The sequence below is a fragment of the Silene latifolia genome, unplaced genomic scaffold (assembly GCF_048544455.1).
Source record: "Silene latifolia isolate original U9 population unplaced genomic scaffold, ASM4854445v1 scaffold_79, whole genome shotgun sequence".
In the NCBI taxonomy this organism is placed as follows: Eukaryota; Viridiplantae; Streptophyta; class Magnoliopsida; order Caryophyllales; family Caryophyllaceae; genus Silene; species Silene latifolia.
Window position 1 is genome coordinate 4,282,195 of NW_027413701.1, and position 72,089 is coordinate 4,354,283.

The following is a 72,089-nucleotide window of genomic DNA, read 5'->3' on the forward strand; positions in this document are numbered from 1 at the left end:
CTCTTGCTTGGTCCTTCATCTTTGCTCTTGAGTTACGGGATTAAGTCTTTCAGATAGCCCTTCTTTAGGAGGTATGCCACTTGTTTCCTGAGTTGGATGCATTCTTCTGTGGTGTGTCCGATATCCTGATGGAAGTCACACAATCTTGTTGGATCTTTCCTGGGGTTGTCAGATTTCTTGGGCCATATGACCGTGTCTCCCAAGCTTTCCAGGCATTTGATTAATCCTGCAGTATTTATAGAAAAGTTATATTCAGGAATAGTTGGTAGGCTAGAAAGGTTACCTTTATGTTCCTGTGCCATGTTGACTTCAGATCGTTCAGTGTCCGGAATAGGGTGTCTTGATCGGGGTTGCCTCCTTTCTGGTAGGAGCTTTTCCTGTTAGTGTGTCCGTAGCTTTGCTTTCCTCCGGATGAGTTTGTTCTGAAGTTGAGGTCTTCTTCCAATCTGACATGTTCTAAGGCGATGGATTGAACAGTGGCAAAGGTTGGGCAGACTTTTTTTGTTAAGTCTGCGTAGATGTCACTGTCAAGCAGGACTCCTTGCCTGAAGGATTCTACCGATGTTTCTTCATCGCACCTGGGAATGGCTACCTTCTCTTTGACAAATCTTGCCAGGAATTCTTTGAGAGATTCTTCAGGGAGCTGTTTTACCCTGAACAAGTTACTGGGTCTCTTAGCCATGTCTGTGCTGCTTGCAAATTGTTGATTAAAGGCATTGACCAGGTCTGCAAAGTTCTTGATACTTCCATTTGGGAGATTGATGAACCATTGTGCAGTGTAATGCCCAAGGGATTAGACAAATACAGCAACCAAATTAGCAAACCAAAGACAGTTTCTCAAGAATACAATAAACTTGTGCTAATTAATAAAATTATCAAAAGACCTCCTAAAATCATGAAACTTGGCAGTAATTAACTTTAATATAAGAACTAACACTGAGTAAAATTCCAGGATTTTTAGAGGACTCAAAGTATTTTTAAAACTCAACTGAACTGACAGACAGACACAATGGACTGTAAATGAGGCAGTTCTGGAATGATGACTGAAAGGAGGGAACTTTGGATATAATTATCAACTGAAAACCCACAGAATACTCACAGGGAATTTAGCTAACAATTTGGAGTACTTAAGTTAAGAATTTTCCACAGATTAACACAGGAAAACTCAACTAAGCAAACAGCAAAGCTAAACAAACCACAGACTCAGCACAGGAAGGTTTAGACTCTACTAACAGGTACTTAATCAATAACCACAGTCTAAGCACAGGTTATTATCAAGCCTGACTCTAATCTACAGACTAAGCACAAGATTAAGAGGTTTAAATTTGAGAGAAATCTCAGGTTTCATTCATAAATCAGCTGTGTTACAACAGTCTGAGATGAGGTCCTTATATAGGCCTTTTTAGGTTACAAACTTGAAAGAAAACTACATCCAAGGGTCAGGATCTTTCCTCACATGCTGGTAAAAGTCCAAATACAATATTACAATGGTTTAAAAGCTCTTAATTGTAAACTGGAATGAAAACAAAAGAGAAATGCAGGTGTGTGGTTTGTGGTCCTTTGCTGCATTGCTGGCTTTTCTGTTGAATGTAGGCACTTGAGGACGAAATGATTGGGTCCTTGGCATCAGGGTTGGCTTTAATTGCACCTGGTAAAGGGTGAGACAAGCCAAAAGTCCTTTGATGGCTTTTCCCTACTGTTTAGCCAAAAATGGAAAGGTTACTTTAGTTGTTTGTCATTTGCTGCAGTTCTATCCAGTTTGGGTTTCTGGGACCTGCATTGTGATTTTTCCTACTTTTCTGAGCCTAATTTAGTGACCAACCAGCTGGCCATGGTGGCAGCTAGTGGTTGGGCCTGCACTCATACTTATTGGCCACTAAACTTAGCTCAGTTTGGCTGGTTCTTGAGATGGGTGTGGTGTTGCCTTGGCTTGCTTGCTGATGTGAGGTGTCCTGGTCAGTGGCTCCTGCTGTAACCTCCCCTGGTTGAATAGGGCTTGTCCTCAAGCCTGGTGGCTCCTCTCCCTCAGCATCATCATAATATGGACTTAGATCACCTACATTGAAAGTACCATGCACCTCATACTCTCCTGGTAGATCCACTTTGTAGGCATTTGGACCAATTTTCTCGACAATTTCAAAGGGGCCATCAGCTCTTGGCATTAACTTATTCCTTATTCTTGCTGGAAACCTCTCTTTTCTTAAGTGAACCCAGACCAAATCCCCTGGAACAAATTCTTTCTTCTTCTGATGTACCTTGGACTGCTTCATGTATTTCTCATTGGCTTTCTCAATTTCCCTTTTTACAGGTTCATGGAGTCTCAGCAGCTGTTCTGCCCTGGCCTTAGCATCATGATCCATCTCTTCCCTTGGCACAGAGGACAAGTCTATAGGCATTAGAGGGTTAATCCCATAGACAACCTCAAAAGGACTGTGACCAGTAGCAGTTGATGGTGATCTGTTGAAGGCAAATTCTGTTGCTGCTAACTTGATGTCCCAATCTTTCAGACTCTTGTTGACAAGACATCTCAGAATCCTACCCAATGTTTTGTTGGTGACCTCAGTTTGGCCATCTGTTTGAGGGTGGTGAGATGTACTGAACAACAGTTTGGTCTTAAGCAGCTTTCATAGAGTTTTCCAAAAGTAACTCATGAACTTTGTATCTCTATCTGAAACAATTATTTTTGGAACTCCATGAAGCCTCACAATTTCTTTCAAGTATAGTTCAGCAACACTTGCAGCATCTTCTGTCTTCTTGCAAGCTATAAAATAGACCATTTTAATGAACCTGTCAACAACAACCATGATTGAATCTTTTCCTCTTTGTGTCCTTGGCAATGCAACAATAAAATCCATGCTTACATCCTCCCATGGCTTGCTTGGTACTGGTAATGGAGTGTATGGACCAGTTTGGAAAGAACTCTTAGCCATTTGACAGGTTGAGCATCTCCTGAGGACATTTTGGACATCTCCCATCATCTTTGGCCAATAAAATTGTTCCTGCAGTATGTCCAGTGTCTTTTGAATACCAAAATGTCCTCCCAAGCCTCCTGAGTGGACTTCCCTGATCAGGAGATCCCTGTAGGAACCCCTTGGCACACAGAGTTTGTTCCCCTGGAATAGAAACCCATTTTGCAGCAGATATCTGCTCCCTGGAACCTTATGCCCCTCCACTTGTGTGATCCACCCTTCAGAGAAGTCAGGGTCCTCCTTGTACATTTCCTTCATGAATTCAAAACCAAGAACCTTGTTCTCCATAGTTGACAGCAAGGAGTGTCTCCTTGATAGAGCATCTGCCACTACATTTTGCTTTCCTTCTTTATACTTGCTGGAGAAAGTGAATGATTGCAAATATTCCACCCACTTGGCATGCCTGTGACTCAATTTGTGTTGGCCATTTATGTACTTCAAAGCTTCATGGTCAGAATGCAACACAAATGGCTTTGGTTTCAAATAATGACTCCAATGCATGACTGCCCTGATAATTGCATAAAATTCCTTGTCATAGGTAGAATATTTCAATTTGGCCCCATTAAATTTCTCACTGAAATAAGCTACAGGTTTCTGAGCTTGGATTAAGACTGCAACAATGCCTACACCACTGGTATCACACTCCACTTCAAAGAGTTGTTCAAAGTCTGGCAATTTCAGGATAGGAGTCTCACACATCAATTTCTTAATCTTCTTAAAGGATTGCTGAGCATTCTCAGTCCATTGGAACTCTCTCTTCTTCATACACTCAGTAATTGGAGCAACAACTGTACTAAGTTCTTGATAAACCTCCTATAAAACGAGGCCAACCCATGGAACCCCCTCACCTCAGTGACTGTCTTAGGAGTTGGCCATGATTGAATGGCTGCAACTTTTTCCTGATCAACTGTAATTCCCCTCCCAGAGACAATTTACCCTAGGAATGCTACTTCTTCAACCATAAAAGTGCATTTTTCCAGCTTGCCAAACAGTTTTTGTTCCATGAGGATTCTGAACACAACTTCAAGATGTTCCAGGTGTTCATTTTTGTTGCTGCTGTAAACCAAGATGTCATCAAAGTAGACCACTGCAAATTTGCCTAAACATGGCCTTAGCACCTCAGTCATTAGTCTCATAAAGGTGCTTGGTGCATTAGAAAGACCAAATGGCATCACAAGCCATTCATACAGTCCATGTTTAGTTTTGAAGGCCGTTTTCCACTCATCTTCTTCTCTTATCCTGACTTGGTGGTACCCTTGCCTGAGATCAATCTTAGAAAAAATCATGGCACCACTGAGCTCATCTAACATGTCATCTAACCTTGGGATTGGGAACCTGTACTTGACAGTAATGTTGTTAATGGCCCTACTGTCAGTACACATTCTCCATGTCCCATCTTTCTTTGGAACAAGTAGAGCAGGGACTGCACAAGGACTGAGAGATTCCCTGACAAATCCTTTACTCATAAGTTCCTCAATTTGGCTTTGTAATTATCTGGTAGCAGCTGGATCACATCTATAAGCTGGCCTGTTAGGAAGCACTGAGCCTGGAACAAGGTCTATGTGGTGCTCAATGCCTCTCAATGGTGGCAACCTACTAGGCAGCTCCCTTGAAAATACCTCCTTATACCTCTGAATTAAGGGCTTAACTTCAGCAGGCATTTCAGGGCTCCCTTCCTTGCTTACCTCTTTAGATAGTAACACCCAGATAGGCTGTTCTTGTTTCATTTCTTTAATCATGGCTGCCTCAGAGAGAAATAGCACACCATTGCCCTCCTCTGGCATACTTGGACTTCCATAGTTCCTCTTGTTAGGTGTTAATGGGGTCAGGGTGACCTTCTTGCCTTCATGCCTGAAACTATAGATGTTATCCTTCCCATGGTGAGTGGTATTCCTGTCATACTCTCATGGTGTCCCCAAGAGTAGGTGGAAGGCATCCATTGGGACAATATCACACAAGACTTCATCTTTATACACCTTCCCAATATAAAATGGAACCAAGCATTGTTTGTCCACCCTTACTTCTGTCCCTTGTTCAACCATCTCAACTTGTAAGGGTTTGGGTGCTCTTGAGTTGTCAGGTTGAGCTTGTTAACTATTGAATTTGATGCCACATTCGTACAGCTTCCCCCATCTATGATCAGGTTACAAACCCTTCCCTGAACTGTGCATCTGGTTCTGAATATCAAGGACCTTTGATCAGCTTCCAAAGGTGAGTGTTGGGAATGTATGACCCTCCATAAGACTAAGCTGTGACCTGTGTCAGGATGGGCCATAACTTGGTCTTGTTCTGGTTCTTCTTCAGTCTCTTTTTCCTCCATTATCAGGGTCTCATCTTCCTCATACTGAACCAAACCTTCCCTCTCCCACTGTTCTACCTCCATTGCTATCAGGGTTCTCTTAGAAGGACAGTCTTTCCTAAAATGGCCACACCCTTGGCACTGGAAGCATTTAATCTTCCCATCAGTCACAGGTGGGTTAGTTTTAGGATTCATAAGACCCTTCCCTTTGTCTGGTGTTGCTTGAGTTGCAGGTTTTGGGTTCTCTCCAATCCTAACCCCAGAAAAAGGTTTGAAAGTGGGTCTGGCAAGGGATTTGGAAGCAGTGACCTTGGCTTTTCCCATCTTTTTAATCCTCAATGCCGGGTTGACTGCCTCATCAAAGGACCAAACTTGTTGCATTCTAACCCTTAAAGCAATTTTTGGATCTAAGCCCTCAACAAACCTAACAATCTTCTGTTCAGGCTTTTCAGTGATCTCACATTGTAGGGTAAGTTGTTCAAAGCTCCTAAGATAAGACTCAACAGATTGTTGGTCTTGCTTTAGTTGGGTTAACTTAATAAACATGTCATGTGTGTAATCTTTAGCTATAAACTTATCTTTCAACTTCTTCTTAAGTTTTAGCCAAGATTTAATGGGTTCCTTTCCTTCCCTAATTCTCTGGTTTTTCAGGGTTTCATACCAAAGTGAGGCATAACCTTTGAATTTAAGGATATAAACTTTGAAAGCTTTCCTGTCAGTATATCCTTTAAACTCAAAGACTCTCTCAACAACTCTAATCCAGTCTAATAAATCTTCAAGGTTTAAACTACCATGGAAATCAGGAATTTCTACCTTTATATCTTTGTCTCTTTCCATGTAGATGCCCTCTACCATAGATTCATCAGTATCTGAGATATCTTCCTCCTGTTCTTGGTAGTACTGATATCCTCTTCCTGCTCCAACAAAGCCCCTACCCCTGCCTCTGCCTCTAGGGGGTGGTCTCCTTGGATCATGGTTAGGAATCCCTTCTGCAAGAGTGTTGACAACATTTACCAAGTCATTAATTCTTCCTGTCATCTGTTCCACTCTGGTTTCAATGCCAGTAATTCTCTCTTCACTCATTGGGTTATTTTTTGTGTTTTTGTTGTAGTTAGGGTAAAAATGAACTCACTTTCCTCTCCCAAGATTAACACAAGGTGGGATTGTGTTATATCCTTGCTCTGATTACCACTTTGCATTGTAATGCCCAAGGGATTAGACAAATACAGCAACCAAATTAGCAAACCAAAGACAGTTTCTCAGGAATGCAATAAACTTGTGCTAATTAATAAAATTATCAAAAGAGACCTCCTAAAATCATGAAACTTGGCAGTAATTAACTGTAATATAATAACTAACTCTGAGTAAAATTCCAGGATTTTTAGAGGATTCAAAGTATTTTTTAAAACTCAACTGAACTGACAGACAGACACAATGGAATGTAAATGAGGCAGTTCTGGAATGGTGACTGAAAGGAGGGAACTTTGGACATAATTATCAACTGAAAACCCACAGAATACTCACAGGGAATTTAGCTAACAATTTGGAGTACTTAAGTTAAGAATTTTCCACAAATTAACACAGGAAAACTCAACTGAAGCAAATAGCAAAGCTAAACAAACCACAAACTCAGCACAGGAAGGTTTAAACTCTACTAACAGGTACTTAATCAATAACCACAGTCTAAGCACAGGTTATTATCAAGCCTGACTCTAATCTAAAGACTAAGCACAAGATTAAGAGGTTTAAATTTGAGAGAAATCTCAGGTTTCATTCATAAATCAGCTGTGTTACAACAGTCTAAGATGAGGTCCTTATATAGGCCTTTTTAGGTTACAAACTTGAAAGGAAACTACATCCAAGGGTCAGGATCTTTCCTCACATGCTGTTAAAAGTCCAAATACAATATTACAACGGTTTAAAAGCTCTTAATTGTAAACTGGAATGAAAACAAAAGAGAAATGCGGGTGACAGTGACAGGCTGTGGTCCTTTGCTGCATTGCTGGCTTTTCTGTTGAATGTAGGAACTTGAGGACGAAATGATTGGGTCCTTGGCATCAGGGTTGGCTTTAATTGCACCTGGTAAAGGGTGAGACAAGCCAAAAGTCCTTTTATGGCTTTTCCCTACTGTTTAGCCAAAAATGGAAAGGTTACTTTAGTTGTTTGTCATTTGCTGCAGTTCTGTCCAGCTTGGGTTTCTGGGACCTGCATTGTGATTTTTCCTTGGACCCCTAGGACTTTTCTGAGCCTAATTTAGTGACCAACCAGCTGGCCATGGTGGCAGCTGGTGGTTGGGCTTGTACTCATACTTATTGGCCACTAAACTTAGCCCAGTTTGGCTGGTTCTTGAGATGGGTATGGTGTTGCCTTGGCTTGCTTGCTGATGTGAGGTGTCCTGGTCAGTGGCTCCTGCTGCACATTGCAATGCTGCTCCAGTTAGGGTTGTACCAAAACCTTTACACATGCAAACCTGCCTGAGTTCACTGGGTATTGAGGCGGCTAACATCTTCTGTTTGAATATAGCAACGTGATTTTGTGAATCGGAGGTTCCATCATAAGTTCTCATGGATGGGACGGTGAATTTCTTGGGGAGATCAAGCTTTGCAATTTCATCTGCAAAGGGTGAGTCAGCGAAGCTGTCAACTTCCACCTCAGCCACAGGATCTGGCACTCCAGGTATATTTTCTATCTTGTTATGGAGTTTTTGAATTTCCTGAAGCATAGCCATCATTATTGCTGCCTCAGTTTTGTTTGTTTCGTTGTTGGGAATGATTTGTGTACTGGATGAGGTGTCTTTCTCCGGAGTTCCAAAACTGGAGAAGTCAATGTGTTTGATGATTGATGAGAATGGGGTTCCTGGCTCGAATTTGGTTTTGGAGCCTGAAGCCTGACTTTCCAATTTCTTTCTCAGGTTAGACTCATATTCCTTAAGTCTTATGATCTCAGCCTCTGCTTGAGCCGCCTGCTCTTGAATTGTTTCCAATTTTTTGATCGTAGCCAAGGCGGCTGCCAATTGTTGTTCTAGAGTAGGTTCTGTCATTTTTGTGTGTAAGGATAGAATGAGAAAGTGATGAGGAAGATTTTTTTATTAATGAACTAGATGCCCCACGGTGGGCGCCAATTGTTTTAGCCTGAGTTCTCCTGAAAGGATCTGGCCTGAAGATTAAGTCGTGTGGGTATCTAGTTCTAATATTATTGAGAAAATGTTGAGTGACGGATGGAATAATTTATGAGAGAATAATGATGTTTATGTATCCTGGATCAATTAACTGGTAAAGAAAAATAAGAATACCATGGAAGAATAATAGGCTAATTGTATCAGAATGTTTGTCTATTATTTGGTGTCCTTTACAAATGCTCTTCTACTCTATTTATAGTCCTTTTATTCTAACGGTACAATCAATCATACACTCCTTTTGACTGTTGAAACCGTCTCCTAATTAATAGGGCACATTTCCTATTAATCCGGCTGACTTATTCAAACTCAACAACTTATCCTTCTTCTCCTCTTGCACGTTGTAATTTATGGAAATTGTATGTTCTTGTGATTGGACTTGGTCTTCCGTAAGAATAGGGTATGCACATAACTGCTTTGCTGGTCTGTTGATTAAATATTCTGTTGGAGAGTTCCATCAAGCTATTCTAATATTGCTATCGGGCTTCAACAGACTTTTCCATCCTCTCGATATTCTTTTCCTGTCAAATAATAGCTGCAATTGTCCGAACCCTGGTTGCCCCAGTTAGCCTAATCAAGTCAGGCTAACTAAAGTCAGACCAGGCTAAATTGGACCTAACAATTAGTATTATTATTAGTATTATTATTATTATTAGTATTAGTATTAGTATTATTATTATTATTATTATTATTATTATTATTATTATTATTATTATTATTATTATTATTATTATTATTATTATTATTATTATTATTATTATTATTATTATTATTATTATTATTATTATTATTATTATTATTATTATTATTTTATTATTATTATTATTTGTAGATGCCTCATTTCTGCACCTCTCGCAAACCACCGGTGATGATTGGGCCGCATGTTTGGTGCGCGGAACGATTTGTGACAGTTCGTAAGATTATCGTCAAGTGATTGCTCAAATATTGATATCTACCTCTTAGTTGTCATCTACGTGCCGATACGGTCGTTTTGACAGTAATTAGAGTACATTCGGAGTCCGGACCTAAAACCGTCTCCATTTTCTGATAACCGTTAAATCCCGAGTCAGAATGTTCTGGAATGTTCCGGATATTTCTATTCCATATTTCATAAATTTTATCTTTTGGTAAACAATTTCCCGTAATATTCACATAAGATATTAAGGAAAACCGAATTATTTCTGTCCTACCATAACTCAAACACGGAAATCTTTCTTCCGCAGGAGGAAACCCCTTGGGAACAGACGCAGCAGCCCAGTCTGCGCCTCTTCCAAGAGACGCAGTGGCTGCTGCGCCTCTTCCCAGGCCCTTTTCTGCGTAATTCTCGTATCTTTTTTATATCTTTCCGAGATTCACTTCCAAAGAGTCTCCGAAACCCTAATTTCTCCACGTGATTAGTATAAATAGGAGCCTTCGCTCCTCATATTTCTCACGCGAGTGTCCGCCCTTCTCTTCTCCCTTTGCATTCTAGACTTTGTTCTTACTTTTTGGCGTCTACGTGCTTGAACTTTCGACCACGTAAGCTCGGATCCTTCTGAGTACCAGCCTCCCCGTTTGCATGACCGACCAATTTGACCAACTCCACATCAATCAATTTAATTAACTTAATCGTTTTCCTCTTACGAGGGCACTTTCTTTGCATTCGCGTCGAGCATCACTAATCGATATCTTAGTCCTTCTCGTTTAGTCAAACATGTAAGTCTGAGGGTGTATAATCTCTCTTTTATTTATTGTATTTATTTATTGTATCATCATCAATTGTAAGGTTTATGTCGAAAATATCATTAAAACCGATTTCTAAAACCATGCTTTAAAACCTCTTTTTTTACGGATTTCCAAAGATAATAGCAGTCGAGAAAGGACGCAAAGAATCGCCGCGCCTCTTGAAGGAGCGCAGTTCTCTTTGCGCCTCTTCGTGAGGGCTGCAGATTCTCGCTTCCTTTCTTCTTCTTAAATCCTCTTGTTGTTCGTCAAGTTCTTTTATTTGTTTCGTTTGTTTGTTAATTCTTCATCACGATAGCACGTAATTCATATGTATATTATAATCATCATCATTAATATGTGTTAATCATCACAAATCCGACTTAAATCCCTTATAATCCAATATTTGCGGGTTTTCGTCATTAAATTCAATTTCGGGTTATAGAGATTCAATTCATCAATATTGGGTTTCTGGAATTCGTCTTTGATATAGTTTTCATCTGTCTTTTGTCGTATTCATCGTATATTCGTCATTAATCCATCGTATTTAACCTAATTAATTGATTTAATTTGTTTGGTTTGTTAATATTTTTCACTCTTGTAATTAATCCATCTTATGTAAATAATTCGTTTAATTCCGTCTTATCCATGTTTTACTGTTTTCACGACCCATTCATATGTTAAATAACCCATTAATCACTTTCATCCGAGTAAATAGTTTTAATCAATCATTAAATCACCAATTAACATTAACGGCTTGCAATTACGGCTTCACGGCTTTAATCGAGCCAAGAATGACGCAGCGTCTCATCGCGCCTATTCAAAGGACGCAGCTTGACTCATTGCTTTGTTCTGGCCGAGTTCGTCTCTCGAACTCCGTTTTTGCTTTGACCTAGTTTATTTAGCTTACGTATTAATCAACTATTATCCGTAATATCGCCTTCTGATCTGTTCGTTGATTCTTTCTTTTATTCTTTTTCTCAAATTATCCGTTTTAAAGGTATTTTCGACATAAATCGCCTATTCCGTTGTAATTAATGTAATTTTCATTATTGTAATTTATAATTATTGTATTTCTTGTATGATTTGTATGTCTTCACATGTAAATGAGCATTAAATCCCTACTTCGACATTAATTGTATGCTAATTACGTGTTTCACCGACTTAGTATTAATTCTCACATGTTAGGATTAAAACTTGGATGTTGCATTGCATGCATATAGCCGACGGTATATCGAGTACGAATAACTTCCCTAATCATTAGTAGAGGCCGCTATCGAGGCGGGCGGGATTAGGTGTTCGATCAAAAGAGCTTCCTAATACGTACCCTCACCCCTTACTCCAGATATCTGTGAACACCCGTGTTCATTGGCATCCACGAGAGTCATTCTAGACATAGAATGCTAAGGGTAACGATTGCTTAGTGTTCATGTCTTTACTTTGTGTCTCGACATGACACGAGGTATTCGAACGGTTCCAATTTCCCATAAAAATTGGTGGCGACTCCATACAAAAATGCAAACGCTTGTTTCTCTTTTCCTCCCAAGCGCCCCCGTGGGCCCCCGCTGTCCACATTATTATTATTACTACTACTATTACTACTACTACTACTACTACTACTATTATTATTATTATTATTATTATTATTATTATTTTTTGCAGAGAAATAAGATCATATATTAATAATCAAAAGAGGAGTACAAGATCCTAAACTTCACTACAAGGAAAGCCGATGTGGCCACCTAAAAAGCCTAATCAAAAGCACTAAGTAAAAACAAAAGCCCAACTCAGGCTGACTGTCTAAGACATTTTTCAGATCTTAGAAGAACAAGGTATTTGACACGCTAAAGTATAGCAGCTGTATGGGAGTCCTTGCCCTGGAAAATTCTTCTATTGCGTTCCTGCCATAACAAGTAGACAGTACAAAGGAAGGCACGTCTCCTCTGTCTCTTTGCCCAGCTCACCCCACGATTACAAGCTCTAAACCAACAAAGCAGTCTTGAGAAGCCAGTAATGGCAGGGATATGAAGCCACTGAGTAATGGCCAGCCAGACTTCAGAGGAAAAAGAGCACTCAAAAAACAGATGATTCCGACTTTCAGCTTGGCAATAGCACAGGACACATATATTAGCAAGAAAAATTCCTCTCTTGCACTTGTTATCAAGGGTAGCAAGCTTATCCTGAGCTGCAAGGATACCAATCACAGTGTGCTTAGGGAAGTTAAGAGAATCCCCCAAGGTCTTATAAGCTAAGAAAGGAACCCCTTTAGGACGGAAAAGCTCATAAATCTGCTCCTTGAAGTCATGCTGGCAAAGAAGACTCTTGGCTCTCTCCAAAGACCCAGAATGCTCAAGTAAAGTGTCTCTACAAGAGACAATGCTATGAATCCCCCATGAATGAGCAGCTGTAACCTGAAAATCCCAGATGTTTTTTTCCTTTAAGCACATAAGCTTTCACCCATTGAGCCCAAATAGTATTGGAGTCAAGTTCTAACTTCCTTAGCCAAATCATAAGTTGGGTTTTGTTCCAACTGAGAATTTCCTTAATATTGACACCACCCTCCATTCTAGGAAGACACAGGCTATCCCATCTCTTAAAAACCAGTTTGTGCTGCCCCTCATCAATACCCCATAAGAAATGCATACAAAGCTTTGTAATCTTCTTAGCCACACCTTTAGAAAGTAATACACTTGCACCCCAAAAATTTTGTAGGCCAAAAATTACAGAATTAATTAGGGCAATTTTTCCAGCATAACTAAGGAGATGATTAGCCCAGTGAGAGATCTTACTCTGAATTTTATCCAGCAGCGGCTGGAAATGTTTCTGAGTGAGTCTAGCACTAAAAAGAGGGATACCAAGGTATCTTACAGAGAAATCTCCTTCAGCAAATCCAGTAGAAGAAAGAATAAGAGCCTTAGTCTGTGGTGATACTCCTCCAAAGTACAGGTTAGTTTTCATTGGATTGACCCTTAGCCCAGAATATGCAGCAAAAAGAGTCAGACAGTTACTTACTGCTTGCACAGAAGGGAGGTCACCTCTAGTAAAGACCAAGAGATCGTCAGCAAAAATAAGATGTGTGAGATGAATCTGCACACACTTTGGGTCGTAAGAAAAACCTGGGTGAGCCGGAAGTTGCCTCAGCAATCTTGAAAGAACTTCCATACATAAAGTAAAAAGATAAGGGGATAGGGGATCCCCTTGTCTGAGACCACGCCTGCCTGGGAAAAACCCTTCAGTAACTCCATTAATATTGAGAGAAAAGTAAGATGAGGTTACACAAGCTAAGACCCAAGAAGTGAACTTAGCAGGGAAGCCAAAAAGTCTTAGACAACCAGCAAGGAAAGACCAACTCACAGAGTCAAAAGCTTTCTGAATATCGACCTTAAGCATACACCTGGGAGTTAAGAGACTTCTATTATATTTAGCAGCCAACTCATGGGCAAGGAGGGAGTTATCAAATAAATCTCTCCCATCCATAAAAAGCAGCCTGTTCAGGGCCCACAATCTCCCCAAGAACATATTTCATTCTATTAGCTAGGATCTTACTGACAGTTTTATAAAAGACTGTGCAGCAAGAGATATGACGAAATTCAGTAACAGAACTGGGAGAATCCTTCTTAGGGATCAAAGTAATGAGGGTAGAGTTAGCTGCATGTGGCATTGTACCCCTATGAAAAAATTCCAGCACAGCTTCAGTGAAATCAACCCCAGTAATAGCCCAAGTATCCTAGAAAAAACCAGAGTTATACCCATCTACCCCAGGGCTCTTATTTCTATCAATAGAAAAAAGAGCCTTTTCAATCTCCTGGTGAGTGACAGGCTCACTCAAATGGGGATGCTGAGAGAGGGTATTAATGTTGAAAAGTTGAGGAGGAAGAGGAGTGACCTCCTGAGAAGAACCCAACAAGACCTCATAATAATCAAGGAAAGCTCTGGCTACCTGATCCTGACCTTTACAAAGATGCCCCTTAACATCAGCAATAGCCCCTATAGTGTTTCTTGTTTTCCTAGCAGCAATACAGGCATAAAAATATTTGGTGCTACTATCACTGAGCTGAAGGTGCTGGACCTTAGCTTTTTGAGCCAGGACCCTCATTTCAGCATTCTTTAGACGAACATAAGACATGAAACATTATTTTTCCTTAGTCAATAACAGCTGGCTCTGGGGAGAAGAGAGAAGAGCTAACTGACACTGGACCAGTTGCTCCTTAGCAGCAGAGACTCTAGCGGTAAGGCTACTAAACTCGTTAGTATGGATCTGTCTTAACTGCACTCTAAGCCCTCTAAGCTTAGAAAAGAGAGTAAAGATCCTATTACCATGACCATTATAAGTCCACCCCTTAGTAACACTTTCAGTAAAGTCAGGAGATAAAGTCCAACAGTTAAGATACCTAAAAGATTTAGGAGCTGTGAAATTTGAAGTTATACTCAGAAGAATAGAGGCATGATCAGAGATGCCAGGAGCCAAGAAGGTAACAGTAGAAGAAGGAAACTACATATACCAGTGAGAGTTAACCAGCAATCTATCCAACTTAGCCCACCTGGGAGTGAGGGTTTGCTTATTATGCCAAGTAAAAACCCCCCCAGTATAAGGGTGATCCACCAAAGAGCAAGCATCAATACAGTCCCTAAACTCAGTAATATCCCTATCATGAGGAATAAAGCCCACTCTTTCATCCTGAGAAAGAGAGATATTGAAATCTCCCATACAAATCCAAGGTAGATTCAGGTTAATAGAAATGGCACGCAGTCTCTCCCATAAACTAATCCTCTCAGCTGCCCTATTAAAAGCATAAACAAAAGTAACCAAAAAATGCTTTTGAGTAGCATAATGAAAAAGAGAACAGTGCAGGAACTGAGCATCTCTTTCCAAAGGAGTGAGTTGAATGGTTGCAGGATTCCAGACCACCCACAATCTCCCTCCTGGGTGAGAACCATAATTAGTATCCAAAGAGTACTTTCTAAACAACTTACGGTGGATAGAATACTAAATCTTTCTTTAATATGGGTTTCTATAAGGGCACCACAATCAACCTTATTCCTAGTAAGGAATTCTAAAACCTCCTGTTATTTTAGAGGGTCATTTATCCCCCTCACATTCCAGGAGGAAATGATCATTGAGGTGAAAGAGGGGGAGGAGGCCCTCCTGGTTCAATCTCCACAACTGGCCCACTAGTAAAGTCAACATGAACCTTATCCTTCTCAACATCAATATAAAGAATAACAGGAGGCTCAATAGGTTTCAAAACAGAGAATTGGTTATCAGTCTGAGTAATAGCAATGGTAGCAGGCAAAACTGCAGTTTTGGTAGAGGACTGAACAGCTTTAAACCCCTCCTTATCAACAGCAGGAGTTGTCACTGGAACAGATTGAACAGCCCCAGTGTCCTTAGGTTTTGGTTGATAGACCTTTTTAGTCTTGTTCTTATTGCAACGATCCTTAGTATGGCCAATCTTGTGACAGAGGTAACAATAGTAAGGGAGCCACTCATAGTCTATTTTCTGCAAAACAGTCCCCCTATAAGGTGTTTGTAGTGTCATTCCCCTAGGAAGTTCCTTAGAGAGATCCACTTCCACAAGGATCCGAGCAAAAGCAATCTTACTCTTAAGGGTAGTTGGTTCATCTGCACAAATAGGTTTTCCCATAGCTACCTTACTTAGGGCAGCCTGAGACCAAAAACAGGGATCCAAATTGGAAAACAGGACCCAAACTGAAACTGTTGAGACTGCATCAAGTTCTTCTGCAATAGTAGGTGACCACGGCTTAAAAACCAGAGGGAAACCATTGACGTTCCAGGACTCAGACTGAATACGGGCCATATCCGCGGTGTTTAAAAACCTGAAATAGTACCACCCCTTCGAAAAATACAAGATCTCAGGAGATGTGTTATGACTCCAGTGTTTAGACACCAAAGCATTAAGTTCAGATTATTATTATTATTATTATTATTATTATTATTATATTTTTTTTTTATTATTATAAGGATGCGCGCAGCTTTCATTAAAAGAAAAATAAAAGTTTACATGAAATTGGTGGGGAGCCGAGAGACAATCTGGGCTCCCACACCCTTAGCAATAGCAAAGCTAAGTCTAGTAAAAATGTAAGCGGCCACCCGAGCCCCCGCATCCCGAGATACCGAGAATTTCGGATCCGATTGAGCAAGGCAACAAAGATCCGAAACCAGCTCCCCAAGTGAAGAGAAAGAGAAAGGAAGGAAACCATAACCCGCTACCGCGCACAAATCCCCATACTTAGCACACTTTCGCCGAGCAAAGATCGACAACTCGGCCCGCACAAAATCCGTCATCCCGATCCGAGTCAAAGGAGAAGAACCGTCAAGTCGACGCACACATCACTCCCCCGTCCCAAGAATAAAGCAATAAATCCGCAGGACGAAGAGAGCCACCATGTCCATCAACCAAACCGATATCAACCTCCTTCCCCGCAGTAATACCGGACCTATAGCAGATGTCGAAAAGAGTGTCCGGACAAGGTTATGCCGATGTTTAACGCCCACAAGACCAAGACAAGAAACAGCGTGGTCCCCAAAAACATCCCCAAAGAAAAAAACCCGAGAGCAAGCAGACAGGGCCTAGATACCGTGAATAACGGAACACCCAAACGATACCCCAAAGACACTACGGTAAGTCCTCCCGTTAGTCCGACCCAACCCCGAGATAGGAACCGCACGTAACCAATCAGAGGAGTGAGAACCCCGCCGAGATCGCCATAAAGCAAGGCGTGGTGTCAAAGAGAAAACAGACTCGAGGCAAAGAAAGAACCGTCGCGAAATAAATGTCCGCCAATTTCTTCATAAGTTTGGGGCGACAATTTCACTAGGGTGACCTAATATACAGTAACCCGTAGTCGCAGTAAACACCGCGCGGCATCATCAAAAGGGGCCAGCAGCTACAATACCGAAGGGCCGAGGAGCTTAGCTCGCAAAACCACAGACCGCAAACGGGACGCAATAAAAGCATAAAATAAAGCATCTCCCGCCGCATAGACACCAAGACCACCAAGATGAAAAGAGAATGTAGCAAGGCGCCACTGCCAATCCCCAAAACCCGGCCCTGACGCGGTGACAATATGTTCCAAGCTAGAACGAAGAGCGGCATCAAAAGGAAGATGGACAGACCCAAAAACACTAGGGGAGCAAGTACGAAGTGAGAAGTAGAGCTTGGAAATACCAGTACAAGCTCGAAGAAGAAGCAACTCACATTGCGGGTCCTCAATCCTCGCAACCAAATCCATTAGCTCAATGGTCTTAGTTACTCTCGTCGCCACAATCTCACTGCTAATACCAGGACAAGTACTGACAGGTCCTCCCAAAACTGTAACACCACGCAATGGCCGAGAAACAGAAGGGGGGAAAACCCCAGGACGCCGACTCCGAGGATCCTCAACAGGCCAAAAGACCTCCGTCTTGGAGACACTAAGATGTAATCCAAAACGAGGGTCATCCAACAAAATCAAGTCCAACACCTTCCCCACTTCCAAAGTATCACCCACGATGGTGCCATCATCTAAGTACCATGCCTGCAAAGTGAGGTCAAAAGTGTCCCGGATCTTGCAAACTATGGGATGCAAAACCAAAGCGAAAAGCAAAGGCCCCAACGGATCACCCTGCTGAGCACCCTGACAAGACCACAAGCAATGCTCCCCATAAAAAAGGAGGGCCGGGCTGGAATAACAAAACTCCACCCAACGGGAGAGAGCCGGGCAACGAGGATGGACCTCCTGAAGCATGGTCGAACGATCAACAAGGTTGAACGCATTCTGAAAATCAACCAGCAACATAGAAAGCCCCACCTGAGCCCCCAGAGCATCAATGAGCCGGTTCAAGGCATGCAGGATAGCCTCTCCTCCACCGGACACACCCACCCCGAACTGAAGCCCATCAAAATAAGAAGATAAAGACGGACCAACCATAGAAGCACCAACCTTAGAGACAAGCCGTCTCCAGACCGTACCAACAAAGAATAGGACGAACTCCACCACCCGGTTTAACGAGTGGTGTGAGAGAGGGGCGCCTGCAATGTACTCACCTGCAGGTAGAGGACACGGCCCTCAAGAAAAAGATTAACCACCCTAGTAATAGAAGTGATCAAATCGTCAGAGATAGCCACAGCAGCGCCACTCAAACAGTCCATAAGGTGCTGGGCACGAAAATCATCCCTCCCACAAGAAGTACCCCGTGGGAAACTCCGAATCATATCCAAGACCACCGCCGAAGAGGCAACTAGAGGATGATGATCCCCAGACAAAGGAGGCAATGAAGGAGGCGGGGCGTCAGGATGCTTCTCACGCAGGGCCACAAGAGTGGCATCGGAGTAGGGGGCAACCCCAGAGGAAGAAAGCACCCGGACAGCAGCAGTATAGTGACCATCACAAATCTTCCGCCGACATTGGCGGAGGTTAAGCTCACTCAAATCCAGATCCTCATCCACAGTAAATGAAGAAGGACCCTCATCAAAACACTCCTACAACAACTGAAACCCCCCCCCCCCAGGTGCCCCCCAAGCAAGGATAGCCCTGGCAATACTCTCCTCTTGATGCTGACGCCGAATAGCAGTCCGACACTCATGATTACTCCGAGGAGCGAAAGTCCTAAGCAAACAAAGTGGTAGAACTAGCAAACGAACCCAGCGGGAAAGATCACTAGGTACATCAAACACCTCATCCAAGGCCCCTTTCAAAGCCCGAGCAAACCCAAGACGGCACTTAGGAGGAATGGATTTCACGGTGCGAAGCCCTAAAGACAATAAACGATCCAGCGAAGATATAGACCACTGAACGAGCTCGACACTATCATGAGAAGAAACCGAAGTAGAAGGAGCCAAAGGTCTCGGAATACCATGAATATGGAAGGTGTAGAGGCCATCAACACACTCTGGATTCATCACAATATCACCCCGACTATGTCGACATCTAGCTCTAACAGTACGGGTTTTAAAACACACCCCACCAACCAGAGCCCCATCCGTCTCAAAGAACTCTCGGCATTGGAATAAACAGTCAAACTATTAGTTAGAGTCTGACGCGTAAGGTCCAACGCACCATCATGACAATGTCGGTCCTGTAAATGTTTCTGCCAAGCCGCTTTAGTCAGGCCCTTACCGAAACCATCCGGACACGCATGAATACCCGAAAAAGGACAATGGTACCGCACTAGCTCAGGCATGAAAGGACAAAAAAACCCAACACCCTTCCTCGCGCAAAACGGTGCTGAACAGCCTAGGACGACCAACACACCAACCACAACAAAAAATGGTTGACAAAACAGCCCTAGGTAACCCGCAAACACCACTACACCCAGAACCCACACGCACAAAGCAGAGGCAAAGGAGGCAGCAGCCGAGCTCAGAACAGGGGAACCACCGGACCACCGCAGCAAAGCAGAAAAAGCGAGAAAACAAAACGGAAACAAAAAGGCAAAGAGAAGAATCACTCACCGGTGGAGAAATCCAAGGACAGCGCCGTCAACCACCACGGCAATGACCGGTGACTTGAGGTCGGATGGCCAAAGGGTGGTGGCGCAGGACGACAGTGGTCGCAGTAAAGGCGACAACGCCGCCTGAAAAGACAAAAACGCTGCTCGAAGAAAAACCCTCGCAACCCAGAATTCCACCGCTGAAACAAACCAACACTCCTTCCCCTGATCGGCGACGTGGGGTCTAAAAGGTCGACGTGGGGTGGTTGTCAGCAGTCAACGGCGGATGAAAGCCCAGAAATGTCGATGCCCTAAAAAACGATGCCCTAAACACAACAGCCACAACCCTAATGCCGACACCAACAGTTCCGACGAAGAAACCGACGATGAGCAGGCCGGCTTGGGACGGAGATGGTGGTGACGGAGGAGGAATAGGGTGGCAGCTAAGGGTCGCCGGAAATCGAACCAGAATCGCCCCCCCCCCCTCTCTCTCTCTCTCTACTACTACTACTACTATTATTATTATTATTATTATTATTATTATTATTATTATTATTATTACTCATATATGAATGATTATTATCATATTTGTTACATCCAATGTTACTACTATTACGTTATCAAAAAAATTTTAAATCAATTGATTATCTAATTTTATGGAATATACATACACATTATGCAATATTGTATCTTTTAAAACAATTCTAAGTTATTTCTATTTACATAGTTTTCAAAACATAACCACTTATATTATATTTGTCTATGTTAAACATTAACATCTTTGAACATCCAATAAACTATATATAGTATAATAAAATTGTATAGATTTATCTACTTATATCGAAGTCCCTTAATTTCCGAATTATATATATATAGTATTAACTGTTATACTCCCTCACCTCCAAACCAAAGGTAACAGTTGCTTTATCACACTTGTCGGGACACGATTTGCAACGTGAATATGTTTACTTACACATTATTAAAATTATAAAATTTGATATTCTTATAACATCCATGAAGATAAATCAAACAAGATCTCACACGACTATATATTTTGTCTTATACATTAGGAATAATATCAAAACTTCATTACGACCATAAATAGTGCCAAAAAATAAGCGGGGAAGTGGTATATAGACCCCTTTACTTTGGTGAATTGTGAAATTTACCCCCTTAAGTTTTAATTGGAGTAATTGACTGCCTTACCTTTCCCAAAATGTGAAATTAAACCCTTTTGTATTTTTCCGTCCAATATCTCACCGGATTTTCATTTCTCCTAATTTCGTCATCATCTATTTCCATGCTTGCCAAAACATATCAACTACTCCGTATTTGTTTCTCAACCAATTCATTGATCAATCTTTACTACCTAGTAAAATTTTACCTTGTAAGTTACAACTTTCATTTAATTTTGTTCAAATCCCATCAACATAATTGTTATTATAGTGGGCAAGAAGGAAATGGTGAAATTTCAGAAATTGATTAACAAGAAGTCATTATCGATTTATTTGTTTGTTATTGATGTATACATCAAAGCTTGCAAAGAGAATAATTGTTCTTAGTTTACCAAACTTTATTAATTTTAAAAGAACAGACGCATAATAGAAGTAGATGAATAAATTGTAGAAAAGGAGATTATTGGCACACTGCCAAAAACTAGAACTTTGAAGAATAAAATTGATGTACTACAATTCATTAATATTGTGAAATACAAAGCATAATTACGGAGTATGTCATGTATTTTACTTTTTAGGGAGAAAATGGTCATATATGTAAATGAGATATTGACGAGAAAATGAAATTCCGGTGAGATATTGGCCGGAAAAAACAAAGGGTTTAATTTCACATTTCAGAAAAGTTAAGGGGTCAATTACTCCAATTAAAACTTAAGGGGTTAAATTTCACTAGTTATTAAAGTAAAGGGGTCTAATTACCACTTCTGAGTGTTACCCTTTTAGTTTGGATGGGAGAGAATATATAACTAGTAGTAATAGATAAGTTCAATTGTACTTCTATATCACAAGATAGCCTAGAAGAAGAGGAAGTTCATCGTCTTTAATAAATACGATAGAGTTGTAACTAAAGTTGGCTGGTGTGAGTGGTAAAGGCTCTCATTTCTTAAACAAGTGGTCAATGATTCGATTCCTGACTCTTGCGAATGAAAAAGTCAAACTTGAGTGGGTCAACCCATTAAATTGCCTTCAGTACCCGAAGGAGATTAACAAATACTAATGAACTTTATAGTTGATATGACGATTTTTTGCGAAGTCCAAGGATCACTAATGAACTTTTTATTCTATTTCTTAGATCACAAATTTTCATTTAAGACGACGGTATTATTCGTCTTAAGCTTATAATGAGTTAAGTATCATATCACTATATATATATATATATATATATATATATATATATATATATATATATATATATATATATATATATATATAAGATATTTTGTATTGTTTTTTCCTATACATTATTATATATACAAATGATATGTATTTAACCCGTTTTAAGTCATAAGAGAGGATAGTGTCATCTTAAGGGAGACTTACGGTTATTAGATACTCTGTACAACAAGACAAGTTTTATTTTAAGTTTTTGCAAGAATCGTTTCTACAAGGCGTTGACAAATAAACATTGAGATTAGGGAATGGTTCTACTAAAAGTTGACAAATACATAAAAAAAAAAAATTCAATACCCTAATTTAAGAGTTTTATATACACCACTATATGAGTATATTAAGTCTAGTGTCTAGTAATATCTCATGTTAGTTATGTATGTTTCTTTAATCTAAGCTTGTGAGTTGATGGGGTATGCGACGATGTAGCTTACAAACTTTATAATTTATTCATATATTACGCTACTTAGCACGCACCAGGAACGTGAAAGTTTGACGACCAAGTTTATTTGTAAAATTCGCTCTCTTATTCCCGTTACAGCAAGTCTTGCTATAGACCGATATATCTGTTTATAACTAAAGACGGGTCAAATAGCTTGAAAGTGGTGGTATTTTTTGCCCCCAACTCGTTGTTTGTCCTATTAGAAATGTGGTATTATATTTAGCCCGTTTTTAGTTATAGACGGATATGTGCCGGCTATAATGAGATTTTGTGTTCCGTTATTACAAGTGTTACTTTCATTATTCTTAATGTTATTATTGACTTATTGTACTTTAACTACTTTCATTGTTAATATTGTTATTTATATTACTCTTGTTCGTAGTACTCTTACTTTTACTATTTCTATTATTACTACAGTTTATTTTAATTATTCACACAACTATTATTATGACATTTCTTAAAATTATGATTAAGACAAAGTTTATTAGCCAAATTACTTCCTCCGTCCAAGTCAATTGTTGTAGTCCTTTGGTTTTGGCACAAAGACTAAAGAAAGAGGAGGGGGTTAATTATTAAATGACAAGTTGACTAAATTGAGTGTGAATGATCAAATTATTCATCAAATACATTCTTAAAATATAAATGACAACAATTGACTGAGATACCCAAAAATGAAATAGGACAACAAGTGACTGGAACGGAGGGAGTATCAAACATAATTACTACCTGTAAAGTGACTATTGTTACTTTTACAATTTCTACTATTATTACTATGGTTATTTCACTACTCCCGTTACTACTACTATTATTTTCTCCACCTCAATTATTACTATTACAAAATAAATAAAGCATATATTGACATCACAATAATGTCATCAATTTTATTTAAGGAAAGTCATGCAAATTAATTTTTCCATTTTCCAACTTTCAAAATAACAACTTTATCCCAAAAATTAGAGAAAATGAGAAAAATGTCGTTTGGATGGAATGGTGGGGGATTAAAACATGAAAGGTAATACACAACTTAATTTATTGTCCTTTTTCATTTTGGGTGTCTCAGTTATTTGTTGTCCTTTCTACTTTAAGAATGAACTTGATGAGTAATTTGATAATTCACACTCAATTTGTTCCACTTTTCATTTAGCAATTGGCCCTCTCCTCTTTCCTTGGTCTTTGTGCCAAAACCAAAGGACAACAATTGACCGAGACAGAGAGAGTATAAACTATGAAGTAGTTGTCTGGAAAATTGATAGTGAGCTTATTATTAGTTATTTCTTTTATTTCAAAATAAAATTTAACAATCCTAAATTTTTCATGTAGTATGATTTATATTAGACCATCCATAACAACAAAAACATCTCAATCTAAAATTGATATTTTCACAATAATCCCCTCACAATAAGAAAAAGTTTTTATCATAAAATGATTTTTTGTGCAACTCATCATATTTAGATGAGTTTCACAAAAACTTATTTTATGATAAAAACTTTTTTTATTGTTGTGGGGGGATGAATATGAAAATATCAACTTTAAAAGTGGATCTTTTTGTTGTTGTAGGTGCTCGCAATGCATGAGAGAATGATTGCCTTTTATTGTCTTATTGGTCCAAGTGACATGAAGTTTGCCAATTATTGTTGTATAAAGTTTTTGAAAAAAAATTCATTTTATGATATAATGAGGTGGTGTTGTGGGAGTAAGGATCCTCTCCATTTCTCAAAAAGAAATGGAGGTCCATTACTTCTCAATGGTCCGGATTAATTTTTGGCCCGATCGGATGGTTGTAGATTTATTTGAGAAAGAAAAGGTAAATGGGTGGAGTGGAATATATAATAGAATAATCCTTGTGAGGGAAAATGGACCAAAATGTAATGGAGAGGATCCTTGTCCGTGCTGTGGATGCTCTTATGAGATACACATCGGAATCACTTGAAAATAATGTAAAAATCATATTCCCACTCGCTTGGATTAAACTTCACACTTTCGTATTTTAGATAACTTATACTACTAATTTTCATTTTTATTTTAAGAGACCCTTTTCTATGCAAAATTAGTCATTTATACGAGTATATTCTTAATGTGTTGCTCCCTCCGATTCACACCAATAGTAACATGAACCTATTTTTCTCCTCACAAAAAGTGGATCTATGTTACCATAGGTGTGGATCGGAGACAGTTAATGTATCATACAACTGGTTGTATATACAACTTATTCAATGTAGTTGAGCTTTGTTATAAAGTTACCGAGCTCTACTAACCAAATTATCGAGCTAGGATACAAAGTTATTGAGCGTAACAGAATAATTATTAAGCTCAATAACTTGTAAAATAACTCAACAATTTTGAGGCGGTTGTACAATGCTAGTATACAACTGGTTGTAGGATAGTATTTGTGGATCGGAGAGGGTATTATATACAAAAAAGTTACTTACTTTCAATATCCTTATTAACTCTCTACCACTTTATTTTCCTTCTGTGAGACTTTTTTTTCTTAGGTTAAGTGTGTCGAAAATTTGATTAAAGTTTAAAATGAATTCGGTAGTACTCCGTAGAAGTTAGGGTAACCACGATGGTAGTTAATGTGACTAACAAAATAACATCACATGCCAAATCGTACAAATTCATATTTTTGGTGACTAAATCGTACAAATTTAGAAACGACAAGAATGTAGACAAAAAGTGTCTACGTAGTGTATATTTGAAATTTCTCAATCATATACTTATTCAATAAAGGAAGAAGCTTAACCATAGAGATTAGAGAAAGTAATTAAATTAAGCAGTGACTTTCGCCAAATCAGTCCAATCTTTCTCACCAATAAGCATCGTCAAAAACTCACTCTCAAAATATTTGAACTCAGCTGATTTTTTACCTCATTGCTGACATATACGATTTAACACTAGTGGAGTATTTTTTTTTTCTATTTCGTTTGTGTTAATGGTTAACAACACAAAAGGTTTCTATGACATTTTCTTAACACTAGTGTTTATTAAAAAAAAACATTATTCTAACAGTTTAGGAAAAAAGAAATATATATCGGATGTACCAACACGGACCTTATTTATTTTTGAGCATGTGTGTATTTTTTCTGAGCTTATATATATAAATGTTTTTGAGTTATATTATAATTTTTTGAGTTTAATATTTAAAATGAATGAATTCAAGAACCTTATAGCTAGTAAAACTCATAATTTTTAAAATAAAACTCAAAATTTTTATTATAATGCTTAGAAACTATACAATTAGGAGTAGTATATCGGATGTATAATCTACTTACTGGATAGTTTATAAATTTCCGAGAAAATAAGTCTCAACCTCACAATAAATCTATTTGACAACCATCTTATAATTTAAAGCAATCATGGTACAATTGAAGATAAAACCACTATGACGAATCACAATTAAATAGAAATGGTACATTTAGTTAAGAAATTAAAGAATTGCTTTGAGTGATGATCAATTAATATGGTCATGAAAAACATATAATGTTGGGGTTTTTCATTTTTAGTACAAATATATAAAATGCAAAGACACAATATTTTGTTATGGGATTAATCCACAACCCAATTTGTATTATTATTCAAGCAATAACAATAATACTGTGATACTACTGTTTTCTGGTCCTAACTTACTCGGTTGAGTAGTCTATACTCGGTCGAGTAAGTTGTCGAGTGCTTTTAAACAGACCACAGAGAAAGTTTGATGGTTATGCATGTTGCAGTGTATTTGGAAGTTTTGAGTCTTGGTTGATATTATTAAAAGTAAAGGTTATGCTTGTAGTAGTATGTATTTTTATATGTGATTATGGACTAAGGTTGTAGGTAGGTATGGTTGCGATAATGTTGACAGTTTGGTGGTGTCATGTATGAGTGTGAGTAACTTCGAGGACGAAGTTCATTTTATGGATGGTTGAATGTAACATCTCGCTTGGTGGATTGTGTTGGTATTGGATTTGCTAGTGAGCGGTATGGAAGTGAGACAAAGTTGGCGGTGCTGGTGTTGTTGGTATTCGATAATACTATGGAGTTAGGAGGGTTATTCTATGGTTGATGCTAGGTTGCGAACTGCGTTGTTGGGTGAGTTAATATCAAGGTTGAAGGATGAGAGTTGAGAGTTGAGTGGTGTTGGTTGGTGGAGGGGTATGTGAGCATGCTATGTAGGTATGGGTGTGAACTTCGAGGACGAAGTTCGTTTTAAGGAGGGAAAACTGTGATACTACGGTTTTCTAGTCCTAGCTTACTCGGTCGAGTAGTCTATACTCGGTCGAGTAAGTTGTCAAATGTTTTCCCTTGCTTTCCATACTCTTTAAAAAACCAAAAGAGTGGTTACTGTAGCTGTAACAGTACTTCTGTGTTACTCTACCCATTCTGCCCCTTCCATTTCATTCTTATTACTACTTCCCTGCCATTTTTTTCTGATCATCGTCTACAACACGCCAGCAATCTCATCTCCACTCCTCATTCTCCCTCTTTTCCTCTCCCACAGTCATATCCCCATTAATAATTATACATTTTCTGCTCCTCATTCCTCGTTTCTATATCACTCATGTGCTGTGTTCCTTTCCAATTTCCCATGTCCTCTACTTTATATGGATCTTTCCTCCTCCTCTTCGACAAAGCAATTCACTTATCAAATTGACAATAATGGCGATGACAAATTGAATCCGTCTGATACGAACAGTACTAAGTAAGTTGCCTGTTCATTCTTGTGATTTTCTTTCTATATATGTTAACTATCAATGATTGTGAGTTAAATTAAATAATTTAGGGTTTAAATTGATTGCATGTAATAATTTGGGGATTTTTTAGGTTTAAAGTGATTGCATGCAATAATATTTTTGGACAATTTGAATTTCTGGGTTATTTTGGTGCTTTGCTTTCGTGAGAGCTCAAATGAATCGTCAAGTAGAGTATTAGGGAGTGTCAATGAGATGGACAATAAAACGCATGGGGACATTGGAGCATTCCTATTTCAAATGCTCGGGGATGAGTTTCAACTTGACATGGAATCAATGAAGTTCTTGGTGAGTTGCCTTCACTATGGAGCCACATTGTTATTCGCATGTTACTGTTGTTGCTGAACTTCAGTTACAGTGTATCTTGCATTCTTGCCTCAAATGTATGTTTCTCTTTGTAATTAGGGTGATCAGTCCGTCTCATTATAGACGGACACTATCTGTCTATAGCTATAGATGGATAGTGTCCCTCTCAAGTGGGTAGTGTAAGTGGGGGTATCCATTTCTCAACCACTTGCACTACCCACTTTCATTTGTGAGAAGGACACTATTCGTCTATAGCTATAGACGGATAGTGTCCGTCTATAATGAGAATTTGTGGAGGGTGATAGTTTAATACACCCCCTCTCCCATTTATATGAAGGAAATGTAGATTCATATACATATTAACATACTCATATATGTCTAAACTAATTTGTCATAAAATTAAAACGGATCTTATGCATGCAAACAATAAAATGCATAGAGGAGAAATCATGTCCTTACATATTAAATTTCGGTTATTTGGGCACAAAAGAGATCACCTTTCTCTTTTGTTCTTGAGCTTGATCCAATGGAAGAACAAAGATCTAAGAGTAAGATCTCTCCCTAAATACTATACCCAAGGCTTAACCCTTAATACAATTAATATTATAAGATCTAGTATAATATTAATCTTAGATAGAAAATTGGAACCAAAAATATTTATAAACTCTTATACATTTTCGGTTTTAGAGAGATAAAAGAGAGGATTTTATTTCTCTAGAACTTATGTTTTTGGATGAGTGAATGAATGAATAATCTAAAAACATTTTAGAGTATTATTAGGTAAAAAATTATAAGAAAAACAATGATGTATTTGTCTTCTCCAAACCGTGTAAGAGAGGATAAAAGGAGAGCCAATGCATGGTAAGGTTGTTCTTCACAAGGAACAATAGGCTTGCATGGCTAAGATGCTTTTTAATCATTGTGTTTTCCACTAATTACAAACATCTTATAATTAGCTTAAAATCCCTTCTAATTTTCGGCCACTTCATAATATGGACTTCATATTATTTTTGTCAATTGTCTATATGTTACATGTCACATGTCACATATATTTGTTATGTAATTTTTAACTTATTAAAAATCAACGCATTAATAAAAATACGTCACATACAAAAATCGACTTAGTAATATCATAATTACTAGTACCAAAATATTTTACCAATTATAAATTACAACTGATTGTATTTATAACAATTCATTCAATTTTAATTGTTACATTAAACAATAATTTCATCCGAGTAATTATACAATTTAATTACTCAGACCGTATCTTATTTAATCACATTTCAATATGATACGTAAATTTTACTTCCAAAATCGTCCGTCAATTTTCTAGTAATTTAATTAACTCGTAACATTATACGATTAATTAAATAATCAATTAAGAGTATTGCCCTTTAGGTATGACCTAGGGGGTCAACTGATCACCACCGTCACACGACAGTAATGTCAAACTCTAGTCAGCCAATCATTACCGATATATGTTAACCAGTTGACAGTAACTATATTACTTCCCAATTGTATTCATTTTAATGAGACTTAAACATGTGATCATCATGATCAACAGTCGTGATCGCATTATTGTCGGAGGACACATATTCCAACAATCTCCCACTTGTCCTCGACAAGTGTGCGGCACCAATTCTCTTGTCCTATTACTATCTCCCACTCAATGCAAGGTGTCTTTCAGGTCGTACTTGCAAGTGATCATATCGAGAGTGGTTTCCTCGATCTGGAGAATAACTGATTGACCGGATTTATCCACTCTGGATACTATCCGAGCGTGGCCACGCATTTCCAGTTCATTACTCCTCGAGTGGCCCTGAGATATTGTTATAACCCTGACTAGGGGTGGACAATTCCTATCGCACTCATTCCCTTCGACTAGCCACAGCCATCATAACCCAAAATATGCCCATTTGACCCCATTTACGAAGGTCGTAGTAACACAAATCAAAGTTAATCTGAAACTGTGCCATCTTAGGCGAATAGTCTTTAGTCAAAAGAATCGACTCATTTGAATACTATAGCTGCTCTCGCCACGACCAGGCTATATAAATTTGCCAGAACTCTATAAGCGGTCATAAGGCCCGACAAAATGTTCCTAACAATCCGCCTATGTGATCGACTAGTCATCACACATGACTCTATGGCACTTGAACTTGCCATCAATCGCATCACACTCTAGTCACTTCGAGACGTCACCTCATATAAGTAACTATGGGCATAAACAATGTTAATCCATGTTCACTTTAACGGGGTTCAATTGTCTCCACAACCCGTTTGGATATAACAATGTACCAAGTGAGTTAATAATAATAACTCTAACGACAAGTGTCGACATCACACTCGGGTAGTCAATATCATATTACAACCTTGTGATGTTTATCATAAGTGTAAACACTTATCGATTGCAATAGAAGTTTAACATCCCATGTGTCCACGTGTTCAAACTTCTTACACTTGCAATTTCCTTCACATTCATGTTCTCATACCATGAATCTTACCAAGTACACATTAAGGTTCTTGACCTTGGTTTTGGTTCTTTAACTTGAAAGAACTTTCTCATTGCTCATCTCATAACGAACGAATTTGCGATGAATAATACAACTTGCACCGATCAAGTATTTCATCCACACACAATGCACTAGGTATATGTTTTGTAGAATCTTGTAACAATTGACAAGATTATTAGCTTAGTACTTCTCACAAGTCCTAGCTTAACTAGGAAAGATTATCTTTGAATAACTTCTTATTCTACAAACCATCTTTCCAAAACTTCTCATTTCTCTTTCTAGCTCGAAAGTTTTAGGATTCTCATAAATCCTTATATGTGCTCGGATCTTCTGCAAAATGTGCAACCTCTTATCACATAATGGAACATCCGTCAATCACTGAAATCGCTCATCGGATTCTACTCGAGAATTCATGACGCTTCTATTATGGCTCACCAAGTCAATCATCATGCTCTTATGCATATGATTCATAATTGGACATGTTCATGATTATCCTAATGGCGGAAACATTAGTTACTAATAATCATGAGATCAACCGTTCTCAGGTTCAATGAACTACCATGACTGCTAATGGTAATCCCATTTTCATTCATACGAATAACCTACGCGTATGTTGATGTGATGTGTATCTCTTAATACTAACCCAACATCCCATGATGTAATTGGATTCATCATTGTCCATTTTCATCCAGAATTGAAAACTCAAAAGCTTCTTTATAAAAGAAGGTATTAGCTCGTCATTCTTTAATGAGCAATGGGTTTTATACATTCAAGGATGATAGCTCCCACTAAATCCCATGTCTTCACATGAGAATTTCCCAACTCCCACTTAATTCTACATATTTCGAAATTGACTTCTCAATCGAAATTTGTCAAGAATATAAATATAAATCGCTTTGCCAAGTTACTAGGATAAAACCATATATGTTCCCATCATATCCTTTCAAAATGCCTATTTTGAAGTGGTCTCATCTCAACCTTACGGAAAGAGATTTTAAATCTCTAACACACTCATGTCATAATGATGTGTAGCAATGTCATTATTCAAATACAAATAATATTTAGAATAGGTCCTTCGGAATACCCTTTCGGAAGGAGGTTTAACCATTTCATAGCGAGGTTAAACAATGACATTTGCGTGGTTAAAACGTTGGCTATTGAAGATATCGGAATATCAAACTTTGCAACTTGATCATAACTAGTATGTTACTTTGATTCATTTAGGCTCTTAAGTAAAACTCATGATTGAAACTATTGGTCAAATGATTCATAACCTTAGTCAAAAGCTTGTTAAGACTTTACATTAGTCATTTTTCTTCCAAAACTTCTTTTGGTCTCCTCGTGTAGTTATCTTGAGAATAAACTCTTATGATTACTTTACTTGGTCTCTTAAGTCATTTAGAACTAATTTGAGACTATAGATCTCATCTATTTGGTATACTATGTAAATAGATATACCTTCATTCAAAAACATTCTCTCTTGCGTAGATCTTCATTTACACAAGTACACAATTATCTTGCCTTGTGTGTTGTGTCCTCATTTTTCTACCAATTGAAGGAAATGTAGATCTTTATACATACTAACATATTCATATATGTCAAAATTAATTTGTCATAAAATTAAAACGGATTTTATGCATGCAAACATTAATAAAAGAGAAGAGAAATAATGTCCTTACATTCAATATTTCGGCTATATTGGGCACAAGAGAGATCACCTTTCTCTCTTGTTCTTGAGCTATTCCAATGGATGAACAAGATCTAAGTAGAAGATCTCTCCCCAAGCTTTATACCCAAGGCTTAACACTTAATCTAATTAATATTATAGATACTAGTATAATATTAATCTAGTGAAAATTGAACCAAAACATTTATAAAACACTCATATGTTTCGGTTTTGTGAGAGAGGAAGAGAGGATTTTTCTTCTCACTAGAACTCTATGTTTTGGATGATTGAATTAGAATGAATAATAATACTACACTTAGTATATTATTAGGTAAAATTATAAGAAAAACAATGATAGTTTTTCTTCCCAAAAAAAACGTGTAAGAGGAGTGCTATTGGGGAGCCAATGCATGGTAAATTTGTTCTTCACAATGAACCATAGGCTTGCATGGCTAGTGACTAGTGCAATCATCATGCCTTCCACTAATTACAATCAATATATAATTAGCTCAATAACCCTCTAATTTTCGGCCCACTTAATAATATGGATTCCATATTATTTTTGTCAATTGTCAATATGTCACATGTCATATGTGACATAAATTTGTTATGTATTTTTAACATATTAAAAATCAACGTATTAATAAAAAATACGTCACATACAAAAATCGACTTAGTAATTTCATAATTACTTGTGCCAAAATATTTTACCATTTATAAATCACAACAGATTGTATTTATAATAATTCATTCAATTTAATTGTTACATTAAACAATTATTTCATCCGAGTAATGATACAATTCAATTACTCAGACCGTATCTTATTTAATCACATTTCAATATGATACGTAAATTTTACTTCCAAAATCGTCCGTCAATTTTCAAGTAATTTAATTAACTCGCAACATTGTACGATTAATTAAATAATCAATTAAGTGTATTGCCCTTTAGGTATGACCTAGGGGGTCAACTGATCACCACCGTCACACACAAGTAATGTCAAACTCTAGTCACCCAATCATTACCGATATATGTTGACCAGTTGACAGTAACAATATTACTTCCCAATTGTATTCTTTAAAATGAGATTTAACAATGATATAAAATCACATGATCGCACTATTGTTGAGGACACATTTCCCAACAATCTCCCACTTGTCCTCGACAAGTGTGCGTCACCAATTCTCTTGTCCTATTACTATCTCCCACTCAATGCAAGGTGTCTTTCAGGTCGTACTTGCAAGTGATCATATCGAGAGTGGTTTCCTCGATCTGGAGAATAACTGATTGACCGGATTTATCCACTCTGGATACCTTCCGAGCGTGGCCACGCATTTCCAGTTCATTACTCCTCGAGTGGCCCTGAGATATTGTTTTAACCCTGACAAGGGGATGGACAATTCCTATCGCACTCATTCCCTTCGACTAGCCACAGCCATCATAACCCAAAATATGCCCATTTGACCCCATTTACGAAGGTCGTAGTAACACAAATCAAAGTTAATCTGAAACTGTGTCATCTTAGGTGAATAGTCTTTAGTCAAAAGAATCGACTCATTAGAATACTATAGCAGCTCTCGCCACGACCAGGCTATATAAATTGCCAGAACTCTATAAGCGGTCATAAGGCCCGACAAAATGTTCCTAACAATCTGCCTATGTGATCGACTAGTCATCTCACATGACTGTATGGCACTTGAACTTGCCATCAATCGCATCACACTCTAGTCACTTCGAGACGTCACCTCATACAAGTGACTATGGGCGAATACAATGCTAATCCATGTTCACTTTAACGGGGTTCAATTGTCACTACAACCCGTTTGGATGTAACAAAGTATAATAAAAGAGTTTTAAAATAAAACTCGAACGACAAATGCGATTATCACACATGAATAGTCAATGCCTGATTACTATTCCATGTTCTATAATCTAATTTGATCTTGTACGTAGTTGTCCATTTCAATTTAATTGAAATGACATGACTCATCATGTTTAGCCTTTGAAAAGGCTTTGGTTAGTAGGTTTTATCAACTTCTTGTACCTTACTCAACCTTACTACATACTCGTTTTCCTTTGTAATGTATACATTTGCATTACAAAACTTTCTGAGTACGTGTCGAGATCCAATCAAGACATAGGCTTTCTAGTCTAAGAATAGCTCCCACTGTTTTCACAGTGTGTGGGACTCTTCCTTCTTGCACATCCCATGATTGCAAGTGTACTCAATTTCCGTTATAAATATCTCTCATTGTTCTTTATTACCTAGAACGATTCTAGAAAATCTACTTCTTTGTTAACATAGCCACAATGGTATCTTAACCATCCTAATGTGTTTTGATTATGGTTTTGTCGGAAACCATGCGCAACCTCAATTGTCAATTGTCACTTGTGCAACACCCTTACACAAAATTGCATCATAAACACTTTGCTTTACTTCCTTAATGCTTCTGCACGCACTTAAGGGTAATCTATATGGCATACTTGGCAAAGATTACTTAAATTCGATTTTGAAAACAATTCATCATACTCAAAGTATATGAAGTGTTGCACATCATTTCTTTTTAATTGATTCGGCAGCGGAAGCAAATGGAATCAATCAAATATGTTCAATTTAATTGAACTAGTCATGAATCTTATCAACATAAGACTTCTTACTGACGCTAATATCATGTGGATTTATCTGCATAAATCCGGATATTCAAGATGTATTATAATACTCCAAAAGTCTTAAATCATTCTCGATGATCAATATGTCATCCACATATTGGACTAATTAAAATTTCCGTAACTCCCACTAAACTTCATGTATAAACACAACTTCTCGACATATCGAGAAATGTCTTATCACATGATCCAAAAATGTTGATTCCAACTCATTGATGTCCTACTTAAGACCCTCTCTTAAGTTTCACATTATCTTAGGATTGCAAGAATCTTCAAAACTCAAGACATGTATTGAATACATTCCTTCTAATTGAAGAAGTGGGTTTTAGATTCACTTGCTATGTATTTCATAACCTCATAATGAAACACAATCCCTAAGAAGATCCAAATAGACTTAAGCATTTCAATTAGTGCAAAACCCTTTGCATCCAATCAAACTTTGATATTTGTCTTTATTAGTGCAAAACCCTTTGCAACTAATCAAGCCTTTTTATTTTGGATTTTCATGGCTCTAAGCCTTGTATTGAGTTGTGACTTAAACACTTTTATGTAAGTCATATGTTCATTACTTTCCAGAAGTAATCAATCTTGAATCAAACAATTTCTTTGTAAGTTATAAGCTCTTTACTTTCTTAAAAGTAACATGAATTCATCATTTTTAACAAGTGACGAATTTTAACCTCCTAGGTTTTGAAGAAACAATGTCTTACACAAAACGTCTCATGTAGCCAAGAAAGACCAGTTTCTTGCGACATAACATCTTTGTGGCTCTTTGAATAATTTCTCCCACTCTGTCTTCTAAAAATAAACTTGTATTTTAGAAAGACAGCTTCATGAGCCGCAAACCCGTTGTACTCGTGAAAATTGAAAGGGAAAAATGAGCATTTGTTTCTTGTGAAAACTTACAACCATGGTACCCTTACCATTTCATATCTCATATGATTCGATTTAGTGGAAAAATAATTTAGACAAAAATGATAAAATCCCCAAAAGGATCAAGTAACTCAAAGTAACTTGATTGAAATCCAAACCATATCGAATAGCGTTTGATTTCTTATCTAATCACACATTATTCCATAATGCGTGCTAAGAGAGATTAACTTGTGATACTATATCACATTTCCTTTGGCTTATATCAAAGTCTTCACTTTGATAATCCCATCACGACTAAATCGTGATTCCTTGAACTCTTTGAAATTCTTCAAAGATTTCTCCTTTTACCTTATTAAGTGAACATATTAGCGTCAACTTAAATCGTTGGTAAAAGAAAATGATCAACCTATTTTGGATCGATGATTTACTACCTCGATCTCCTTTTCAACCAAAAGGCACGAGACATCTTGCTTTGAATACAAGATACGCATATACCATTAACAATCTAATGGTTTCAAGAGTACTCGATAACTCTTTGCATTCATCATTCCAAAATTTAAGGTTTAATCTTGGGTTACCAATTTGAGTCTTACATCATCTTCATGATATATCATTCTAGTTTGGTTTAGAATATAATCACCTTGATAATGGGCTAGCCATACATCAAATCGTGGTGTATAGGGTCACAAAAGTGAAAACCTCTTTTGTATCTTAACAAGTTTATATTCTTATTTAGAGTTTATGCACTTAATAGTCATAATTAAGTACAACTTTAAATCCAAAAACTAGATTGAGTACACAATTACTCTATCTCTCGACATTATTGTTGCTAGTCGTCATATTCTAATCATCCTATGTATCAAGTACAATGATGAAAACCTCCATTGGTTTCTAATATTGACGAAGTAGTACTAGCAAAATTTATGTTTAATCAAATAAACATTTAAAGAAGAAGGTCCCATTAGATGTCCCACAACTAACTTGTTGATTCTTCAATAATTTGGGGTGGTTTCCTTTCTCGTGTCTAACATTTAAGACAACGGAAACTTTATCGGTTGGGATTGATAGGTTTAGTATCGTCATTCCTCAATGACTTTACTTTTAACATTACCTTGTATCAATTCCATTATGATCTTTACTTCTTGAACCTCGTCCTCATCTTAACGGTTTAAGAGAATGCTCCCACTCATTTCAATGAGTCTTTGCTTTGAGAAGCAAAATTGAATTCATGAAGATTACTCTTCATTTGTTCGTTTTAGTCTTAAAACTTTCATGAAGTGGTAGCGTTATTTTGGTCAATTACGAATTCTGAAAATCTAATCACCAAAACAATTTATCGCTTCAAGGTACTTAATTCAATTAAGTATATGAATAACAATCCATTGCAAGTAGATGTGTTAGTCAAAAATCAAAACATGTTTGATAATGAATAACTTTTATCTATACTCTTTACAAGAGATCCTTAGCAATGGTTCATTTGAGGTTTTAGAAGCAAACTCATATTTGTCTTTAGTTACGATATTTTAATGGAGATTTGAATCAAAAAGAAATGATATCGTATATGAATTGTGGTTAAGAAATAGAACAATATAATAACGGAATAGAGGAAAACAAAACATTCATCGTTATATTAATACTTGTAAACAAGTATAGCATTTACATAGTGACCTCTACCCAACTATGATAAATGATTCCAAGATCCAAATTCATATTAACTTGGGCACGGGGTAGCCGATGAAACCCTTATCAATATAACTCGGTGGATTAACTCTTTAATCGATTCTACTTTTAGAACTCTCGGTCGATAAAATTACTCTAATATTTATCTATAGCCCAAAACACATCAACAAGGGCACGGGGTAGCCGATGAAACCCTTATCAATTACTTTTGTTGAGTTCAATCCAAATTTCGAATAAATGTGTCCATTATCCAAACCCACATTAACTTAGGCACGGGGTAGCCGATGAAACCCTCATCAACATGAATTCGGTGGATTAACATTTATCACCCACTTCCCCTACGTAACAAGGTTTGTACCCCGGGGTAGCCGAGTGCACTCCCTCGCGAAATAGGTTTTCATGGTTTCTACTATTTGGTAAGGCTATGTCTCAATTAATTGTTTTAGCGAGAGGTCATGTCAATTTATTATCTATCACGTTTTAAGTGAACTAAAGCGGTGAACTACGATAATTCTAATTGACACGGTCGATAAACTCGATAAAATAAGGATGCATGTTAAGTTATGGCGATTTAGCGATGCATGTGACATAAAATAAAATGCAAGCATAAAATAAATAAATCCTAGTATGGCCTTTCCTAAAATAGAAAAACTATTTAACTATTACATATTCGGAAACCAACTCCATTGGTCCCTTGAACTTCGGTTGTGGCACGCATCTCGAGGTAACACCGTCTTTATGTAATTGCCATTCTTGAAGAAATCCGTCTTTGGGAACTCCGGAATGAATAAAATTACATAATAAATTACATAATTTCCTATTATACATTTGTAACTAAAATAAAATAAATCTATTAAATTACAAAACGGTGATATGAGATCACAATAAAAATTACAACCGAATCGATATTCCCATACATTTCGGGAAATACCAATTAAAATCTAAGGCCATACTAAGTAAAATTACATAATTCAAAATTACATAAATTAAAATTATGACAATCATAAAGGAAAAATGCAGCAATATAATATGTATGAACATGCTCAATTTTATGCTAAATCGCCTTTAATTAGCCAATATCGTATATTACTCGGTTTTTACGGATTTGCGTGATTTCAACATTTTATAATCACAAAAATACATAAACTCATATTTATGTATAAGTTAATTACCCTAACCTCTTAGGACTCAAAATATAGTCTTCACTAATAATTTGACCATAATTAACCTTTATTTATAAAATTGTTCATAAATGGACCAAAAATTACAAAAATAAGCTATTTAACTTCAAATAAATCACAAAATTTCAAATAAATTCAAAATTTGAAATTTAAATTCATGAACATTCTGGAAAAATTCCATGACACTCATAATGTTCAAAATCTTAGGTTAAAAATTTCGAAAGTTTTCCGGAAAAACAATGTTGCGGTTTATCAATTTATAATAAAATAATCATAAGAACATGGAAAAATTATTTTCATTAACTTTTCAACTTTAGATCTGAAAAATATAATAAAATGCAACATTAAACGTTTTTCCTAAGTCATAGATTATATTTTATTAATTTTCACTAATAATGTCACTATTTATGTCATTTTTCTCCAAAAATTCATAAATCATGCTAAAAGACTTCTTTATAGCCAATTATTTTACACACACCTTGTAAAATTGCATGTGACAACATATAAATTTTCTATGACCAGATTCGAAATTTAACTCTTATTAACCTATTTTACTCTTAAATCCATATTTAATAATGAAAAATTCATTTTTCGAGCAAAACAAGTGCAAAAATTATGAAAAATTACAGGTTATCTCAAAATAATATATGTAACAACATATCCAAAAACCAAGTGAAAATTCGAAGTATAGCTATTTTTAGACCAAAAATGACATTTTTACTCATAAAATCACATTTAAATGCCATTATTGTAAAATATGAACAATAAAAATCCGAAAAATTAACCAAAATATCCTAAAACACTTTAGGACCAGAAATATTAACATGCATGTAATTATTTCGTGATATATCATAATAACACAAATTTTACAAGTTTTATTTTGTTATTCATATAACTCGGAAAAACTTTTAACCAATTTGCATGCAAACAACCGTGGCTCTTGATACCGATTGACATATTTTAACTTTTATTTACATATTTAACCAATTACAAACATTAGATTGTTAAGTTTTTGCAAAAATTTGGGTTTTAGATATATCATCATTTGTGAGTAAAAATGTCATTTTTGGTCTAAAAATAGCTATACTTCGTGATATATTGTAATATTAATTGCTTTTCTTTTCCTTTGTCTTTGCTTGGTGGAGGCCCTATTTACAATAAAAAGGGAGATACATTATCACAACTTTGCATCATAATACCATAGTTGAATTTAGAAACATAAAAGAAGGTTAGTCATTTACCTCTTTGGAGTGATCTTTCGACTTTGATATCACCAAGGTATTTGGAACAATTCCTCTTCCAATGTCCCATGCCATTACAATAATGGCATTTGTCAAGAGGACCCTTCTTGACTTTGGAGGTGCTAGCTTCACAAGACTTAGCTTTGGTGAATGTGGGAGCTTGTTTCTTGCCCTTTCTCCCATTCTTCTTGAACTTCCCCTTACTCTTTGTGCTTATGTTAAGCACATCCTTGGGAGGGTTCACATTTAACCCCATGTCCCTCTCGGCTTGCACAAGTAACTTGTGCAACTCCTCAAGAGACACATCCTTGTCTTGCATATTGAAATTCACCCGGAATTGCACATATGCCTTAACCTTAGACAAGGAGTGTAGAATCCTATCTACGATGAGTTCTTTGGGGATTTCAACCTTTTGAATTTTCAAGGTCTCGACAAGCTCCATGAGTTTGAGCACATGAGGGCTAACCTTTTGGCCCTCTTTGAAGTCGAGATCAAAGAATGCCGCGGCCGCCTCATATTGGACGATCCGCGGAGTTTGTGAAAACATGGTCACAAGTTTGGAGTAAATCTCATTAGCATTGCCCATTTTGAAGGCTCTCCTTTGGAGTTCCGCCTCCATCGCAAATATTAAGACATTTTTCATTGCGGCGGACTCCTTTTGGTAAGCCTCATAGGCTTCCCTAGTGGCCGCGGTGGACCTAGTGGAGGGCTCGGGTGGAGAGGCCTCGGTAAGGTAACGAAGCTTGTCGTCACCTTCGGCGGCTAATTTGAGTTGGGCATCCCACTCGGAGAAATTTGACCCATTCTTTTCAAGTTTACATCGATCCATAAAGGATCGGAGCCATGATGAAGTAGCGAGTGGTGTAGCATTAGGAGTTGGTGTTGCCATTTGTTATGAATAAGAAGTGGTCTACAAAACAAAACATAAGGAGTAAAACAATTGTCGTTTTAATTATACTCGTAAAAATGTATGATTTAAACAAGTTTTATGCATTTTTCTAGTGACCTCTACCCAACTAGAATAAATGATTCCAAGACCCAAATTCATATCGACTTAGGCACGGGGTAGCCGATGAAACCCTCATCAATATAACTCGGTGGATTAACCTTTTAATCGATTCTACTTTTAGAACTCTTGGTCGATAAAATTACTCTAATATTTATCTATAGCCCAAAACACATCAACAAGGGCACGGGGTAGCCGATGAAACCCTCATCAATTACTTTTGTTGAGTTCAATCCAAATTTCGAATAAATGGTTCCATTATCCAAACCCATATTAATTTAGGCACGGGGTAGCCGATGAAACCCTCATCAACATGAATTCGGTGGAATAGACATTTATCACCCACTTCCCCTACGTAACAAGGTTTGTACCCCGGGGTAGCCGAGTGCACTCCCTCGCGAAATAGGTTTTCATGGTTTCTACTATTTGGTAAGGCTATGTCTCAATTAGTTGTTTTAGCGAGAGGTCATGTCAATTTATTATCTATCACGTTTTAAGTGAACTAAAGCGGTGAACTACGATAATTCTAATTGACACGGTCGATAAACTCGATAAAATAAGAATGCATGTTTTAGTTATGGCGATTTAGCGATGCATGTGACATAAATAAAATGCAAGCATAAAAGATAAAATCCTAGTATGGCCTATCCTAAAATAGAAAAACTATTAATCTATTACATATTCGGAAACCAACTCCATTGGTCCCTTGAACTTCGGTTGTGGCACGCATCTCGAGGTAACACCGTCTTTATGTATCGCCATTCTTGAAGAAATCCGTCTTTTGGAACTCCGGAATGAATAAAATTACATAATAAAATACATAATTTCCTATTATACATTTGTAACTAAAATAAAATAAATCTATTAAATATTACAAAACGGTGATACGAGATCACAATAAGAAATACAACCGAATCGATATTCCCATACATTTCGGGAAATACCAATTAAAATCTAAGGCCATACTAAGTAAAATTACATAATACAAAATTACATAAATTAAAATTATGACAATCATAAAGAAAATGCAGCATTATATAATGTATGAACATGCCATATTTTATGCTAAATCGCCTTTTAATTAGCCAATATCGTATATTACTCGGTTTTTACGGATTTGCGTGATTTCAACATTTTATAATCACAAAAATACATAAACTCATATTTATGCATAAGTTAATTACCCTAACCTCTTAGGACTCAAAATATAGTCTTCACTAATAATTTGACCATAATTAACCTTTTATTTATAAAATTGTTCATAATTGGACCAAAAATTACAAAAATAAGCCATTAAACTTCAAATAAATCGAAAAATTTCAAATAAATTCAAAATTTGAAATTTAAAATTCATGAACATTCTGGAAAAAACCATGACACTCATAATGTTCAAAATCTTAGGTTAAAAATTTCGAAATTTTTCCGGAAAAACAATGTTGCGGTTTATCGATATTTAATAAAATAATCATAAAAACATGGAAAAAATTATTTTCACTAACTTTTCAATCTTAGATCTGAAAAGGTGACTAAAATGCAACATTAGACGTTTTTCCTAAGTCATAGAATATATTTTATTAATTTTCACTAATAATGTCACTATTTATGTCATTTTTCTTCAAAAATTCATAAATCATGCTAAAAGACTTCTTTATAGCCAATTATTTTACACACATCTTGTAAAATTGCATGTGACAACATATAAATTTTCTATGACCAGATTCGAAATTTAACTCATATTAACCTATTTTTCTCTTAAATCCATATTTAATAATGAAAAAATCATTTTTCGATCATAACAAGTGCAAAAATTATGAAAAATTACAGGTTATCTCAAAATAATATATGTGACAACATATCCAAAAACCAAGTGAAAATTCGAAGTATAGCTAATTTTCGACCAAAAATGACATTTTTACTCATAAAATCACATTTAAATGTCATTATTATAAAATATGAACAATAAAAATCCGAAAAATTAACCAAAATATCCTAAAACACTTTAGGACCAGAAATATTAACATGCATGTAATTATTTCGTGATATATCATAATAACACAAATTTTACAAGTTTTATTTTGTTATTCATATAACTCGGAAAAACTTTTAACCAATTTGCATGCAAACAACCGTGGCTCTTGATACCGATTGAAGGAAATGTAGATTCATATACATATTAACATACTCATATATGTCTAAACTAATTTGTCATAAAATTAAAACGGATCTTATGCATGCAAACAATAAAATGCATAGAGGAGAAATCATGTCCTTACATATTAAATTTCGGTTATTTGGGCACAAAAGAGATCACCTTTCTCTTTTGTTCTTGAGCTTGATCCAATGGAAGAACAAAGATCTAAGAGTAAGATCTCTCCCTAAATACTATACCCAAGGCTTAACCCTTAATACAATTAATATTATAAGATCTAGTATAATATTAATCTTAGATAGAAAATTGGAACCAAAAATATTTATAAACTCTTATACATTTTCGGTTTTAGAGAGATAAAAGAGAGGATTTTATTTCTCTAGAACTTATGTTTTTGGATGAGTGAATGAATGAATAATCTAAAAACATTTTAGAGTATTATTAGGTAAAAAATTATAAGAAAAACAATGATGTATTTGTCTTCTCCAAACCGTGTAAGAGAGGATAAAAGGAGAGCCAATGCATGGTAAGGTTGTTCTTCACAAGGAACAATAGGCTTGCATGGCTAAGATGCTTTTTAATCATTGTGTTTTCCACTAATTACAAACATCTTATAATTAGCTTAAAATCCCTTCTAATTTTCGGCCACTTCATAATATGGACTTCATATTATTTTTGTCAATTGTCTATATGTTACATGTCACATGTCACATATATTTGTTATGTAATTTTTAACTTATTAAAAATCAACGCATTAATAAAAATACGTCACATACAAAAATCGACTTAGTAATATCATAATTACTAGTACCAAAATATTTTACCAATTATAAATTACAACTGATTGTATTTATAACAATTCATTCAATTTTAATTGTTACATTAAACAATAATTTCATCCGAGTAATTATACAATTTAATTACTCAGACCGTATCTTATTTAATCACATTTCAATATGATACGTAAATTTTACTTCCAAAATCGTCCGTCAATTTTCTAGTAATTTAATTAACTCGTAACATTATACGATTAATTAAATAATCAATTAAGAGTATTGCCCTTTAGGTATGACCTAGGGGTCAATCGATCACCACCGTCACACGACAAAGTAATGTCAAACTCTAGTCGACCAATCATTACCGATATATGTTAACCAGTTGACAGTAACTATATTACTTCCCAATTGTATTCATTTTAATGAGACTTAAACATGTGATCATCATGATCAACAGTCGTGATCGCATTATTGTCGGAGGACACATATTCCAACATTATACACTCCCTATTTGACTTTGTGGTCAGTAATATCTACTCTAACCTATATTTTCTCAGAGTACACAATAGCTACAACTTTCGTAAACCTAGCTATATCTGAAAAGGTTTGGCTGAATCAACCATGACAAACTTTACATTGTGTCTTGATATATCCAAAGAAACATCGATTGACAACTAAAGTCAAATAGGGATGATAAATTGGGATGGATGCGGTATATGTCATATTAGCGAATTTTACTACGGCTTTTTTTCACGCCACTGAACAGCCATCATAAAATGTTCTTTGACTCTCCTAAGAAATCTCTCTTTGTTGCAGTGATGTCTGTAAACCATTGTGTATCTTAGGAATTACAATTTTCTTTTTGTAGATTTAGGATGCCAAATTTAGGCTTACAAAAAATTCTTTATTTTACATTTTAAAGTCGGGACACTTATGAATTATAGGAGCTTCCATCCTGCTTCAAAGAAAACGAATTTAGTTAGAGCAAAATTTGTTTGCGTTCCCGCCAAACTGTCATCTTTAAGTTGAAATGAGTTTCTCTGTGATGTACTATATGGACCGTCTAATGCTATAGTTTGAGATACCTTCGAGATAATACACATTCCTTACATCTTGAGCCAAAGAATTAGTAGAGATTTGTAGGACAAACTTATGTTTTAATCAGGCTTTCCTTATTAAGCATATGACTTTGAGAATAACTTGGTAGCTTCCCCCATCCGTTTATCGTTTTTATAGTTTCTGAGAATGCTAAGGTTTTGAATCTCACGTAAGAAAGTTTCAGTATTTTTGTTTTCTATAGAACTGTCTTCGCTGCAGTTTGAGTTTTTTTTTTTATCTTTCTGTTGCTTGACTTAACTCAAAGTAGGAATGTGCGCATTGCTATGTCATTTTTCTATATGATATAGCATAGTATATAACGCAGAATGTGCGCTAAACTTGCGTGTGCTCCTGTGGATATGATCCGGAGAAGGTAGGGCTTATATTTATTTGAAGGTCGAAGGTATTGCTTTGAATTCTATCCTTCTTTGATATTTTAACCTTTGGGATAATGGCTTTTATACATGGTAGATTGATACGAGGTTCTTGTTTATCTTGCTGGATTTTGAACTTATTAATCTGTTTCTGATTTGATGTTCATTCAATTTTCTTAAAAATAGAGTATGGAAACACTTGTTTATATATCAGCTTCAACCCTAGAGAAAAGTGATGATGTTCTTTGCAGCTCTGCCTCTACTGAAAGCGTAAGTTCCAGCCTCTAAAATTAAAGCAAGAATGGCTTCTTACCGTTTCAATATTTCTTGGGTCTAATGATATGCATCTCTATAGACATTCTCATCGAGATTCTTTTAACAATCTCAGGAAAGCTATCAAAACATTCGATCCTATTACTGTTATGAAAAGTTGCCCTTAACAGATGATCCTGGCCCAAGGTTTGTTGTTTCCCTCTTACTTATTTAATCTACAACAATTATTTGGATTTGCTCTTGCAAAGGGTATCAAATCTAAGTAATTTGGATGTATCATTTCCCCGATTTGATTTCCCTTTTTTTTCGTTTTGTGCTACTCTTTCCATTTTATCCTCCCTTTCATTCTCATTATCGCGCTGTCACTCAAGATTGTTTTCATTCCCCTTTTTCTCATTTCATTTCATTTACCAACCTCCCCCAAAATCATAATTTCATTTCAATCTCCTGCTATCCCTCTCTCCCTCTAATATGTCATCTTTCTTTTGCGTTGATGGTGTTGATATTCAGCTATTTTAGATGTTTTGATCAATTAATTTGATGATACAGGTACGATTTTGCTTTGATGGTGATTCCATCCCCCATTAATTTTTTTCAAATTTCCGTTATCTCTTACCCATTCTGTCTCTTAATGCTCATTCACGCTCTGAATTCCTTCACTTTCCTCATTTTATGTATTTATTTATTTTATCGTAATTGTTTTTTCCTGGTTATTGCACATATTTGTGATTTTTGGAATGTGGTTGCAGTTGTTGTGTAAGATTTAAAACGGGGAAAGGTCTGCAATCTTAGGTCAGTAAGTGTTTGATTTTGTCCAACAATTTGGTGAGTTTTGTTACTTTATATATCGATCTTTGGAGGGGATGTTATAGGGTTTCTTGAATTTCATGCAAGGGATCTTGCTTTGTAAAAGTGAATTCTTTCGAATTTACGTTTTAATCTGGTCTTGCAGAGCATCTGAGTTACCTAGAGAATATGATGGGGCTTGCCTTCAAATGTGAATGTCCTATACTCCTGCTGCCCACTTTTTGCTTCTTAGTTGGGCGGATTGTCACCTGGCAGGAGCGTTGGGCTCGTTCAGAATTCTCCTCTATAAGGCAAGTTCCTATCTTTTGGTCTTAAATGTTACTTCGTATCTAAATAGTACATGAAAGGAAAACAAGTATTCTATCCCTTTTGTTTCATATATCGGCGTATTTTCTTTTCTTGTGCAGCGGTAATTTATCATTCTTTGTTGCAACTTGAAAATGGTCTTACTTATATAGAAGTTAAAAAAACAGAAATCTGCGTGCATGGAGAGATACCGCAAAAGAGATGAACATAGACACTTCTCTGATGTTGATAGCGAAAGGGAGAAGAGTGTGGTATTTGCACGGAGAGTTATAGTAAAATTGTGCTGCCAAATTGTGACCATGCCTTGTGCCTGAAATGCTATCGAGAATGGTAATTTCTTCACCCTTTTGGTCTCTTGAAACTTGTTAGGCGTGATGCATTTTTGTTTACATGCTATTTGGAGATATTTGCTTTTGACAATGTTTCTTCAGTGACCTGTTTATATGTGGATTTCTAATTAGTAAGTCACAATTTTAAGAAATAGACTTTTTTTCACCTCCTTTTTTCCCCTTTTGCGGAATCCTGTTTAGTCTAAACTCACTTGGCGTTTTAGTTAAGGTAAACAACTTGATCATGCATTGAGTTTGAGATACCTGGTCATGATTTGGTGATTTTTTTTATTTCTTGGTTCTCCTTACAACAACATTACCTCATTGCTTCAAAGGCCCTCTCTGATGGCGGTGTAAGGGCGTAAGGCCATTAGGTAGCCTCTGTACATAGTTTCACACTCGTGGTAGGCTGATATTAGTCGACCTATAAGGAAACTTGAATGGCATTGTGTGACTATCACTTCACAATATGAGCAGCCTCATTTACACAGTTTAGCGGGATGTTTTGTTTCCCTTCCTAATTGAAAGACCTTAGTTCTATGCTCGAATTGTGTCTCTTCATCTGATTGGAAATTAAGATTCATGCGATTGGGCTCTTGCTTTTATATTTCAGTTGTGCGGTTTGCATTTTCACCCTCGATAAATTCTTAAATTTTAGCTTTCATTTCTGTTGATTAGTGGACATATGTATAGTACTATAGTGGTTAGTGGAAAAAAGTTGCTTACGGAACTGTGGCCATTCATAATGATTTTATTCTCGTGAAATAATTATTTTTATTTTTTGCTGAATTTTCAAACTCTTAGGGATTGTTTGTCTATGTAATGTTATTTGCTACTTAAGATTAATGCTTCCTCCATCTCGGTCATTTATTTACTTTTATATGTTTTGTGAGAGGTATTTTAATTTGAGGCAAATAGGTAATATAGCCGGAGTGAGTATAAGCTAAATTGGTGTGAAGTAGTTTTCATTCGAGTGAAATGTGTTGATGTGTTAGTGGAGTATTCTCCATTGTACCCCATATTCAATGGGGGATAATAATGTAGTAAACCATTTGAGGGGATATTTGAGTTGTCCTTTGTTGATTATGTGTTCAGTTAGAGTTGTGGACTTTTGTGTGTTTTTTGGTTAAAATAAGGTTGTGTTGATCATGTCGATTAGCTGACAGTTTTTGGTGTAACGTATTGATAAACTATAAGGGGAATGAGGGATGGAGAGGAAGGAGAAAGTGTGAGGGAAGTCGAGTGTATAACCAGTAGGCTACCAATGGAATAAAGGAAGGAGAACGGGCATGACATGTTGTGAGACTCGTAAAAGAAGTTATTTAGACTGTTTGATTTGCTTCTTGTTGGGTTTCCAGTAATTATTTTGGTTTAATTGGTGATTCGTATGAGTGGTAATTAGGCGTGATTCAGATAATCGGATTGTGTTTCTCACTTCCTGATGATATTTTACGCTCAGAAATTATACCAAAATGATGATTTTAGTATTAAGATTGAGATTGTGCCGTTTAGCTTTTACTATTTGATTTCCGAAGCTAGAGTTAATTTTCAACCTACGAAGTAGTGGCTTGACCTTTGGTTAGTGCTTTCTTTTTACTTTTCACAGTGGATTTACCGTGTCGCTTCCTTGAAGTCATTGGCAAGTATAAGTTTATTTTTGACAGTAGCTGGCGTTTTTCTGTTGTTAGTGCTATCATTTTTCCTGCATATGGTCGTGCTTTGGTACCTTGTTTTAAATTCGCTGGCTAAACAACCTTTCATTGATTATATTTCTTATTTCCCAGTCACTTTAGGTGAGATGCTGAGCTACAATTACCCTGTTGAATCTTGTTTTGATCAGTGTCGGGAAATTTAGCTATTCCCTGTTTTAGAGCGCTATTCCCCTTAAAGTCATTGACAAGTATAAGTTTATTGTTTATTTTATTGAATTATTTGCAGCACTATCCCTGTTGATTTTCGATCCGTTCGTGAACAATTTTTTCACTGTTTTGAAATCTTGTGTTTCTGATAAATGAAACATTTTGTTTGTCCATAGCTTAATTGATCTTTCGTGTTTATTAGTTTCCGATTTCAGTGTTACGATTTGCTTGAGTAGCACAATTAATTTCGTTTGATTCTTTACGTTTTTTGGTTGTTGTGAGAAGTATTTTAAGCAAATGTAAAGAATCAATTGAATTGGAGGAAGTATGATTTTTACAGCTTTCGGTATGTGATACAGTAGGTTTTCGCTACTGAATTTCTAAGGATATTTGCGTTTGTTTTACTTAATTGTCTGTATTTTTTTTGCTTCATTAGAGTATGCTATTTTGTTTGAGGCGAGATTGACTGTCAAACGAGAAAAGTTATGTAATATCTTCGATATGTTTGCGGGGTTGAGAAGATAGAAACAAGTGGATACTAGGTTCTGTTAATTATATTGGAATATATGGTAAGCAAATGTGCCTCTGACTCACTAAGTTTCTCCAGTTGGTGCCTACTTGGTGGTACATCTTGCTGAATACGTTGGACGATTGTTCCGTGGACCGTGGGTTTGTAGTTCATTTGCAAGTAACCATGTTTGGAGTATGATAAGTGTGATGTACTGCTATCCATGGAGGAATTTATGTTAGACTGAATAGATAGCCATGGTGACACAAGTGAAATGGTCTGAAAAAACTTCTTTGGATTTGAATTGAGAATCAAGTGTTCATTGCTGAGAAATTCACCACTTGACTGCAGTTGAATAAAATAGTGCCACCGTCGATTTTTTAGAGTTTAACCTATTACTCATTTAAGTTGCTGAGATGTGGTACTATGGTGTATTGTCATGTTGAAAATTAAGTGAAGGATTAGGCTGGTTGTGAAAGATTGAACATTGTAAGGCTGCTACATCTTGGCATCTTGCCTGATCTTTGCGAGATTATTGAATAATTCAGTCATTCCGGGTTAAATGTGAATTCTAAAGGTAGAGATGATTTCTATTGCGAAGTGTTGTATAATATCTATTCAAATTAGGGTTGCCTATAATTTCATAAGTATAGGTAACTTCAAATGCACGACACACATTAATAGAGTATCTGATACATAAATATTTAATCATACACTACGAACAAGTATGTGATTTGCAGTTTTTAGCAAATTCAATAATCCTAATTTTATGGGTATCCTGATTGTTGAAGTGGATGCCATCTGTTGTTCTTTATTTGATATTCATAGAGTTATATAAATTATTTGCTTCGTGGATCAGTATTCTAGGGTGTTGAAGTCTAGAATTTGTGTATGATATCTGTGTTGTTTAAGGTGTTTGCTCTTGAAATATGTCGGCTATTGACTTGTTGGGTTTCATGTTAGATTGTTTCTTAATGTTAATTAGCATGCTTTACGAGTTCTATTGTTCTCTGTTCGAATATTTTTATGGCAAAGAGCTGTGAAGCATTAGTTTTTTAAAAATCTTGTTGTTTAATGGAACCAAGTTGTAGTTCATATAGTTAATTTGAGGCTATGAAATATTGTCTGGTACATTTTTGCTTACAATGTTGTTTCAGTGGAAAATAGAAACTATGTTAAAAAAGAATTTACCGATGCTAAACTTCTGTTTAGGTGAACTGCTATTCACAGTATTAAGCATCGGCTGATATTTAGGTTATTAATGTCGCGCTTCTTGAAATTTGCAGCTAAGAATCTGATCCTTGCTGGAGTTAAGTCTGTGACGTTGCATGATGAAGGAGTTGTAGAACTCTGGGATCTGTCCAGCAACTTCATATTTTCAGAGGAAGATGTAAGAAAGAATTGAGCTCGAGCGTCCCTTCAGAAGCTACAAGAACTGAATAATTGTGTGGTTAGTGCTCTCTTTGTCAATTACACTCCCTACTGTCGATCTTCCCTGTGTTTAGTGCTTCCCTGTCGCGGGGTAATTGCTATGGTACGAGTACTCTGTTTGATTTTCTTGCACTCAGTGGTGGGCCAGTCAATGCTTTGATTTCTATGAATACTGAAAAAAATTGTGCTTTTATTATTTCACAAATAGTTACCCCTTAGACATGTGTGTATCATTTCTTTGAAGACTAAGTTTACTCGGAAAGTGAGAAGCGATTGATTAGGTTTTGAGTTTGTAAGGTTTATAGCCGAGAAAAGAGCTTGTCTAAGGTTTATAGCTGAGAAAACTGACAGCGACTCGACTAAGTTAAAACAAACCCTTAATAATAATGACTAGAATCACCGCAACTGACCCATATCCTCAAATACTTGAGTTCCAGGGAATCGAATGGTTGGGTGCAAACCCACAAAAAAAATTCTTAGGATGGAGAGATTATTGGTGCCATGTGGTTCTACTTTCCTTGAATATGGATTAAATTGTATGGCGGAAACTAGAAGAAAATCACGTGGTCATCATTTCCATCTCTTAATGTTTTACATATAGTTCGTATGTGGTGTATCATTGTAGATAGCATAAATGGTTGTTCTGCTTTAACTGGCATCTTAACAAAAGCATCTAATGGAAATACGCCCTCCATTTCATCTTTGGTTAGCATAGTTTAATGCCCACGAGCCACAACTTCTATTTTCTAATTGTATGCTTATCTGATTGTTAACAAATAAGTATAAATTTGTCAAGCTTTAAATGGTCATATAAGTTGGCTTTTGGGGCTAGCTGTTTAGCCATTGCCTGTTAGTGTGACAATAGTTTTTTGTTAAGCTTAGAAAATTTACTATGTATATGGCAGATGCCACTTACCCAAGGCATTGATTGTATATTGACATCTGTGAATCATTGTTACTACCTGCTGGGCAACACAGGAGATATTTGCTGACTTGTAGGAGTCACTTTGTGACTTCAAAGAGATACGTTGTGGCTTCAAAGAGATTAATCACGGGTGATATAAGCATTGTGCATTACTCCGTACTTTGTTGCTAGGCTCCAAATTGTTTTTTTAATCTCAATAGGTCATATAACTTAGTTGTTATTTAGAGTAGAAAATGGGGTAGTTGGTTGTATATTGATATAGCAGCGAGATTCACATGGACTATTTTATAATATAAGCTGCGAGATTCATGGATACACAGATAAGCAGTTAAGTTTGAACTATTATATAATATAAGCAGCGAGATTCACATGGACCAGCCTAATAACCAGCTTGCCGGTTTAGTAATAGTTGCCCAGAAGTGGCGATTTAATTCCACCTTGTAGCACGATTGTTTTGTCGTTTTTTCACAACTATTCATCCTATAATTATATTTTGCAACCTATCACGTTTCCAAACATCCTCCCCAGTTTGTGTATTCATTCACTACTATGTTTACAATTGGTCTCCCTTGTGACGGGTTACCATTTGTGGCGAATATTTTGTGAGTTAAAATGGTAACAAAATGGGTTAGTGGAGAAAGAGGACCACATAAATAGTGTTGCAGAGAGAGAAAAAGTGGGTACTTTATGAGGTAAAATGGTATCCGTCACTCAAAAATGACGGATATGTACCGTCACAAACAAGAATTTGTGCTATGTTTAACCCACCATTTCAATTACATTACTAGCCGCGTCTTTTTCCTGATCTAATAATTCGTAAATATTGGTGCATACCGTTTCGCCAAATTGGGGCACCGCGCCCGGTAGGGCGCGGTGCAACAACTAGTATTGAATAAAAGAGTGGACTTCTTGCTGAGATTCATGAGCCATACTGAAGTATAAAAGGTTCCAAAAGGCTCCACAAGAGGTTTCAAGAGTTTGCCTAGCCAAAACAGGAAGACTGATAGTGACATCTCAGTTACTTTCCAAAGAGGCCAAATCCGAATAGCCAAAAGTAGTCGTTAAGCTAATTTTTTATCCATACGTTTTTGGAGGATAAAGTCCGGACAAAAATGTTCTAAAGATTCCATAGGATCTAGATTTGCCTTTGGTTTCATGACTTAAGCTTGGGAGGTGGACTTGGACCTTGTATTTGAACTAGGACCAAAACCGGGTGAGCTTGGGTTGTTGTTGTTGTTGGAACTCCTTTTGCAGGTTGAAGGATGAGAGTTGAGTGGTGTTGGTTGGTGGAGGGGTATGTGAGCATGCTATGTAGGTATGGGTGTGAACTTCGAGGACGAAATTCGTTTTAAGGAGGGAAGACTGTGATACTACGGTTTTCTGGTCCTAGCTTACTCGGTCCAGTAAGTTGTCGAGTGCTTTTAAACAGGCTACAGTTTTGAGTGCACTTGGCCGAGTTGTGAGGAACTCGGCCGAGTACCCCAGGTACTCGACCGAGTATCCGGTCTGACGAGTTAGTTTTCCGCGGTTTTGATTAAAATGATTGGAGAGTATAAAAGGCTTTCGCCAGTTTTCTAAATCACTTTTTTTTCCACTTAAACCTAAACGACGTACACATCCTCTAATCATCTTCATCATCTCCAAGCAAGGGTTGGTCGATCGTGAGTCCTTGTATCTCGTTTTCCGTGTCGATTCCGTTGGTAAGTCTCTAGCGTTCTCTTAATCAGTTTATGGTTGTCATTAAGGGTTTATGCAAGTCCTAGATTGGGTTAATTTGGGGGTTTAGGGTGTTTGGTCATCGTATGTGTTGTTGATTGTTGATAATCGTTATTGTAGGTGACGATGTGTTACTCGTTGTGCATTTGTATGATTGGCTGCGGTATAACGGATTGCGATAAGGTAGGGTTTCCATACTCAGTCGTTGTGTAATTAATTTGAGATATATGTGATTGATTAACATGTTGAATTGGATTAATATTGGTTGATTGGTATTGGTTTGTTGATATTGAGATTGATATTGTTGAGATGAGACCATGTTCGGGAGATGGTTCCAACCACATGCTCGCCTCTTGTGGCTCCCGTCACAAGGGGGATGTGCACATTAATGACCTGGGTGCGCTCGTTGCGATGAGGGGGGGTTTAGGTGGGAACGGCTGCAGCCCCTCCACTGGCGGTGAGAGTTACCTGTTGCGATGAGTAATCTGGCAGAACTACACATTTAAGTGTGTAGTCGGTTATGGATTAGTAACGGAGTTTGGAGAATGATATTGCAAATGGATTGGTTGTATTGTCTGTGTTATGAATTCTTATCTTGATTATACAGTTGACTGACTCCGTTATTGTTTTCAAAAATGTGGTGATCCATTAGAGGATGGTGAGCAGTTGATTGAGTAGGTTTAGCTATGGATAGATTGCGGGTTTGGATGGGGGTTGAGTCATCAGAGATCGCTTAGCTAGCTTCCGCTGACAGTTTATACTTTAGTCTTTTGGTTGTTTTGATGTAAACAGTTTGGTTACATTTCAGTTGTATTTTGATAAACAGTTGTTAACTTTTAATAAACGTTCTTGAATGATCTATTTGATATACTTTGCCTCGGGCAACCGAGATGGTAGCACCTTGGTATGCTAGGATGGTCTTGGTAAGACACCCTGGTGTATGAGGGTGTTACAAATACAATCAATCCTCCAACACTTAGCTCGGGATATTAAGCATACACACTCACTTATCCAACATAACTTATGACCCTTATTTATATAAGCTCATAACTCCTAAATCATCTAGTAACATAAATAGCCATTACATCCTTCAAGTCTAACTCCACTTATAACATAAACATCTAATTTGTATATACAAGTAACTTAAAACATAATTTTAAGCATAAAGACTTATATGTTACTAGCTCATCAATAATGTTCGGTTACTCTCCCAACACATAAAAACTACTAAAAAGATACAAACGAAGATTATTGATATACCCGATTAACAACACACCTTGCTTAAAATTTACATTTTCTCAATAGTGTAAAAAATTGCCTACCTACGCAAATTTTAGTTTCTATGTGCAATCAAAGAACATTTCTTTGCGTATAAATTCTTAAGTCATGTGTGATATACTCCGTACCATGTTTTGACATTACAAGTTCTTGCATACAACCAACTATTTAGTACTCCAGTATACACAACAATAGGTTTCTCATTAGTTATTTGGTTGAAGATGATGTGTAAAAAAAAACCTACAAATTCTTTTTTCATTTTTAATTTTCGTGCTGTCTAAAAGCGTCCTCTCGACAGCTTGAAAATCTCTTTCGCGGTAATAAAGAGTGAAGACAACTTAATAGATAAACCCCTTTATAATAAATTCATATTAATTATTTCCATTTAGAAAATTACAAATGGAACTTATAAACACTTATTTCAAAGATATGAACCCTTACAAGTTACAACTCAGACCGTACAACCAAATTTCTTCATTATGCACAACGTGATAGTTCTCCAGAACATACCCAGCTAAGAATTACCATGACCTTATGACACACAAATTTCAGATGTTGACTGTACAAAAAATAAAAAAATTATACTGAAATATACCCCACAGATGCTGCATTTGAATTCGTCTATGAAACAAATAATGTTACGTTTCGTGATCTCAATTTTCCCAATTTTTATTATCATCTTAACAAACAAATCTCATTAAAATATCAAATAAAATCCCCAAAACAATGTTGAATATAAGTCAAATGTTCCCCTTTTATATGCAATGTATATACCCAAATGTGACATTAATTTTGATTCCTTGATCAACGTAAACATATATATATATATATATATATATAGTCTTATTTATTATCTGTTGGTGGGCTTATATATTTTCCAGGGCGCCTGCTATATCTGAACAAACCAACTTATAGCCGTCCAATTATAGTAACTTTGTTAGCACGGCAATGAATATGCCGCCGAGTACCGTGGCGGTGGCTGTAGCTGCTGGAGGTAATGGTAAAGGGAATGGAAGTAAGCGGGCTGTTCGGTGGGCTGTTGAAAATTTGTTGCCTCGTGCTGATCGTTTTTTGTTAGTCCATGTTATGGCTACCATCACCCACATTCCTACTCCTTGTAAGCTTTTTTTTCTCTGTCTTTGTTCATTTTTCATTTGTTGGCTCTCAATCTCTCGTATCCGTCTCAATCATTTATTTACCTTTAATTAATTAAGTTTTTCTATCATGTGCCTAAACTCAAAATAGAAATAATTAAATGCTAATTTTATGGAATTAACATTTAATTATTTCCATTTTAGATTTTTTATCATCTGTCTGGCGGGCACGTGATAGAAAACCTTAATTAAAATACTACTCATGATAATACTCAATTTTGGAAACGATTTCAAATACATGTTGCACGAGTTGATCAGAGATTACGTCTGTTTTAATTCAAACTTATAAACAGGTGGTTAATCAAGTGTGTTAGCAAGCAAACTATCACGTATAATGGGACTTACCAATGTTATGTACATAAAAGTAATGGTGGCGAGTTCCATCATTATACGAAAAAAGATTAATAATTGGAGGTTGCGGTTTGACGAAACAACGCAATGTAGGCATATATAGCTGTATAACTTATCTATAAGTTGTCTATGTTGCCAGCAAACCAATAAACTATTGAGGTATGAAATTGAAACGCAATGGTTTTTTTGTAGCCGGAGACCGTATTCCGATTAAAGAATTGGAGTCAAGCTTAAGGGCAAAGTATAAGGACGACTTAAGAGAAAAGTCTGGGGAAATCTTTGCTCAATATAAGAAACTCTACAAACCAGGGGAGGTATTATTACTTTTACACTCATTTGTTACTGTTCCTTCATAGCGCACTAAATTTTTACGCCAGGTAGCGTTACAGTCGTAAAATGGCTGAAAGTTTTCATACTAAGGCGTGATTATGACTTATCTTATTTTTTCAGCCATCTTTCGAGACATTACTGCTTGAGCATGACAATGGTGCAGCTGGACTAGTAGAATATATGCGTAAATCGGGTGTCAGAAGCTTAGTCATGGGATCTCAATCAATAAATCTTTTATGGAGGTAACCTTAGCTCAGTTTGCGTTCTAAACCTTAGCTCATTGCGTGGGATCTAAACTAGTTTGTTATAATGTGATTATACTCAGACTTTAATTAGGCTTTTTTGTCGATTTTGATTCAGGAAATTTAAGGGTCCAGGGTTACCACAAATTGTGTTGAAGGGTGCTCCTGATACCTGTGACGTATTTGTTGTATCCAAACGAAGAGTCAAGACCAAACTAGCCACTTCCTTCCCCTCAAGCAGTAAGTTCAGAAACCGGTTGGATCGATGTGGGTCGGTTAAAACGAGTTTGGTATTTCGAGTCAAAATACAAAATACAGGGTCGGCTCAATCATCAATGCAAGGCCGGTCCTATACATTTTGAGGCCCTAGGCAAAATTGTAAAATAGGGCCGGTCCAATTGGGCCTCTATCAGACTTGGGCCCTTGTAAAAAAACCCACCAAACAGGCCTCTGGGCCGGCCCTGCAAAGTACTAGTCAAAAATATAATTTCAGCCTTTGTTTTTCTTTGTTATCAATTGGGCACACATTAGAAAAATCGAAGTATCATATTAAAATGTCACAGGTAATACGAGTCACGACACTTAAAAATGTCGGATTGGGTAGATTCTGACACGTAAATGTGATCCTGCAGCGAGTTTACAGTCGGAAATTCAGACGTCAGGTTTACCAACTGACAGTAATATTCCGGTAGAATTGACAACAGGCAATACGCCTATGACTTCTTGCTCCTCAATTGAGCCAAGTATGGAACCGTCATTATCTTCCCAAGTGAGCGCATCAGTCTCTTCCTCAGATCTATATGGAGCCTCTAACATAGAACATGATTTTAATCACTGGAGGTCAGTAACTTCATCAAATACAGAACATATCTCATCTGGCCGAATTTCGGTGCCTGATACTCATGTGTCCTATGAAAAGGTGTGTGATCACACTGTGTTTTCCCGATTATCTTGTGTTAATTGTTCACTTTATTCGGAAGATAACACGTGTACAAGATTTTGAAGTTAAGTGTTGTGATTGTATTAACAGTTTGATTTGCACAATGAAGTTGAAGAACTGAGACTAGAGTTGCAAACAACTATTGCTTTGTACAGTTCAGCTTGTCAAGATCTAGTCCATGCTAAGAAAAAGGTACTCCAAAATCGATAATTTGATGCTACATTTGACATACGCGTAATAACTATGATACATTAATCCCTTTATCCCAATCCCTTGCTTATGTATTCCTTTTTGGCTAGTCTGATCAACCATTTCTGTAGGTTTCGCATTTTCATAATTAGTTATACTTTTGGGTAAAATACTGTTATGCTTTCATTTTTTTTTTTTTTGAGTTGTGCCGTGTGACTGACGGAACACATCAGTATTACACACTACATACTAATTGTAAATAGAAAGATGATGCCACTTCGCCTGGTAGTATTGAGTTTCAGTTCATCGGTTTGATCTTTATCTGATTTTGCAGGTTAAGATCCTTTCCACAGAATGCGACAAAGAAGCAGAAAAGATAAATGCAGCTACAGAAAGAGAAGAAATTCTGAGGAAAATTGCAGAGGTAGATAAAGTGAAGCATTTACATGTAATGAAAGAAGTCCAAGCAGCCAAAAATCTGCTAGCAAAAGAATCCTACGAAAGGCGGGTGGCAGAAATAAATGCTCGAAATGAGTCGAAAGAAAGACGAAGAATGGTGGAGGAACTCATATTAACAGAAACAGGCACTAGAAAGTACACCCTCGATGAGATTGAAACGGCTACTGAATTATTTTCAGAGACTAGGGTTATTGGTGAAGGTGGCTATGGCAAAGTTTATAAGGGCATTCTTGATCACACTTCAGTGGCAATTAAGGTGCTTCGAGAGGATGCTACTGACAAAAAAGAAGAGTTTCTCAGAGAGGTGATTTTCTATATCTAGGACTTGTATTTTCATTTTCTTCGATTCTTTCTGTTTTTTACTTAGTAAGCATAAAAGAGTGAAACAAACGCGATCTTTACTACCATGATTATGAGTAATGCACTAAATAAGCATAAACATAACATCTATTTACTTGATGTTTCAGGTCGGGATATTGAGCCAGTTGCGGCATCCAAACCTAGTGCTGCTTCTAGGTGTATGTCCTGAGAAAGGTTGCTTAGTCTACGAGTACATGGAAAACGGCAGCCTAGATGAGCACATTTTTCGTCGCAATGAAAGACCACCCCTTCCTTGGTTTGTCAGGTTTCGGATAGCATTTGAAGTAGCCTGTGGACTTGCATTCCTACACAGCAAAAAGCCAGAGCCTATAGTTCATCGCGACCTTAAACCTGGCAACATTTTACTTGGAAAAAACCATGTAAGCAAAATCAGTGATGTTGGTTTGGCTAAGCTCATATCCGATAATGTGCCTGACGACATAACCATGTTCGGAAACTCATTATTAGCCGGTACACTGTACTACATAGACCCGGAGTATCAGCGCACAGGCACAGTCAGACCCAAATCTGACTTGTATTCATTCGGGATGATAATTCTTCAGTTATTGACAGCCCGTCGCCCAAATGGGCTTCTACTGGTCATGGAAAATGCAATTGAGAGTGGAACTTTGGGGTATATTCTTGATGATTCTATTTCAGATTGGCCGATTTCAGAAGCGGAGGAGTTGACAAAGCTTGCTTTGGAATGTTGCAAACTTAGATGCAGAGATAGACCTGATCTTGAAACTGGGGTTCTTCCTGTTTTGAAGAAACTTGCTGACATTGCTGATGCTAGTATGAAGAGTGAAAGAAGCAGTATTTTTGCCCCAACTCACTACTTTTGTCCTATCCTTCATGTAAGTTTCTATGGATTATCAAATTTATTACGCGGTATTTCTCCAAGTCGGATCAACTCATGCATTGAAATCATTTAACAAGTTTTTCACTTCTGCCATGGTGCAGGAAATTATGGATGATCCATACCTTGCAGGAGACGGGTTTACATACGAGCGCAGAGCCATAGAGGCATGGCTCGAAAAGCATGATATATCTCCTGTAACGAAACAAAAGTTACAGCATTTCAATCTCACCCCTAACATGACATTGCTTACTGCCATTCAAGAATGGAGATGTCATCTGGCTTCTCAAAATGGTTGAAGAGCAAATAAAGGTTGCAGATAATGTACAGTTTGTCATACATTGGAAGGATTTTTAGGCCTTTTTACATGCACATATGAGGTAGATTCAGTCATAGTAGGGTACACGGTATCTAATTTAAGACATGACAACGTCTTGTTTAGAGGCAATGTCGTCGACATTTGTAGTAAAATGACCGAGACTAGGCCTTGGCGATTTACAAGAGCATCATAACTGAATCCGATATTTAATACATTGTTGAATATGAAGAATCTAATTCTAGTTTCATTTGATTTTAGTTATGTAATCTTGAATGTAAAAGTTGATTCGACATGAAAAGTTGGGAAAATAAAATGCTTTGATAGGGGTTGATTCAAAAGACTGGAATTTGTTTCACATCGAGAAACTTGATTTATTTGGTTGGAAATCATTCAGTTTGAATTAGAAATTAAACAAGGAAGAGGAAACAAATTAAAGATGATATATACTTCCTCCATTCAACTCCACCCTACCTATTTGTATTTTGCACAAATATTAAGAAGGGTGGGGTTGGGTGGAAAATATTATAAATAAATAATGAGATATAATGTAATTAAGTGGGGAATGAGTGGAAAAGGGTGGAGTTTGAGGTAAAAGTAGTGGGGTATGAGTGACAAATATTGTAAATAAGTAATGAGGTATGAGGATAAAATGGTCATTTGGCATTCTTTTTTAGGAAATAGGTAGAGTGGAGTTGAATGGATAGAAAAGGAAAGATGATAGAGTGGAGTTGAATGGAGGAAGTATATATATATATATATACAGCAAGGATCCGGTGAGTCCAGGGTTTTAAATGAGTCTGTCCTACAATTATAGACCTTAGGATCAAATGGCATCAGACGCACTAGATTGCGCCACGTCACCCGTGTAATTAGAACAACACCTATCCGTCCCCTATTCTCTCGCATGCCTGTCTCTCTCTCTCTGAGTACATCCCAAATTTTAAAAAAAAAAAACTCCTAAAAAATCGTACTCTCTCTCTTCCGCTCCCTTTCTTCAATAGCACTGCTTCCTTTCCATCTTCTTCTCTAATAGGATTTTCGTTACTATAATATTCAATCTACAAATTTAAACATTGAAATAAGAAACTACTAATCTAAGGCAGCATATCTACATATTTGATTACAGCTCTTAAATTCGTCGAAAAGAGATGCGCATTTAGGATTAGGTCTGTGATTGGCGAAAATCACACAAGCAGGTAAACTAAATTCGCTATCTCTCGTATATTTCAAGGATTAATTAGTTATTGCTTGTCTAATTTATTTGCAAATTTATGATTTTCCATATATTTGGATCATAATCGAATCAACAATTTTCTTCGCAAGTTCGCAATAATAAAGTCTTCTTAATTAATTTACTGAAGTTGAATTGTTGTGTTGAAGTTTGTATCCAATTTGTGTTTATACTGCGTATTTGTGTTGATGAACAGTTATTACCTATATCACCTATATTCTGCAGAATTGCTATTGAAAATTAGCTTATAATTTTCCAATTGTTTCAAAACTGTGGCTATTTGGCTATTCTGTCTCTAAAGTAGTTCTGGATCTATTTGGCTATTTGGTTTCAAAACTTTCACTTGTAACACATGTGAGTGGTTATTGTAACATATAGTTGTTTGATGTTGTATCACCTAATAGTTTGTTGTTGTAACAGCTGAGTTTTTTTATTGTAACACATAGGTAATGTTACTATAATACATACAATATTAATTACGGAGTATTATAACTTTTTTATGTAACACTGGTTACCTATTTACTACAGTATAACATATATTTGGTTATTGTAACATACTTATCTTACCACTCTGCAGTCCATATGATATGAGTACTATCACGATCGAACAAAGCTCATATGTTTTAATATCTTTGAAAGCCAATTAGCTCAAATGGTAGAGCATTGTGCAACGCACGAGATGTGGGTTCGAGTCCCATATTGGTTATCGAATACTCTGTACTAGTGTTACACTAAGGACAAACTAGTGTTACACTAATGGTAAATTAGTTCCTCTAAAGTAACACTGGCTTTTTTAAAATACTATGCAAGTCAACCATGTTATTGTAATGGTTTAGTCGTGTTATAATAATGGGGCAACTATGTTACAATGATGGCATAATTGTGTGTTTTCAAGTATGAATGATGTGTATTTATTTACATTGTTTTGGAGTATTAGACTGGAATAATGGATTATAGACGCCTTCATATTCTATTTCATGTCATTAAAGGTTATTAGCTCAATGGTAGAGCGGTGTAAATTATTACACAAAGGCATGGGTTTGAATCCCATATGTAGCCTAGAGTTATAAGAGTGGTCACAACGAGATAGTCAATTGAGATTTATCCTCTCGATAATAACTCACTAGATAAGACATTAGTCTCACACAACCAAGGCACCAACCATGCATTTAATCCTCACTTGAAAAAAATTCACTAGCACTTTGCAGCACACATGGATCTGACTAGGCCTAAAATTTATTTGAAAGTGATAGTTTTAGAACTTTTCTTCTTGCGACAATATATGCCTTAAAAAGATAGAAGCCTCAAAACAAATTACATACGTGCACGGTTAAAACAACGAGACAAACAATATCTTCGTGGACTTTATCTGTGTTATAATAATCAAGTAGTTGTGTTACAATAACTTTCCAAATTTGTTACAAATTAAAATATAAAAGTGATGGTACTATATGATGATGATAATGTATTGTGTGGATGGAGTATTGTGTAACAACAATGGTACAATTGTACAGTTTTACAAAATACTACAGTGTAGAATAGTATGAGTGTGTTATGTTAGGATAATGGTGTAACACTGTTATAAGGTGTTATGATAATGTTTTACATGTGTTTTTCTAGTTGATTAATCTAACGAAAAATAAGTACAAATTGTATTCCGAGAAAAAAGGACTACACTACAATCATGAAATTAGAGATGACCTATGTGGGATTCGAACCCACATCATTCGCACAATTGTGCGATGCTCTACCACTTGAGCTAATAGGCTATTTACCATGATTAATCAACGAATACGTTAACGAGTCACGGCTACCCTCTTCGATAATAGCTTACATAAACAAGCTACTAAATTCTCAAGTATAATAATAGTTATGATAGTGAAGTAGAGATAGTAGCAAAAATTAGTTAAGACTCACACAAACGACCATTGACCCAAGAAGTCAGTAAATACAAATCTCGATTGTATATTCTTTGTGAGCAACAAGTACTACCATATCCCTCCTGCAAGGGCACTCTGGGAACCTCTCCGTAACTACATAAGTGAAGCAAAATGAGCTGGTCGGGGTCACCACCTTTGCTCATCCATGATGGTTGTCCTGAACATCTGCCATGTGTTGGCCGATGCTAGCACGATCCTCTTCCCGTACACGCCCACGTGTAAAAATCCCTATCGGTTCGCAGCTTGGCGCATGTGACAAGTCTTGATGCAACACATAAGTAACAGTCAACACAGGAGTACAACAACTCATCTGAATCCCCTAAGATGAGTTGGACCGTTAACCTTGAGCCCTAGCCTGATAGCTGGCACTAAGATTGATCTAGAGCAGATAGCCTCATTGAGTATCTGAGTACGTCTTTTAGGGTCGTGTAGTATAGCTGTCCATTTTGTCTCCACATGAGAAATGCACGTGCCTAACAAGGGACACAACAACCTGCAAGAATAAATTTGCTACCATAACAGAAGAATCCCGAACTTGCATTAAAATGTAAAAGAAATCAATAAATTTACTACCATTACTACCATGAATTAACTTTAAAAGATGACACACTTGTACCCTTATTACAATGACATACTTATACAATTAAAGTAACATAACTATATCCTTATAGTAACATACTTGCAGCATTAGAGTAACACAATTGTTCTTTATAATAAGTTAATAACATAACTATACCATTATGATAACACACTTGTATCATTAGAGTAACACAATTATTCCTTATAGTAGCACAACTATATCATTATGACATCTCATTTCACACGCCCTAACAAACAACAATAATGTACTACGAGTTGCACCATGGTCATAAAGACAAACAAAGAACTCATCTATGTCATCCTCTCTATTCCTACCCCCTGACTTAGTTCCAAAGGAAACATCAAAATCCACCATCCATGGCAGTCTTTCATTTCGCACCCCATGACAGAAATGTCACCAACAAGTTTCCTATAGTCTTTTTGAATATCAAGAGCTTCACCTCTACCCAACAAAAGAAAGACACATTTCAACCATTATTGTAATAACACACTTATACAATTACAGCAACATAATTATACTGTTATAGTAACACACCTATAACATTAGAGTAACACACTTACAACAACATAACTATACTATTATAGTAACACACCTATAACATTAGAGTAACACACCTATAGCATTACAGTAACACACTTGCAACAAACATAACTATACTATACAGTTATAGTAACACACCTATGGCATTAGAGTAACACATCTTTAGCATTAAAGTAACACATCTATAGCATTAGAATAACAAACCTATAGTTCATCTTCAATCGAAATGATATAAAACCTGGATGAATGTCATCTTCAATCGAAACCTCGTGCGATAGAGTAGAAGTAACTGTGGACATCAAAAACAGAGACCTGAAAAACGAATAAGTAGTGATTAAAAGCTTGAATCGATGAAAAAACAACTAATATTCCAACGATTTAAAAAGTACAATTAAAAGCTTGATTCGATGAAAACGAAATCTAAAGATGAATAAAGATTGTAAAAAACGTGTAGAAAATACCTGAATTGAAATGAAAATTTACACTAGTTGAAAAGAATATTCGAATTGCAAATAACAAAATTCTGAAGAAAATTATGAGAAAACTTACTATAGCAATGAACGGAAAGAAATCGATTGAAAATTTGAGCATGCTTGAATGAAGAAAACGAAGAGAAGAATCAAAAATCTGCAATTGAAACGACAATTAACAATAGATGCATTCGAATTTTTTTTTTCTTTTTTTTAAGAAATCAGCAATTTAATCTTGATGAATAACAAATCAAGAGTATATCGTAATTTAGGGTTACGGATTTGTTCATAAAAGATAGTAACAAACCTTATCCAAGAGCAACAACAACTTGATCTGTTGTGAGCATCAAATAATTTCCGAGATTTGCATAGCCATAGAAATCGCCGTTCGAAGTTTTCCTTCACAAATTTGTTTTGATATGAGAGAGAAAAAGTAGACAGAGAAAAATAAGAGAATATGAAATAGGGATGGAAATGACGATGATAGAAGAACAAAGGGATTTTATATGGCATAATCAAATTACAAATCTACCCTTACTTTATGCGCATCAAATCTGAGCCATTGATGAAGTATGATCGAACGGCTTAGATTGGTAGGACGGACTCACCCTAAAAAGCTAGACTCTCATAATCCTAACTCTATATACATATATATATATATAGAGAAGAGATCAACTAAGGTCCTTAGATATAATAAGTCCATAAGTCCTAATGTGGACGGTTGGATCAATCAAAGCAATGGCCAAGATTTCGCAGTCAAACCCCACTAAACCCCATTAAACTAATATTTTTGATTTACCTCTCTCCTCTTACCCACTAACCCATGCATGCTACACTGTTCAGTCCATGATCATTTCCCTCCTCATTTTCTAGACAATTCAAAACAACTTGCGGGTATTTTTCCCTCTATTTCCCGTCATTTCGTCTTCCTTTTTCTTTCTTCACAATTCGATAACTCCATTTTCATCACTACCAATTAACTCCATCCTAACAAACGCCATTTTCATCACTACAAATTAATACCAACTCGCGTGCAAACTACTTTGTCTCCATTTTTTTATAAGGTATTTTCTCCATTCCTTATTTAGTGATTTGTAGTTTGTTTTTTGTTAATTATTGCCTTTGTTAAACTATCATAAAAAGAGTTCATTTGATTTTTCAATCTTCAATTATGGGTTTCTTTGATGTTTATTTGTTCAATTGTTAATTATGGTTGTGCAGATCAAATTCGAGGTCATTTGATAATTAACAATGGTTTTTGCCAAGAAAAATGCCAAGAAATCTTCCAAGAAATCTGAATCGAAGGTAAAAAATCTCGTCTTGTTGGTATAACTCTTATAGAATGATGTGTAACTTCAATTAAATATCTGTATAACTCTAATCCCAATTGTTTGTCATCTACAGATGGATGTTGTAGAAAGTATTGACACGGGAGTTGATATCCAGGTTAAAAGTTTTGATTTTGATTTATACGTTACTAGATGTCTAACTCTGCTTACTAGATGTATAACTTTAGTACTCAATATGTATAACTCTGGTTAATTAATGTAAAACTCTGGTTAATAGATGTATAACTTTAGTACGCAATATGTATAAACGGTTCCTAGATGTATAACTCGGGTTCTAGATGTATAGCTCTTCCGATTCTCGTGACCAACTCCTTCTTCATAATGTCAAACTCTAATTGTTATATGTATGACTATACTTTTAATTAGTTTCCATTCATAGAGTTATACAATATATGCCTACAGTTATACAATTTATACCTGGATATATACAATATATAGCTAGAGTTATACAATTTATACTTTGGAGTTATACATTAGATGCCTGGACTTATACCTGGAGTTATTCCTGGAGTTATTCATTATACTGTATATGCTTACAGTTATACATTGTATGGCTAGAGTTATACATTCTATGACTAGAATTATACATTACATGACCAGAGTTATACTTTCTATTGCTAGAGTTATACATTTTATCGCAGTCATTTGTTGTATAACTCTGATTACATGTTGAATAACCTGCTTTGTCAACATGTATAACTCGAGTTATACAATGTATGGCCGAGTCGACATTCTATGGCTAGAGTTATACATTACATGGCCACGATTATACTTTCTATTGCAGTCATTTGTTGTATAACTCGATTACATGTTGAATAACTTCTTTGTCATAATGTATAATCGGAGTTATACAATATTTGCTTAGAGTTGTACATTTTATTCCTGGAGTTATACAGTATATGCCTAGAGTTACACATTAGATAATTTTAGTTTTAGATTGTCCACTTTTGTTATTATATGTATAACTGTACTGTTAATCTGAATCCCTTTTTGTTTGTCAGCTACAGATGGATGATGCACCAAGTACTGAGAAGGGAGCTGATTCCCAGGTTCAAAGTTTGACCCTTTTATAACTGTTGTCATTTGTTGTATAACTCTGATTACATTTTGAATAACTTTTGCTGTCAGAATGTCAGAATGTATAACTCTGATTACATTTTCTGATTAACTCTATTATCAGAATGTATAACTTTTCTTATATTTTGTATAACTCTGACTATCTATTGTATTACTTTAATTCACAGTATGTCTATTTCTTTGTTCCAAATATCTCTAATTGCAACTATAGTATGTCTAATTTTGTGTGTTGTCCTTGCTTTTCCCCAGATGGTTGAGGCCAAGCCAAGGGTAAAGAGGGTGCATGAAATCACGGTTTCGTGTCGACCTCAAAGACTTGTCTCTCTCATTGAAAAGCTTAATGAGGATCAGGTGTCCGCTGTTAAGAAAATTGGGTTTGGTGGCCTTTTGGAACTCAAGATTAGCAGCTTCCCACTTGCACACGTTCGCCTGTTCTTGGAGTCCTTCTCTGACGGGTCATATGTGTTCAGGGCTTCGCGGAAGAAGGAGTTTATGATCAGTAAGTATGACGTGCATGACTGTTTCTTGTTACCTTTCGGACCCAATTCTCTCCCTTTGGTGCCCGTGAGCTCGCAGAAGGGGTCCAACGATCCCGAGAATAAGGAGCTGAAGGACAAATGGCGGCAAGCGTACGGGGTGGCCAAAGGGAATAGTGCAATACCCTTAGGGAAAGTTCACAAGCAACTTCTGGAGTACGAGGAGGCGGACGATCAATTTTGCCGGCTATTTGTTTTGTTCTGTATGTCTTCATTCCTCGCACCCACCCCAAACAACGGGATAGATTGGAAGCTGTTAAGGGTGTAGAAGATCCTGAAGCCATCCCACATTTTGACTGGTGCTCTTATATTTTGGACATGACGGTGAAAGCGGGTCGATCGTAAAAAGGGGGTAACATTGTTGAACGGGTGTATCCCCTTCCTCATGATAAGCTACTTTAATGATATGATTACAAGGGTAAGCCTTGTAATCATGATCTACCTTTGATTAAACATTGGGATGAAACTGCGCTTGTAGAGAGGGTAAAATTTGAGGTGGGTCAAGGGGGATTGGGTACTTTAACCTTGTCTAAGACCAGGTATCCGAGGTGCCTTCAAGACCCCTCTTATGGAAGGAGTGTGGACAGTAGCAGCCTCAGCGGCCCGCGTGAACCCAAACTCTTTGTTGCTATCGGGCCCCCACCCCCTATCTCCCGCCCAACTTCCGAGAAGAAGTTCATTCGAGATAGAACTAAAGCAGTGTCGAGGATGACCAGGAATTGAAAGAAAGGTTTGTCGATGTAAGTGCAAACTATTATATATTTTCGCAGATGGATTCTGTTTCACCTTAACGTACCCATATATTATAATATAACTAACTTACATGTACTTCTTGGATGCGGGGTACTCACGAGCTTTATCTACAAATGCAAAGGAACACTATTGTGTTCTATTCATGGTCTGCAGAGATGCAACCGCACGGATCAAAGTCAGAACTAGTGATCCGACGGGCCTAAATCCTAGTCGGGCCTCTCAAGAATTCTTTGAGGGTGAAAATATTCAAAAGTACGTCATTTGAAGCGAGTAAGCAGTTGCGAAAGGTGAAGGTTTTCGTGGGTAACGCTCCCGCATTTGGAGAGGTAGTTCCGAGCCTCCCAAAAATCGACGGAATCGATGCAACTACGCGTCAAATAAGTGAAGTTCTGTCTAGTCTCGCCAATGATGAGGGTGGCAGGGGTGGTAACCCCCGTGTTGAGCCGCGTCTAGAGTCCGTCAAAGCCGACACGCCAACGAAATCGATTGCGGTTTCATGGTCAAAAATTATGGAGGAAGTGGGAGGTGATACGATCGTTTCTAAGCCGTTGTCACCGCTAGCCCGGGGTTAGAGGATCAAGTTGTGTGCACCCCCGTCCCAATCGTCGAGAATCGTTGTTGGAGGCGCGTTACACCGAGGAGGAAATTGACGAAACTATCGGACCGTCAAAGGACGATGAGGCTCGCCTCGGGACGGTGATGAGGGGCATGAGCACGTTCATGGGGACGGATTGAATGAAAATGCTGAAAATGTTGGAAGATTGTCAGACACCGACCATGAAAGAGCAGCAGACATTGTAGGCCAAGCTGACGGACGGTCAGAGAATGCTCAATCTCGGCCCGTGGTAGGTGATGAGGTGCATGAGCAAGTTCATGGGGAGGGATTGCAAGAAAATGTTGAAAGATTGTCAGACAATCAACCGTCGAAAAGGCGATGGAAAAATCTACGGTCCCAGGTGGGTTTGGACACACAAGAATTGATGGAGTGTCTGTTTTCTCTCTTTGAAATGAAGGAAGCCGCATGTGGACTTCCAGCGACGGGAGTGGTCTGGTGGCGAGGTAAGTTTGTTAATTTGCGATAAATACTTTTTATACAATGGTTTTTTTTTTGTTTATTGGTAGTGTATAATCGTAAGTTGATATAGTATAACCTTGTTGAAACTTATGTTGAGGCCTTCAGAATCGTAGTATAATCAGTAACGGCGGTTGGTACAACTCTTAACCAGTATATGACTACAGTTATACAGTATATGACTAAAGTTATACAATATATGCTTTGGAGTTATACATTAGATAGCTGGAGGTATATCTAGAGTTATACAGTAGAGTTATACATTATAGTGTATATGCTTACAGTTATACATTATATGGCCGAGTTATACATTCTATGCTTACGATTATACATTTTATAGCCGAGTTATACGTTTGGCGTTTAATTTTGTTATTTTTCATTCAAAGCTCTTTTTGTTAAAAAGGATGTAATTGAGAATGTTGAACAACATTCTAACAATGGGGGAGTAAACGTAGATGTTGTCGAGGGTGCGAGAGATCACCCAGGGAATCCTTCAACTGAATGTACTGAAATGAAATCCCTCGACTTTCATGAGCACGGCAGAGGTGAATGAGGCATTTGCCGGGGTTGAGGAGCGAACGATCGGTGCTGCCAAAGAAGGTTTGGTAGTTGAAATCGCCGGTGCTAGGGTTGAGCCGGTTGCACCACTTCCACCCCTATTTATGTGCCGCGATGTGACATGATCCACCATCCCTTTTTCTTTGCATTCAACCGCCCCCTTCCGTGTATGGACATTGTACCGAGAACCTAGGTTGTTCTCGGATTGCGGGCACCGAACCGACCAAAGACGTATGCTCACGGTGGTTGCGTTTTAACAAGGAACGTTTGGGACGGTGTTCGGGGTGAGGAAGGATGTAATGGATTATGTCTTTGATGAATTCCACGACCATAATAAATCGTAAGTAAAAGATTAGTTTTACCTATATTTCAATACGACTGCACAAAAGGCCATGAATGCATTCCCTTGTTGCGTGTCTCAATTTTGCTAATCCTTTGTAGGGAACAATTGGTCACATATCCCTGTCCAAACTGCATAACGCGTATTGATCTCCAGTCGTTGATGCCCGGGAAACAGATTCTGGGAAATGTCATCGATCTTTGTCCGTCCGTGCTACTCAATCGCTTACGCACGCGAACACCGCAGCTGTTTTCAAGTTCGCTGTTTCTTTGGCCTAGGTCACGATGTAAGTGTGCTCGAACTCCGCAAGTTATTTTGTGACAACCTGTACGTACCTTGTGATACAAGCTGCCAACCCCCGTCTATCATTTTTATAGGCCCTAGCAATTGACATTTGGCAAGGCAGGAAGAAAAACTTGGTTGTTGATCATTCTGAAGGCTTTTGTTACTCGTGGGACATGTGGCAAGAGTCGTGTTCTAGTCCATTCCAACTGGACTCCGATATGGTGAGCTCAGATATCAATATAGAGACATTTACATACTGGAATTATACATTATTTTCGTAGAGTTTAACAGTATATGCTTAGAGTTGTACAATATATGCTTTAGAGTTAGGCATGGAGTTTTACCTAGAGTAATACCTGGAGTTATACACTACACTGTATATGCTTACAGTTATAGATTTTATGGCTAGAGTTATACATCCTATGGCAAGAGTTATACAGTATATAACTTTAGCTTTCAGAATTACTAGAGTTATACGTTCTAGGGCTGAAGTTATACATTATTTGTCTAGAGTTATACAGTATATGCTTAGAGTTTTGATGAGTGGCTAACTTCACTCCATAACTCTAGGCATATAATGTGTAACTTTAACCATAGAATGTATAACTCATCGCACATAAAGTACAATCGTAAGCATATACGTATAATGTATAACCAGGCATCTGTTTAGTGCACATAATGTACAATCGCAAGAATATCTTTGTATAACTCGGAAATTGAATGTACAACTCTACACATATAATGTATAACTCTAACCATAGAATGTATAACTCCAACTACGCACAAAATGTATGCCTCTAATCTGCTAATTATGTTTTAAAACTCTTAGATTTTTGGTGCATGTTTGTAGGTTTTCGTCGTTAAGTTAATCGGCGATAAAGATCATTACTCTTGCATTTGCATAAATTTCCTCTCCGAGCAGATCGAGTATCTTGATAATCGTTCTTACGAGGACGATCTTCGAAACTACCATACGGAGGGGATTGCGCGTATTCGTAAGACTTATAAAACCGGTGACTAGATTAATTATCGGCTCCATTTGTTTTGTTAATACGTCTTCCCCTTCTAAACGCCTTGCCTAACTTCCGCCAGTCGATGCAATGGGAAAGTATATGGCCTACAAAGGGCTCGACAAAGGCAAGAAAGTTGAAGGGTTCCCTTTTGTCAACATTAAATTCAATCTGGCGGGGGAGCAGGACATACCGCCAATGACCGTGGTCTCGTACGTCATGGTTCATATGTTCTTGCACCGTGGAGAGCCATTCGACTGTACCCTAGGGACCGAGGAAAGCAATGACCTCATGCGAGCGGAAATTGCGCAACCCTTGTCCTCGTGACATTAACTTGGACAGGGGAAGATGTGTTATCCAGGGTATCGCTTTTAAGGAGCTTAAAGACCGTGAATTGGAGGAGGTGCGTGATAAACAGAGGACAGCCGGCAACACAAGTAGAAGGAAGAGAGGTGTTGGAAACAGGAGAGAACAGATTCGCTAAACGACCTTGCTCTAAGGTCACCCAACTTTCCGGACTCCACCTTCCAAAGTAGCCGGGCGGACGCCGTCCGGTCGGGCCCTCTCGCTGTTAATAGCCGCTCCGGGGTAAGGGCGATGGCCTTGGTTGCACCAAATATTGCGGGGAACCAGACGCCAACCTTACCGTGATCGCCAAGATGCTGAAGATGAACAAGGCATTAACTAGGGATATCCTGGTGTATCGCAAAACAAGTGGTCGATTACGTTTTCCTTGATGACTACAAATATCCAAATGAGTAAGCTGTCTAAAATCCTAATGTTTTATCATATTAAGCAATATCAATATAGACACATTTCCATACTGTATAGTATTACAGTATATGCTCAGAGTTGTACAATTTATACTTTGGAGTTATACATTAGAGGACTGGAGTTATACCTAGAGTAATACATGGAGTTATATGTTTCATCACTGAAGTTATATATATCGTTAATGGAGTTACACATTCCTAAACTGAAGTTATACGTTTCATCGGTGAAGTTAT

At 37.0% G+C, this 72,089-nt stretch overlaps 2 protein-coding genes and 1 long non-coding RNA gene across 3 annotated transcripts; 2 read left to right on the top strand and 1 right to left on the bottom strand.

The window, feature by feature from the left end:
- Positions 1-14,276: 14,276 nt before the first annotated feature.
- Positions 14,277-15,082, bottom strand: LOC141640382 (uncharacterized). The gene is made up of 3 exons (XM_074449187.1): positions 15,051-15,082; positions 14,724-14,925; positions 14,277-14,636 (listed from the first exon to the last, which is right to left on the bottom strand). Exons 1-3 carry the CDS (start codon positions 15,080-15,082, stop codon positions 14,277-14,279), a joined length of 594 nt encoding a protein of 197 aa, XP_074305288.1.
- A 29,576-nt stretch (positions 15,083-44,658) lies between these two features.
- On the top strand, positions 44,659-46,024 carry LOC141640387 (uncharacterized). The gene is made up of 5 exons (XR_012542980.1): positions 44,659-44,714; positions 44,872-44,955; positions 45,074-45,144; positions 45,708-45,750; positions 45,911-46,024. It is a non-coding gene; the product is annotated as an uncharacterized LOC141640387 (long non-coding RNA).
- Positions 46,025-54,754: 8,730 nt separating this feature from the next.
- On the top strand, positions 54,755-59,658 carry LOC141640400 (U-box domain-containing protein 34-like). The gene is made up of 9 exons (XM_074449202.1): positions 54,755-55,234; positions 55,815-55,936; positions 56,073-56,194; positions 56,313-56,434; positions 56,827-57,113; positions 57,225-57,326; positions 57,658-58,086; positions 58,250-58,999; positions 59,106-59,658. The coding sequence occupies exons 1-9, from the start codon at positions 55,066-55,068 to the stop codon at positions 59,298-59,300; spliced, it is 2,298 nt and encodes a 765-aa protein (XP_074305303.1). The 5' UTR covers positions 54,755-55,065; the 3' UTR covers positions 59,301-59,658.
- The last annotated feature ends 12,431 nt before the right edge of the window (positions 59,659-72,089 follow it).

Coding starts and splice junctions, on each gene's coding strand:
- LOC141640382 (XM_074449187.1), bottom strand. CDS start 15,082: ATGGTTCTCACCCAGGAGGGAGATTGTGGGTG. Junction 14,926..15,050: donor CAGGAGGGAGATTGTGGGTG/GTCTGGAATCCT, acceptor TGCTTTTAATAG/GGCAGCTGAGAGGATTAGTT. Junction 14,637..14,723: donor ATCACCCTTATACTGGGGGG/GTTTTTACTTGG, acceptor TGGTATATGTAG/TTTCCTTCTTCTACTGTTAC.
- LOC141640400 (XM_074449202.1), top strand. CDS start 55,066: ATGAATATGCCGCCGAGTACCGTGGCGGTGGCTGTAGCTGCTGGAGGT. Junction 57,327..57,657: donor TAGTCCATGCTAAGAAAAAG/GTACTCCAAAAT, acceptor CTGATTTTGCAG/GTTAAGATCCTTTCCACAGA. Junction 59,000..59,105: donor ACTTTTGTCCTATCCTTCAT/GTAAGTTTCTAT, acceptor GCCATGGTGCAG/GAAATTATGGATGATCCATA.